Here is a 52,615-nt window from a genome sequence, read left to right on the forward strand (position 1 = left end):
GAAGGACCCAGCCCAATGATTCCCAGAATTAAGTCATTTTCACATATTCTATGAGCTTTCTGCCATAATAACACTCATCATTACCATTATATGCTTACTATTTTTCTTTAAATTAGCTTTTATTTTAAAAGAAAAAAATCTGTCAATACTAATTTTTTAAAGTGTCATAGACAGAAAGTAATCATTAGAAAATATCATAAAAATACATAAGTTCTAGACAATTATTATTATTTTTAGGGCCACACCCACAGCATATGGAGGTTCCCAGGCTAGGGGTCGAATGGGAGCTGTAGCTGCCAGCCACAGCCACAGCCACAGCAGTGTGGGATCTGAGCTGCTGTGTAAGACCTATGCTTTAGCTCAAGACAACCCCGGATCCTTAACACACTGAGCAAGGCCAGGGATCGAACCTGCATCGTGCTGGATCCTAGTCAGGTTCATTAACCACTGAGCCACAATGGGAACTCCTCTAGCCAATTATTTTTATCTACAAAGTTCCAAGCCTGAGGCCTGCTCGCTCTTAAAAAAGGGAAATTAGGAGTTCCCATCGTGGTGTAGGTCACAGACATGGCTCAGATCCCAAGTTGCTGTGGCTGTGGTGTAGGCCAGTGGCTACGGCTCCAATTAGACCCCTAGTCTGGGAACCTCCATATGCTGTGGGTGTGGCCCTAGAAAAGACAAAAAAAAAGGGGGAAATTAATCACACAATGGAGTGACTTAAAGCCATACTGCCACCAAACTAAAACTTTCTCCCTAATATAAAGTCTTACAAGGGGAATAACTCTCAAACTGTGCAATTCAATATTTAATGTCACATCAGTGTAACACATAAAAACATCTGTAGTACCACCAACGGTAAGTGTCCTACATCTTGAGTGACATTCTCACTAGAGAGAGAGAGATACATGTAAACAAATCATTACAGTTTCACTAGTGCCACATTACCATGTAGGACAAGATAGAAATATTAGTTCTCAATGGAGAAGGGAGACTGTAACTCATTTTAGAGAAAATTGATGTTTGAGCTATTTATTGAAGGATGAATACAAATTCACCGAGAAATAGACAAATCAGGGCATTTCCGAGAAGGTGAACCAGATGAGCAAGGGCAGAGTGTGGTGGGAGCAGTGTGGTGTGCTGCACACCAGGGGAAGGAAGGATGAATGGTAAAGAGGTTGGAAAGGAGATTAGGAGCCACATTTTGAGAGGATCTGTATATATACCATGCCAAGGAGCTTTGGTTTAATCCTTTTGGCAATGGGATGCCATTACAAGTTTTTAAGCAGGGGATTAAGAAGACCAGATCTGTGTTTTATAAGGATGAGTCTGACAGAAATGCAGAGGATGAAATGAGTGAAGTAGAGACTTATGAGCAGATCAGTGCATGTGATATCCTTTCTCTTTAAAAAAAAAAAAAAAAATACTTCTCGAGTTCTCATGGCACAGTGGTTAACGAATCTGACTAGGAACCATGAGGTTGCAGGTTCGATCCCTGGCCTTGCTCAGTGAGTTAAGGATCTGGAGTTGTGAGCTGTGGTGTAGGTCGCAGACGTGGCTTGGATCATGTGTTGCTGTGGCGTAGGCACATCTGACGTGGCTTGGATCACGTGTTGCTGTGAGCTGTGGTGTACGTCATAGACTCGGCTTGGATCCTGCATTGCTGTGGCTGTAGCGTAGGCCGGCAGCTGTAGCTCCAATTCAACCCCTAGCCTGGGAATCTCCACCGTGGATGCAGCCCTGAAAAGCAAAAATAAAATAAAATAAAAATAAAATACTTCTTAAGTCAGACAAAGACAAATACAACATGCTCTCACTTACATATGGAATCCAAAGAAATGGAGCTTATGGATACAGAGAATGGACTGGTGGTTGTCAGAGGCAGGGGGCAGAGGATCGACAAAATGAATGAAGGGGAGCAAGAGGTACAAATCACCAGTTATAAGAAAATAAATCCTGGATTTCCTATTGTGGCTTAGTGGTAACAGACCCAACTAGTATTCATGAAGATGTGGGTTCCATCCCTGGCCTCCCTCAGTGGTTAAGGATCCAGTGTTGTCGTGAGCTGTGGTGTAGGTTGCAGATGCAGCTCAGGTCTGGCGTTGCTGTGGCTGTGGCATAGGCCAGCAGCTGCAGCTCTGATTTGACTCCTAGCCTGGGAACTTCCATATGCCGCAGGTGCGGCCCTTTAAAAAAAAAAAAAAAAAAAGAATAGCAACTGCAATGAATGGAAATGTATCAAATATTTTTAAGTGTACAAGGCAATAATTATACAAAAAAAAAAAAACCCCAAGCCTAATTGATCACTTTTTTATCCTAACTTTTCTACACAAACTTATACCTCAAGGTAAGGGGTGATAGCTGTGGCTGGTGACAGCTCTAGTTCCATCAGCTTTCAGGAAATACAGGGGACTGAAGAACACATTAATGACATCACAGGAAAGCAGTCAACAATAACCACTATGTGGGAATCTACAGGACGAACTACCCAGATTCTTTAATAAATAAATTGCAAAAATAAAAAGGGAAGCTAACGTGAAGTAAACCAGAGAATGTGGTGGCCTCTCAATTTGTGGCTGAGGACCCCTCGACACTGAGTGAGGGGCTCTTGCTGCAGCGCCAGGGTGGGGTGGGGTGGGGCTGCCTCCTGATGGGAGGAGGAGTGAGAGGGAGAGGAGAGAAGAGAAGGGGGGTGGAAGGAGGGAGGTGAATGAGGAGCAAGAGGGTGGGTTGATCTCTAATCATATGTGCTTGTACGATGGCATTACTTAGAATCAAAGAAGGGGGGACAAATGTGCAGGAACCCCCAACACATGATGTTGAGCAAAAGATGCCAGATAAAAAAGAATACATTCTGCATGATTCCTTTTACATGAAATTCAAGAATCCAACTTAATATATGTTCATAAAAATCAATGAGATGATTGCCTTTAGGGAGCGGGGACTATGGAAAGGGGGATGAGGGAACTTTCTGAAGGTGATGAACCCGTTCTATATTCAGATTGGAGTGTTGGTTACACAGGAATACAGATTTATCAAGAATCATCAAACTATATACATTTAAGATATGTGTGTTGCACAGTACGTATCATTTTTATTTCTTGGTCTTTTTTGCCTTTTCTAGGGCCTCTCCCATGGCTTATGGAAGTTCCCAGGCTAGGGTTCCAATCGGAGCTGTAGCTGCCAGCCTATGCCACAGCCACAGCAACCCAGGATCCGAGCCGCGTCTGTGACCTACACCACAGCTTATGGCAAGGCTGGATCCCTAACCCACTGAGCAAGGCCAGGGATCGAACCCGCAACTCCATGGTTCCTAGTGGGATTCGTTAACCACTGAGCCATGACAGGAACTCCCTGCATCTTTTACCTTAATAAAAATGTTTCTTTTTTTTCTTTTTAGGACCACACCTGTGGCATACAGAAGTTCCCAGGCTAGGGGTCTAACCGCAGCTGCAGCTACCTGCCTTCACCACAGCCACAGCAATGCCAGATCTGGGACACATCTGCGACAACTCTGAATCCTTTAACCCTCCGAGGGAGGCCAGGGATTGAACCTGCATCCTCATGGATACTAGTCAAGTTCTTAACAAACCAAGTCATAATGGGAATTCCATATTTTTTTTTCTAATTAAGAGGAGAAAAGGAGTCACTGGACAGTAATTTTAAGAAACTTTAAAAAATTGATCTCTCCATCCTCTGGCCCAGCTCCACTGGTGGCCTGCATAGGGTGCTGGTGTGGAATATTTGCAGGCATAACTAGAGAGGGATCTCAGAAGTTTCTGTGGTCTGGTAAAGGCATGGTTACTCCGCTGAACTCTGTCATGGGCTTCAGTGCCACAGAAGGGCTTCAAGCCACTGTAAAGCTTGGCTTCAGATGTCCTCGGGAAGCCACAGTGGCAGTGGTAAAGCCATAGCTGGATGATGGGAATCCAGACCCAGCCGTCTGCAGCCTCCAGCTGGAGTCTGCAGTGTTTGCACCTGTTATTGGCCTTTTGGTGGCTCTCATATTTGTCCAGACTTGCCTACTTGGCTAGAAGCTGACTTTGTGTAAAACAAGAATTGCTGCTCTCACAAACCCTGGCTGAAAATTTCACACACATTGGCTCCACTAATTTAAGAGAAGTGTTTAATACCCTGACAAGTTTGGCACTGTTCAAAGGGGGGATGCAGGCCTGGCAGCCTGTGGAAAGCTAATGAGTACCAACTCTACCCTGAAGGAGGAAATAATCTTCCTAATAAAAGAAACAGATGAAGAGAGATCCAGACACTCAAGAAAACAAGAGGTGATGGGTGAAGTATTACAACAGTGATCCAGTCACTGAATAGGAGTTACCACCATCCAAACAAACTTTCCCAAACAATAATTCCCTCATTGTCCCTCCAACTAGTGGGCTTTGGTCTGCAAACAGAGGCCTCTTGTGCTGCTAGGCTACATTCACCCATTTACCTCCAATATGAGTTTCACCATGGGCCCAGACCCAAGGATACTGTTCCTACACATACCTTCTTTTCCTTCTCAACCTCTTCTGAGTAGTGCTTATGAAGCTGCCTCCTTCTTGGGCTGGAGTTTCTCCTCCACCTTCAAATTCTAAAAACAGAAATGAGTTCCTTTGAAGCTAATCCAAATTTCAAATGAACCACCTACTGGGACCAACATCAAGAAACTAGAGACTTTTGGGAGTTCCCTGGAGGCCTCGTGGTTAGGTTCAGCACTTCTTTTTTTTCTTTTTTATGGCCATATCTGCGACATGTAGAAGTTCCCGTGCTAGAGATGGAGTTGGAGCTTTAGCTGCTGGCATATACCATAGCCACAGCAGTGCCAGATCCAAGCCACATTTGTGACCTACACTGCAGCCTGCGGCAATGCCAGATCCTTAACCCACCAAGTGAGGTCAGGGATAGAACTCGCATCCTCGTGGATACTATGTTGGGCTCTTAACATGCTGAGCCACAATGGGAACTCCAAGATTCGCCACTTTTACTGTTGTGGCCCAGGTTCAATCCTCGGTCTGGGAAGTGAGATCAAACTGCTGCACACTTCAGCCAAAAAAACAAACAAAAAAAAGTTAAAAAATAAAAAGAAAAAAGAAACTAGAGACTATTAAAATCATGTCTCTTCAAAGTGAATTTTTTTTTGTCTTTTTTTTGCCATTTCTTGGGCCGCTCCCGCGGCATATGGAGGTTCCCGGGCTAGGGGTCGAATCGGAGCTGTAGCTGCCAGCGTACGCCAGAGCCACAGCAACGCAGGATCCGAGCCACGTCTGCGACCTACACCACAGCTCACGGCAACGCCGGAACCTTGACCCACCGAGCAAGGGCAGGGATCGAACCTGCAACCTCATGGTTCCTAGTCGGATTTGTTAACCACTGCGCCACAACGGGAACTCCCTCAAAATGAATTTTAATCTCATTCTTTAAAATTTTAAAAACGAATGCTATTTAAATGATCACACTTGTGCTCAAAATAATAATCAACAGACTTTTAGTCCTTAGAATAGTGTTTGGTAAAATTATTTTATATAAATTTTATAATTAAATTATTTTTCTTTATTTTTCTCTATACTTAGTGTAAGTATTGTTTTATTTAAACATAAGTGCAGTTTATCAACAGCATACAATTCCAAATGGATTCTATAGTACTTCATAGAGTCTCAAGTGGGATTGAGCCCGAGCTGTGAGCTGTTTATGGTGGTAACCATTCATTAACACACATTTTACTGGCTTTCTCTCCTTGTCTGTATCACTCTCCTGTTTTCTGGGATTATATTCCAAATAAGTTATATGCACTTCAAAGTATGTCTCTAGCTCTGCTTTCATGGGAAACTAAGCTAAGACACTGGAATTTACAGCCAGCCACACCATATATAACCAGTTCTTTTTCTTTTTTTGCTTTTTTTTGGGGGGGGGGGGCGAATCTGCAGCATATGGAGGTTCCTAGGCTAGGGGTCCAATTGGAGCTACAGCTGCTGGCCTACACCACAGCCACAGCAACACAGCTCATAGCAGTGCTGGATCCTTAACCCACTGAGCAAGGCCAGGTATCGAACCCACAACCTCATGTTTCCTAGTCAGATTTGTTTCCACTGTGCCATGATGGGAATTCCCTATAACTAGTTCCTCTGGGCTGACTTTCCCTTGCCTTCTACTACAAGGGTTGTAGACACTGCCATCAATCAACAGAGCTCAGTCTCATCCTTCTGAACTGTGGTCCCTGTTGTCAGAGAGACAATGTGTCTGGGATAATGTTATCTCGACAGTGGATGCCCTTGGTCCATGAATTCTTTAGACCCCCCCCAAGCCACCCCTTTTCCCATGTTCCTGAATTTATCAGTCGCATTAAATCAATAAGATTGACAGAGCTGTTCCTTCCTTATTCCACTGTTTATCTGACATCACCCAGGAAATTATTAGAAACTTTGGTCTTAGGTGTCCCTCAATTGTGGTGCTGTCTCAACCAGCATTTGGGTCAGGCTGGTGATTTGTTTTCAGTAGAGAAGTAACGAGCTGCTGCATCGAGTAATTTTAGGGGCTGAGAACCTGGAGTAGTTCTGCACTTAAGTCAATCCTGATGTATGTCAGAGACCATCTCATTAGGGTCGGGGGCACCACATCAATCTTGGGGTGTACAATAAACAACAGGACAGCACAAAACACCAAGCATGAACACAGCCTTTTTTTTTTTTTTAATCACCTGCAGACTTTCAGGCCAGCATATGCTTCCTTGAACTGAGAGCTTCAGAACTATCACAAATGTGAGCTGCAGGCATCTCTGGGACTCATGCTAACAGGCCCTTAGCTTGGCAACAGGGCAAGACATTCTTCAAAAGTCTAGTGATTTTCCCCTCTCTGTTCTTATTTAAGAGAAAAACACCAAAAAAAAAAAAAAAAAAAGCCTGGAAGCTTAGCCAGGATATGTTAACTGGTGGCTTCCTTGTACAGTTTCTTACCTAGTAGATGCCCAAATATTAACATCTGTAGATTTTTTTTTTCTCTTGGGTTAGTTGTTTGTTTTCTTGTTGTTATTCAGGGAAGTTAAGTTAAATTCTATATATGGACTTGTGGGAATCTTGGTTCCACTGTAGGACAAGGCCACATTGCAATAAAACCTCTGGCCCTGCACCTTTACATGACAGGATCCCATGTGAACTGGCGTACTCCTGGAAGCCATTTCTTTTTCTTTGTTTGTTTGTGGGTTGTTTTGTTTTGTTTTTTTGGTTTTTTTCCTTTTAGGGCTACACCAGAGGCATATGAAGATTCCCATTCTAGGGGTCTAATCAGAGCTACAGCTGCCAGCCTATACCAGAGCCACAGCAACACCAGATTAGAGCCTCATCTTCGACCTACACCACAGCTCACAAGAACACTGGATCCTTAACCCACTAAGAGAGGGCAGGGATCAAACCTGCAACCTCATGGTTTCCAGTCGGATTCATTTCCGCTGCACCATAACAGGAACTCCTGGAAGCCATTTCTATACCCGGATGGCTAGTAACACTTACCTCTGCACAGAAAAACTATATCACACATAATCATATTCCACAAAACCCAAACCAATGTATGCTCCATCCAACTTCCCATTAACTGGATCCCCAAATGCTTGTGGCCATTCCAGTGTGACATGACTAAGGGGAAGTATATCAGAGGGAATGTCAGAATGGAAAAAAATAGTGGTCTGAACATTGTGATTGAAATATCCTCAGCAAATTTTACTCAAATATATGACTATGTGAAATCATTTCTAGGCCCTTAATGGGCTTGGAAGGGGTCTGCTAAGTGAGGGGCCCTGAAGCTTAAGCCCCATTAGTATATCTGCCTCTGGGTAGGACAGGTGGAATAACATTTATCCAGAACAGTTTATTTACGCTGTTGTAACCACAGCACCAAGAGAAACAAGAGCCACTGTGCCCAAAACGTTTATGAGTTGAATAAGACTCAAGAACATCTTTTTACTCACAAACTCAATGCTTCTCTGCAATCCCAATCATTGGCTTTTGCATAAATTCCTCCCAAATTTGACTTCTGTTTCTTCCTCTTTTGTGTGGTTGTAGGAACTTCAGACTGTGAGGTCTCATCCTCTGTCGGATCTATTTCCAAGTATCTTGCTGATCAAGACACATTCTTAGCAAATGAGTCATACTCACCTAAATCTGCTAATTTGGTTTTATTTTATTTTATTTTTTGCTCTTTTTTTTAGGGTCACACCTCAGGCATATGGAAGTTCCCTGGCTAGGGATCAAATCAGAGTTACAGCTGTCAGCCTACACCACAGACACAGCAACATGGGATCTAAGCTGCATCTGCGACCTACACCACATCTCATGGCAATGCCAGACACCTGACCCACTGACCGAGGTCAGGGATCGAAGCTGCATCCTCATAGATAGTCAGATTCATTTCCACTGCACCACAACGGAAACTCCAGTACAATATATTTCTAACTTAAAGTATTTTTCAAATACACATATCCATATATCCTTTATATAATTTCTAACCAGATATATCATGCATAGTTTTATACTCATAAAATGACCATGTTTTACACACTTAGGAATTTTCCTTAGAATAGATTTCCTTTTTGATCAATTCTATATTTCATTATAAAAAATGAGGTAAAAGAAAATCTGTAGCAAAGGAATGGTGGATCATCTCTCTGGTATGAGTATCAGAGGTTAAAAGTAGAATCCATCACTACAGAGCTTTCACCTTACAGACCAACTTATATTTTTCATAAGATGTTTCCTCTGGATTGTTCTGTCAGCTCTTAAGATTTTTCAAATTCCCACAGGCTTTCTGTCCTGTCAGAATCATGGGTTGGTTAACCTGATTCCCTGGAGATCAGTGTAATTTCCTTAATACACAGGTCTCAATTCTACTGAAGCTTTACTAATAATTGCTGTTTCAGATATCAAGTCAACCAGAGTTAATTGACAAACACTTGCTGAGATTCTATATTGATTTAAAAATACACAATAAAGCTAATGGAAATATTGATACTCAAATGTCAGAAAGGACATAGGAAGCACATTGTAGAAAGAATTTGGGAATTTGAAACTGTATTCAAGGTTAAAGTTTGTGGAAATTGTTTACTTCACAGCATTGGGTATCTGAAGATTAAATTATCTTGGATTAGCAGCTGTGATGGGTCATCCTATTGTGCAATGTAGAAACTCAGGTTTAATATGATCTTGCATAAAACTTATTTAGCCATTAACTGAAAGCAGACAAATAGGCTGCTCATTGATTGGCAGTTTTGGCCCGTTTCCTTATTTACTTTAGCCTAGTTTGTTTTCTTAAATTTCACCTTCATCATGCGTTATTCCCTGGCTAAAAGCTGCCTGTTTTTGTGTGTATTTTATTGTGTTTATTGCAGACTTGGTTTTCAAAATAAAAATATTTAGACAAGACTACAGCAGTGTAAAATTTTCACAGTTGCAAAATGTTTCCTTATAGTCCTCTTTTTTTCTCTCTCTCCTTCATACACTTTGCACTGCTTCTTTTAATAGTTGCCTTAGTATTCTAAAATTATGTGGTTAGGGTCTCCCTTTCAATGATGAGTATAAACCTTGGACATTTCAGTGTAATAACCTTACAAAATGTAATTTTGGTTCACTTCCATTCAACAGTAGACACTGCTCCCACAATTAACTTTGTTCTGTGGTCACCTCCAGCATTGAATGTTACAGTCAAATCTGGGCTTTGAAGCTTTCAAGGCAACATGATAGAACCCTATCACATGACCTCAAGCTTGCAGATCTGTGCATGGTCAAGTGTTCCTGGAGAAAGAAACTGACCTCCTGGCAACAACACTTGGGTAAAATTATAAACTAATTTTAGACAAGAAAAAAAAGAGAGCATCAATTGCTATCATTTGGTATGAATTAGACAATGAGTAAAATATTTGTTTTTCTGAAATTATAACAGAAGTGATACTCTAGATTTTTAAAAATTGGCCAGCTATCATATTTGTCTGAAAAACATTAAAATATTGAAAGAAATATTTCTTCAATAATTCAGCTTAAATGAAAATTTCTCCTAAGCCAAATTAATTCATAACAAATGAAGCTAGTTTTAGTGAAGTTGAGTAGCTTATAATTAAATTTTTGTTAGTTAACATAAAATGTATTAGAGCAAATAGGATTGTGAAATGCAGCTTTTGAGGCACTCTTTAATCTGATTTGTTTTTATTAATATGAAAAAAACATGAATTTTCAAGGAATGCTCTCTTGAAAGGAAATGAACATTTACATTTCTAATGTTATCTTAAGTGTATATTAAGAATTTTCAGTCTCTCAAGGAAAATACTTAGAAGCCTCTATGAAAATTTTATCTAATTCTGTTATGTGTTTACCGTACGTATTTCTTTTTAGAAATATTATTATAGGAGTTCCCATTGTGGTTCATTGGGTTAAGGAGCCAATATTATCTCTCTGAGGATGTGGGCTCAATCCCTGGCCTTGCTCAGTGGGTTAAAGATCCAGCGTTGCCACAAGCTGCAGTGTAGGTCACAGAGGGGGCTCAGATCTGGTATTGCCATGACTGTGGCACAGGCCTACAGCTGCAGTTCCAATTCAAACCTTAGCCTGGGAACTTCCATATGCCACAGGTGTGGTGTAAAAAGAAAAAAAAAATTAAAAAGTTAAAAAAAATAGAAATATTATCATAACCTATAATGAGATATTTACTCAAAACAAGTCATCTGATTTATCTACATACACACACACACACACACACACACACATATATAGTTATCTTGGACTGCTAGTGTTTGGTAGGTGTTTATGGAATGAAACATGTTCCCCCCAAATTCAGAGGTTGAAGCTCTGACTCCCAGTGTGAATGTCTTTGGAGACAGGGTCTTTGGAGCAGTAATTAAGGTTAAATGAGGTCATAGGGATGGACTCCTCATCCAGTAGGATTGGTGTACTTATAAGAAGAGAAAAAGACACCAGACACTCTTCCTCCCCCTCCCCCTCTTCCTCTCCTTTTCTCTCTCTCTCTCTGCCCTACTCCCCCCAGCCCTCCCCAGCGTAGAGGAAAGGTCCTTGGAGGACACGGTGAGAAAAAGGCTATCTGCAAGCCAGGAAGAGAGGCCTCATCAAATACCCATCCTGACAGCAACTCGATCTTGGACTTCTAGCTTCCAGAAGGGTGAGTGAATAAATTTCTGTTGTTCGAGCTACGTAGTCTCTGGTGTTTTGCTACAGCAGCCTGGGCAGACTACTATAGTGGATAAAGACATATTTACTCTATGGATTATATCTACATAAAGACCATACCTTATATAAAATTCTGAGTCTGCCGATTGGCAAGGTCTGATGTCCACACAGATGTGGTGACAGCAGCCCCAGATTCACCTAAGGGAGCATCAAAATGCTACCTTTGAACAGAGGAGATATTTCCAGTTAAGACATTACAACCTACTGGGAGTCCCCATGGTGGCTCAGTGGTAACGAACCCGACTAGTATCCATGAGGATGCAAGTCCGATCCCTGGCCTCACTCAGCTGCTAAAGGATCCGGCCTTGCCAAGAGCTGTGGTGTAGGTCTCAAACTCGGCTTGGGTCCAATGGTGCTGTGGCTGTGGCATTAGGCTGGCAGCTGCAGCTCTGATTTGACCCCTAGCCTGGGAGCTTCCATAAGCCCCAGGGGCTGCCCTAAAAAGACAAAAACAAAACAAAACAAAACAAACAAAAACACTACAACCTACAAAATTTGATGGTGGCAATGTATTTATTTCATTCAGCTGGTCACTAAATTACAGATGCGAACACTACTTCAAGGACTGCAGAAGAGAATGGGGCTTGCAATTTCTATTATTGTTGACATTTCTATTATTGTAGGAATTCTATTATTTTCCTTCAAAGTACATCAGATACCTGGCCTTTTGTAAATGGTGAGATGCAAGGGAAGTGCTTGATACTCCTAATAACAAAGATTTTTGAGTGTTTATATGAGTAGGTGCCAGGCACTGTTCCAAGTGTTCATATAAACTGACTTTATTTATTTATTTATTTGCTTTTCAGGGCTGCACCCATGGCATATGGAGGTTCCCAGGCTAGGAGTCGAATCAAGAGCTACAGCTGCTGGCCCAGGCCACAGCCACAGCAATGCCAAATCCAAGCTGCACCTGCAACCTACACCACAGTTCACGGCAATGCCAGACCTTTAACCCGCTGAGCAAGACCAAGGATCAAACCTGCAACCTCATGGTTCCTAGTTGGATTTGCTTCCGATGCGTCATGACAGGAACTCCTAAACTGACTTTATTTAGTTCATATAACAACATACCCGTGAGAATATTATATAGGGACCATTATTTCCATTTTACAGATGAGGAAACTTGTGTGATATATTACATTTAAAAATCAGAAATAAGGAAAATGACATTTAAAAAGAAAAAAGCAAAAAGCAGAGTGTGGATGGGAGGAAATGGATTGTACTATATCCTTTTTTCTCACCATTCGTGATCAACTAAATCATAGTGGAAAGCATGTCTTATTCCTAAATTGTGCTTTCTTTTTGGCCGCGCATGCATCATGCGGAAGTTCCCAGGCCAGGGAACAAACCCACACATCAGTAACCAGAGCCTTAACCAGCAGGATCCTTAGCCTGCTGAACCACCAGGGTACTCCTGTGCTTTAAAAAGAAAATATTTTTACTGAATCAGATAAACAGGATGATTAAAGAATGGGATCCAGGGGAAGTATCTTTATTCTAGAATGGGTCGTAGATGTGACTGAATTTAATCTCATTTTACAGGTGAGAACCTGAATGACCTGAGAAGACACAGGAGAATTGTCAAGGACCAGGATGAGATTCCTGTCTTTGTTGTTACATAAACACAGGCTACTCCATTTAAAGGCATGTTTTAAAATTGCAAATTTCACTATAATTTGTTACCATAGCAATTAATATTTAAATATTCTCAGCTATTACTTGAGTTAAGCTAGGAACTATCCTTAGAGTTGAGCAGAGTCCTCCAAAACCTTTTAACTTGAAAATCACCATGTCATGGGAGAAATATCTACAACACTTGGAAAGGTTTTGAGGTTCCTGCAAGTACTTCTTTTTCAATAAACCACTTAATGAGGCATGAATGAAATATAAAAAACTACACGTATTTAATGTTATACAACCTGATGGCTTTGGATATAAGCAGATACCAATTAAACCATCACCACAATCTATGCCATAAATATATCCATCACCTCCAAAAGTTTCCTCTGATTCCTTTATTATCATAATTATTATCACTTATGGTAAGAACACAACATAAGATCGACTCTTGGCAAATTTTTCATATTGTCAAGACAGGCTCTAGTGTAGATCACTAGGATTTTTTTCATCTTGCATAACTGAAATTTTATGCATTTTGGCCACTTCTCTTCAGCCACTGAATCTTCTAGCTTTGCTCCAGTTTCAGTTTAACCAACTGCCAGAGGCTTATTTTGTATCATATTAACACACAGTAAAGATTTAAAAGTGTTAACTAGCAAAAGGACTTAACTTGGCTTTTGTATCTCTTTTGGTCAGCCAGAAGTTTCCACCTGGCTGATCAAAAGAGTCAAGGAAAGAAGTGTCTCTTCTTTCCTTATTTCGGTCTCACGCCTTGTAGGCACTTAAGGCAGAAGGCCTTGGGGAACATTGAAGTTGTATTTTCCTAAGCAGTTTTATTGGAAACTTCTAGTTTGCTTCCTATGTCATCTTCTATCATGCCTCTAATTACTAGAAGCTTATTTATCAAATTTTAGACCACACATTTTACAATTTCTGAATGGCTCTTCACTACACCTTTTATAAAACATTTTGAATATTTTAAGCACCCTGAAATCATCCACATAATCCATTTCTGCCAGCGACTTAAAATAAGTGGCACTAAATGACAGAGAAGTTGAGAGGGAACTCCTTAGTAAGGGTAATTATTAATCATGACACACATATGGCCACAGTGTACACATTGCTTGAGAGAGGAATTTGGTGAAGGACCCTCAAGTACTGCACTGGGTCCAAGCTCTAAATGTTGGTCCTATCAACCAACAAGGGTAAGGAAGCCATAAAAGTTCTTTCCATTTTCCTGACCTCTCACCTCAGGAGAGAAATGTTCTCATCCAGCACAAGCTGAGCTATGTCTTCACAGCGTTTGGTACCCAAGCCCTAGGGAATCAGGCAGAGAAGCCTTTCCTCTGACGGAACCTCATCATCTTCGTTTCCAGGAATGGTAATGGTCAGCAGAGCAGCTAATCTCACCGCCAGGAGGGAGGGAAGTCAAAGAGAGCCTCAAGTAACTTAGTACCAGGACATTCCAGGCTCTAAAATAGCTGCCTTTACCTCATGGGCCATTTGAAGAAATCTATACAGAACTTGAAAACAAGTTCTAATCGAATCTTCCCCAACAGAAGCAAGGTCCTGCCAGACATTTCTGCTCATTCCCTTTGTTTTTGTTTTGCAGAGTTTCTTCTTCAGCTTAAATTCTTCCCTGCCTATTCACTCACTCCCTGGGTGGATTATTTCTCCTCTGGGTATAACCATTATACATAATAGACACTTAGAAATGTACTTTTCTTAGCTCTTCCACTTTCCTTCACGCCACTGCCAGTCTCTTGAATGGCAGCATCCACCTCCTCTAATGCACATCCAACTACTGGCCCCTCACACTCCCACATATATAAATAAATATAAATATATATATATATATAAATCTGTTATCAACCTAAATAGCCATCCACAGATGCTTGTCCAATATTAAAAAGATGTGAATCTGTTAAAAAAAAATATATATATATGTTGGCCACCAGGGTTCAGGGATCAAACCCGTGCCACAGCAGCAACTGGTGCCACAGCAGCAACAACGTTGTGGATCCTTAACCCGCTGTGCCTTGAGGGAACTCCTCATTGCCCCTCTTTTGTTGAATGACTTTACCATCAGTCCAGCTGGTCACACTAGAAAGCCCAGTCATCTTGCCTCTTTTTCTCCATCACGTCCCCTTGCCCCAAACACATTCAGTCAGGCATCAAGTCTGGCCACTTCTGTCTGTGGAATGTTTCTGGACTCCAGGGACTCTGCAGAAAGCTTTTAGTTTGTCTCAGACCAGCGTCTCTCTGTTTTCATTTATCCTCCACATTGTCATCAATTATTCTTCCAGAACAAAAATCTGGTTTTACTTCTCTCCTGCTTAATAACATCCAATAGTTACTCATTGTCTGAATAAAGTTTTATTCTCTTAACAATATGTGCACAATTCCTCTATGTCCCTTCCTCTCCATTCAAAATGCATTTTCTCTGACCTGCTTTCTTGGTTTACTGCTTTCTGCCAAATGAGAGCCAGCTTTTCCAACACCTTACATCCGAAGTGGTTTCTTTACATGCTATCTTGTTTTTCATTCCATTTTTTTCTGGGTTCTCAACATATTTTTTTCTTCTCATTTAGGTCATGCTTTGCAAGTCTTATATTGAGGATTTTATTATCTTATTTTATCCTAGTTAAAAGAATATCAACCATATCAAGTCTGTTGTCTTGCCAAAAGGAATTCTGAGCCTGAAGTCCAGAATAATATCCAGTAAAGTCTTGTACAATTTGGCTAGTCCTGCAGTCGTGAATAATATTGCTCTTCCAAGGTAAGGGAAATATTTGATCTATTCTTCCCACCAAAGCACTCATTTGTCATGAATTTCGTATTCTGAAAGGCTGGTGTCATGGCAGCTCATTTTCTGAGCAGTGAGAAAAGAGGGATCTTTGTACTTTAAAACCAGTCCTTCAGTGAGAACTCTTTCTACCCACCTCCCCTCCAAAAGAGAGATTAAAATTAACACCCTAATACTAAATTCCAGGTCCTGTATTATTTTTTCAGATTTAGCCCTCACTAAAGGAAGAGAAGTATTCTAAATGTTTTAAAGTTTCCAAAAAGAATCACAGGCTCCTTAGTAGCAGCATACAGAGGCAGACAGTCATATGAACATTATGGATATAAATGAAAGTGATAGTAAGAATTACTGAGCTGGTCAGTTTCAAGAAGGCCCTATGACCAACTCCACCAGGTTTCACAAGCCATTCTTCCTGTCCATCAGCTCCCATAGGTAAAGGACTGTGAAGTCTAGGGAGAAACATAACATTGATAAACACAGTGTCTGCCAGTAGCTAGCATAGTTGAATGGTTAATTGCTCCCATTGATCAATTCGCTTATTAGATTCAAGAAGAGTAATCAGCCACCAAATATTTATTGACATGGAAGGACTGTATCACCACCATACCTTGTTAGATGCTGGGGAACATGGTGGGAAAGCAAAAGAGTTTCAAGACTGGAGGTGAAGATAAACATTCAGCAAATTATCACCACTTATTAAATAAATTCAAGGATACAAAGCACCATAAGAAATACTGGCTGCCAACAATGGAAACACAAGACATACATGCATGCATGCACCTGCACACACAGAGAACAAAGCCTGAAGTGAACCTATTCTCCACCTCAGGCAACAGCTTTGTTAATTCCTAGCAAAAAATATAAATAGCAGCTTCTATACAGAATTTATATGCACCCCTTTTCTGTTGTTGTTTGTTGATAAAGCAAGCAAAATGGGTACTACTAATGTCAACAGCCAGGGTTGCTGCAGTAATTTTATTCAAAATGAGTGATATGGATTCTGATGTAAATTGACAAGCTGTAGCTGCATTTAAAATTTGGATGTCTGCTTACATTAACAGTGGAGCATGGTGGCTAAAAGTAGGCCACTGGAGCCAGACTGGCTTCTGTTCTATATTGGATCCATTACTTACTAGCTGTGTAATCTTGGACAGTGTCTCTATAAAGTGAAGATAGACACAGTAACAATCTCATAAGTTGTTATGAGAATTAAATGAGTTAATACCTGCAAAGCACTTAGCACATGTTAAGTTCCTGCCACAGAGTAAGGGCTCTATAAACGTCACCTATTATTTTTGTTCAAACGAGGCCTTTTTTTTTTTTTTTAAAGCCAACTACCTGAGCACAGTAGCACTGAATCTCACAGACGAGAATTTTGCCGAAGTATATATGAGTTAGGTGTTTTTTGTTTGTTTGTTTGTTTTACTTTGAGGAAGGTGAGGTTTATTAAGCATAGACAAGGGGGTCCAGGAATTTAATACATTTGTCATCCTTAGGGCTGAGTTTCAGTTAGAGTGTTAACCAAGGGATGATACATTTTCAGATTTAGAATGTGACTCTGGTATTGCTAGTATGGTTAGTAGATAAAAACAGTAGTAGACAGTCTTTGTGAATATTAGCTTCCTTTAGACTTATTTTCAAGAAATACATTTGTCTTATTATATAAATATATTGTGTTCCATTTAACATTATTTTGACAAATTAAGAAAAGAGATGATAAAGTATAAAAAGCTGAGGAAAGCTCTTGCTATGTAGAACACTTTTAAAATATAAATTTCTACAGTGCTATTAATAGCTATATCATCAACAACAGTTTTTCAAGCTTTGTGCTTCACTGGAGAAAAACAGGAGCACAAGCATCTTGAATTTCTTCATTGGGTAATCTAATACCCAGTTATAATGTGCACACCAACGGCACACATCGTGTTACTTGAGTTCAGGCTCAAAGTTGTAATCAAAAATAGTCAGAAAATAGCTTCTCTCTCAAAGCTTTTATTATTAAAAATAACACTTAAATCGACAAAATAATATGAATATATAAGACCACAAATATTTTCATTAACTCTTTGTTTTGGGCTTTAAAAAAATCTCATTTTAAATTCTTAATTCTATTCAGACTATAATAGCTAATACATGTCTAGTGCTTACTACAAACGCCACGTACTGTTCTAGACACTAGTAAGTTTTGATTCTAATAAGAAAGCCACATAGAGTATTTACAGCTATTATACAAGACAGCACCCTCAAGGAGAAGAATGCAGGGCAGTACTGAAAACTTAAGTAACTGCAAAGTCTATAGTCCAGAGGTTTTTTTTGTAAAGCATTTATATTGACACCCAGTTTATGAACTAAAAACCTTATATAAATCTGTATTACTAATCTAGAAAGGAAAGCGGCCTTTTGCCGTGGACTGTGTTCCACTTGGTCTGCCCCTGATGCCTAATAGCCAATGAAACCGTTCTCATTCCGAGGTTGTGGAGATAAGCAACAGTGGAAATGTAATAACGACCTTAGAGTATAAGTCAGTAGTTGGGACAGCCAAGGGTATGGATCCAAGACGAGGTCTCTCAGAACCCGATATCTTCCTAGGGAGCGGGTTTCTGCTGGCTGCAGAAGGGGCGGAGCACGTTTCTGGTGATACGCTGGAGGCGGGGCCCGAGGCTTGGGAGCGGGTCTCCCGGGAGCTGTGGAGACAACCTGAGAAAACGCCCAGCGCGTGCGCAGGCGCAGTGGGCCGCGAGGAGGGAGGGATCCAGCCGGCCGTCCTAAGGAGCGCTGACCGGCCAGCAGCTGTGGGCACGATGAGACCCGAAGAGGAGCGGCCCGTGGAGGGGGGCGCCTGCGCCGGCGTCTCCCAGCTGGAGCTGTTGAAGCTGCGCGCCGCGGATTGCATCGACGAAGCGGCCGAGCGCCTGGGGGCTCTGAGCCGAGCGATCTGGAGCAAGCCGGAGTTGGCCTACGAGGAGCACCATGCCCACGGCGTGCTGACGCGCTTCTTTGAGAGCGAGCCCCCGGCCGGGTCGTGGGCCGTGCAGCCGCACTACCAGCTGGCCACGGCCTTCCGCGCCGAGTGGGGGCCGCCGCCGCGGGGGTTGGCGGCGTCGCGCCCGCTGCACCTGGGCTTCCTTTGCGAGTACGACGCGCTGCCCGGCATCGGGCACGCCTGCGGCCATAACCTAATCGCCGAGGTCGGGGCGGCGGCTGCCCTGGGTGTGAAGGGGTGCCTGGAGGGCCTCCCCGGGCCGCCTCTGCCGGTGAAGGTGAGGTGGGGCCCGAGCGGGGGACTCCCATCGCCTGTCCAGGCCGGGACCAACCGCAGAAGTGCGGGAGCCGGTGTTTTCCTGAGCATCCGTCCCTTGCCAGCGCGGCGCAGGTGTAGGGGAAAGCACTCGACCACCTGGCCTTTGCTAGTGGGCAGAAGCCCAGGATCAAAGTCTATAGTTCCTGAGTTGCCGACCTGGCGACATTTTGCAGATTTTTGCCTTTTCTTTCCTGCGTTGTTGTAAACACTGGAGTGGACTTTCTCCTTTAGGAAATAACTTAGAACCACGCCTGGTTTTCGTGATGGCTTATTTTTGGTATCAGGGAACCGCAATTTGCTGATAAGGTTGTGCAGTCTCTGGAGGAAGTAGTTATTGTAGGGAAACTATAGACCCTCTTTGTTAGGCTCCAGAAAAATCTTTGGTTGTGGCTGTCCTGGGAGCTGTTGTGAATCACTGGCATTTGGATAAGAAATTTTCAGTCGTTTAAACTACGGAACCTCTAGAAGTGTACAAACAACGGGAAGAAAGTGAACATTAATTACATAGATGAGTAGATCCTTAAGTCTTATGTTTATTTCGCGTTTTAAGAAGTAGCTTGATCCTGGAGTTCCCGTCGTGGCGCAGTGGTTAACGAATCCGACTAGGAACCATGAGGTTTTGGGTTCCATCCCTGGCCTTGCTCAGTGGGTTAGGGATCCGGCGTTGCCGTGAGCTGTGGTGTAGGTTGCAGACGCGGCTCGGATCCCGCGTTGCTGTGGCTCTGGCATAGGCCGGTGGCTACAGCTCCGATTCGACCCCTAGCCCGGGAACCTCCATATGCCGCAAGAGCGGCCCAAGAAATGGCAAAAAGACAAAAAAAAAAAAAAGTAGCTTGATCCTTTAAACGAGGAAACGTGCTTCTGTTAGTCATAGGGTAAGTTTAATCTTATGTTACTGTTTTTCCAGATGGTATATTCTTCATTCTGTGAGCTAAGATTCAATCAACGCCATTCAGGTTATGGAAAAGTCTAATGTTATATTTTAATATTCTTTACTCCATTTTTTCCAGTGTCAGTAACCTTTCTCATTTATCCTAACATTTCCATCTTTTGCAGCTTTTTCTATTTGGCAGCCTTCTCTTTTCTGCCTCTGGGCCTTGTCTTTCGTCTGGCTAAGTTTTTGTTTTGTTGGAGGGAAACGCTGGAAACGTTTTTTCCAGCGCATGAAACGCTGGAGAGATTTAGCTTTAACCAGGTTTATGAGCGGTTCAGAGAAGTCAGCAAGGTTTAACCTGAAAAGTCATCAGATTTAATGAGTCATGGGTTAAGAGTAAAAAATAGCTTAATTTAGGAGTTTGGGTACTTTAAAACTTCTACATGAAGCAAGAATTTGGGTAATATCACACTTCTGATTTTTGAATGGTAATATGCAGTTTCAGCAAAGTTATCTGAAAATGGAATTTATGTTGATTCTTTTTGCAAGCCGAGACTTTTTCCAACTTGCTTTATTGTGTTCTTAGATGTGATCTTGAAAGTATATTAGTTGTTTATGGATTAAATTTTTCTTTGCTTTTGAAAATTGAAGAAGTTAAATATCAAAGTAAAATGTTTATTCTGTAAAGTTCTCTTTTGTTTAATTAGGTGTTTGGTGACCAATAAATCTGCCTGGTTGAGCTGGTGGAATCAAATTAGTAAGTTTGTGTCATAGTTGGCTGTTTCTTATTGTGGTATTAAGACTTATTTAATGCTTTTCATAAAGGATTAATGCATTAAGACTTTTTAAAGAGGTATCTCAGTAAAGAATCTGAGTTTAGGCCTAAGGTCAAGATATCTAATCCCAGCTCTGCTTGTAGACTTGCTCTGTGATCTGGGGCAAAACACTTCACTCCATGCCTCAAAACCATCCTACTTAAAACAATGATACAGATGGATCACCTGCTTCACAGGGTTGTTGTGAGGATAACTAGTAAGTAGCTAGAAAGTTTCTTACACAGCAGAGTGCTTATGAATAATCATACACATATGACGAAAGTCTTAGTCAAAAAGATGCATTAAGAAGTCCCTTCGTGGCTCAGCAGTTAACGAACTCGACTAGGATCCATGAGGATTTGGGTTGGCTCTCTGGCCTTGATCAGTGGGTTAAGGATCCCGAATTGCCATGAGCTGTGGTGTAGGTCGCAGATGCAGCTTGGATCTGATGTTGCTGTAGCTGTGGTGTAGTCCAGCAGCTGTAGCTCTGATTCAACCCCTAGCCTGGGAACTTCCACAGGCCACAGGTGCAGCCCTAAAAAGCAAGAAAAAAAAAAAGTCCTAAAGAATTTCAAGTACCTTAGTATATTGTATTTATCTTTCGTCATTTTTGACATTAGTTCTATATAATTGAGTTATAAGATTAGGAAGTATTTCCTGTAGAGGCTTCAGTGCATAATTTGCACCAAATTGGTATAATAACGTCAATTGCAAGTTTGTGATTAACACCATTGATTTAGACCCACTGCATTATTTAAGAGTCAGAGAACAAAACCTCTCCTCACATGTGATGTAGATTGTGAATATATATTCAAGGGAACCTGTTTGGTATTTCCTCCTAGGATGTTTTGTTGCTCTGATACAGGTATTTCTTTCTAGGTAGTTGTCCTGGGAACTCCTGCGGAAGAAGATGGTGGTGGCAAAATTGATTTAATTGAAGCAGGGGCTTTTACAAATCTTGATGTTGTTTTTATGGCGCATCCATCTCAAGAGAATGCTGCTTATCTACCAGATGCAGCTGAGCATGAGTGAGTAATCAAGCTGAAAAAAACTTCTTAGTAAAAAACAGACTGTTGGAATACTTAAGTGTCTTAACTGGAGACTAAAACTCCATATTTATACATTAAAAACTCCACATTTTTACAATTTATGAAAGTAAATTTTTTGTTTGTTTTTGTCTTTTTGCCATTTCTTGGGCCACTCCCGTGGCATATGGAGGTTCCCAGGCTAGGGGTCCAATCAGAGCTGTAGCCACTGGCCTATGCCAGACGCCACAGCAACGCAGGATCCAAGCCGCGTCTGCAACCTACACCACAGCTACACCACGCCGGATCCCTAACCCACTGAGCAAGGCCAGGGATCGAACCCGCAACCTCATGGTTCCTAGCTGGATTTGTTAACCACTGAGCCACGACGGGAACTCCTACAAAAGTAAATTTTAAAAAAGGTAAATTGAGAGATAATGACATGATACCTTATTTGATTTCCATTTAAGGGCATTTGGTTAGCCTCTTGTAATTGGGATTTAATATGGTGTTCATAATTGGACTATTAAAATAATGCCTAAAAAACATAAGAATAGCAAATAGAATATGTTGACACTTATGTTCTATTTTGAACTGAGAGTAATCTGGTTTCTGGACAATATCCTTTGATAGGGAGTTGCCTTTGTGACTGAATAGATTTTTTCGAGAGACAACTTTATTAGACTTGGGAAGAAAACTTCTCTAGTTTTCTTATTTGAATTCTTTGGCAAAAGGATATAGTATATTCCTGAGAGAGAATACCAAAAGTGACTTGCCATGGATTTGATTGGAATTTGCCAAAGTCTGGTACTGAAACTTTTTTTTTTTTTTTAAGGGTCACACCTGAAGCATATGGAAGTTCCCAAGGTAGGAGTTGAACCAGAGCTGCAGCTGTGAGCCTATGACACAGCCATACCAACGCAGGATCCTGAACCCACTGAGTGAAGCCAGGGATTAAACCCACATCCTCATGGATACTAGTCTGGTTCGTGACCTACTGAGCCACAACAGAAACTCCCTGGTGCTGAAACTTCTTATTTATCTTTCTCTGTGTCCAAGAGCTCACTCTTTTTTTTTTTTTTTAGTACCTTGGAGCATGCATCAGCAGTTTAAATTTTTTACCTCAGAAATTTCTGCCATAATAATTGATGGTCCAGTTAGTGGTCTGGTCCCAAGGAGCAAGGGCTCAGGTACTTCAGGAAACTGTGTTCCCCTCTGCAGTAGCTAGGGAGGAAGAGCAGAGCCATCCCAGCAGTGCTTCCAGATTGTATTGAGTTATCTTTCATCTCTCTGCATCCCTTGTTTTCAGAAGGTGTTCTGATATCTTTGGTCATATCTCTAGGAATTGTTGGGTTTTTTTCAGGGCCGCACCCGTGGCATATGGAGGTTCCTAGGCCAGGGGTCCAATCCGAGCTACAGCTGCTGACCTACACCGCAAGCCACAGCAGTGCCAGGTCCGAGCCGGGTCTGTGACCTACACCACAGCTCATGGCAACTCCAGATCCTTAACCCACTGAGCGAGACCAGGGATCAAACCCGCAACCTCATGGTTCCTAGTCTGGATTCGTTTCTGCCACGCCACGACAGGAACTCCAGGAATTGGTGTTTTGACAATAGGAAGAATCTTTCAGCTTTGGTTTCAGGGATGGTGTACAGTGCTACACTTCGGGAAAACCTTAGAGATTAGAAGTCTCTACCACTGCCTCTGGCTAGAAGGGGCCTGTAGCTGTAGGCAGGCTTCCCAGCCCATTAGCCTTCTAGGATTTAAGGTTATTTAGATAGGCTTCTTGGCCTTGATCCTGAAGTCAGCCCATTTGACCTCAGACCTTTTCTTAGTATCTGACTTCTTTTCATTGCCCATCTTTTAAGATGGAAAAGAGTACAAGAACAAACATTAAATTTTTAAAAATTACAACTCTGTGTTCATTCTTAAAAATCTGTAACAATAAATAATGCACTATATCCCCATTAACCACAGTTCCCACATCCAATCCCTTTTCTAGAGGTATATATTCTTCAAGGACTTTGGGGGTATATTTATAGACATAAGTACGTGTATAAATAATTAAATTTTAAAGGATTCCCCCCAAAATATTCTGTTAAATAGATTGTTGATCTGGCTCTTGCTTTTTATTTTTATTTATGTATTTATTTATTTATTTATTTATTTTTTGTCTTTTGAGGGCTGCACCCTCGGCATATGGAGGTTCCTAGGCTAGTGGTCTAATCAGAGATGTAGCTGCCAGCCGGCACCACAGCCACAGCAACACAGGATCCGAGCCGTGTTTGCAAACTACACCACAGCTGAGGGCAATGCCAGATCCTTAACCCACTGAGCAAGGCCAGGGATTGAACCTGCAACCTCATGGTTCCTAGTCAGATTCATTTCCCTGTGCAACAACGGGAACCCCTCTAATGTGTTTTTTAAGCCTAAAATACTAATGCTGATACAAAACAAATGTTACCATTTCTTTTCCTGTAGTTTATTGTGCTTTAATTGTTCATAGATTTGACCCCTAGCAGAAATGGTGTTAGAGCCATTTTCATAAAGGACATCCTTTTCCATTTTATAATATTTAGCACCAGTTTTCTTAAAATTACAGTTTCTGGGTGATGGCGAATAACATGTATCCTAAAATTTTAAAAATGTATTTCGTTGCTTTTACTTGTGTTTGTTTTGCTAATAGAATCTTTGAAATCAGTAAAGAAATATCATGAGCCTGCTGAAGCTAGATCATTAAAAGAAAAAATAAGTCTAGGAGTTCCTGTTGTGGCACAGTGGAAACAAACCCAACTAGTATCCATGAGGATGCAGGTTCCATCCCTGGTCTCACTCAGTGGGTTAAGGACCCAGTGTTGCCTGGAGCTGTGGTGAAGGTCACAGATGGGACTCGGATCCCAAGTTCCTGTGGCTGTAGGCTAGACCAGTGGCTGCTGATCTGATTCGACCCCTAACCTGGGAGCATCTATATGCCACAGGTGTGGCCCTAAAAACCAAAACAACAACAACAACAAACCTCTAGAATGATTTCTTTGTAATAATTCAAATGTGGGCACTATTAATCAGGCTTAAAAATGTTATCTAAGAGTTCCTGTTGTGGCTCAGTAGTTGCAAGCCCGACTAGTATCCCTGAGGATGCAGGTTCCTTCCCTGGCTTTACTCAGTGGGTTAGGATCCAGCATTGCCATGAGCTCTGTGTATGTAGGTTGCAGACTTGGCTCGGATCCCATGTTGCTGTGTCTGTGGTGTAGGCTGGCAGCTGTAGCTCCGATTCAACCCCTAGCCTGGGAACATCCATATGTCGCAAGTATAGCCCCAAAAAGCAAAGAAAAAAAAAAAAGAAAAAAATGTTATCTAAGCAAATCATCTTTATAAATAACTACTTAGTATGCAATCCTTTCTCTATACCTTATTTTTTTAAATTGTATCTGAGTAGTTAGACTACTTTGAGAACTATTTGAAAGTGGAATAACAGTTTATAAAATTTTAAGGTATTAATGATACAGGTATTTTGGAACATTAGCAAAACATTGATCAGGAACAACTGACTTAATGCTAGAGTATTTTATAATACTGTGATTATAATCTGATTTTTAGAGGTTGTCTTAACGCATTTCAAATGTCTCCTCCTCTCTGTCTTTCCTCAACCTTTCCCCACTCTTAGAACAGAATGATCTGAGTTTTTGCAGACCTTTGACATAGAACTTTCACAATGCAGTGTAGGAGGCAGGAGCCATCATATTTGTAATTTCAGCAGTTAATATAGTATTGCATTGTTTGTGTAAATTGAATTGTGTGCAAATTTAATTTGTACCAGGGGTTGATGGAGCAAACTTCTTTGACTTTTTCTGGAATGCCTTCTTTGTGTCAGTCACTGTTATGTAATAATAAACTAGAACCAAGGCACGTATTGCTACATTATTGCTACAAATAAATTGCAAATAAAAATTCCAGCAGTGTGAATTAATTTTGAGTAACAGTTGGGTAGTTCCGATTACTTGGATTTTCTAACTTTAGTAATATTGAAAATAATTCCAAATGATGTTATATTTCTTAGTTTGATTGTGAAATACTATGGAAAAGCATCTCATGCTGCTGCTTATCCCTGGGAAGGACTAAACGCATTGGATGCAGCTGTTCTTGCCTACAACAATCTGTCTGTGTTAAGACAACAGATGAAACCAACCTGGAGAGTTCATGGTGAGAACGTCAAATCCTTTGGGTAATAGATGGTGCTTAATGTAATTCTGTGCACTATGATTCTTTAATATTTGATTTTAAAAACATGTGGGAGCATTTTATATATGTTATGAATATTCCAAACATTGAAAATACTTTCAGAAATTCATGGGATGGGATACTGGATATTTATATGTCGGTAAGAAGACAAGATTATTTATATATTAATAGAATGATCATTTTGAGTATTAGAAATAATGTTTTTATGTAAGGATCTGTGTACTTTTCTGTAGGTATTTGAAAGTTAGAACTTGATTTTCCAGTTGTCCTTACTGTCTCTTAATCACAAAATTTCATTGTTTTCTCACTTTAAAAAAAGTTACCTGGCTACTGGTTTTATGTACCTAAGCGCTGTTAATCCTAAGTAACATCTTTTAAAATTATGTGTATAACCTTAATATAAATACAGTAATAAAGTACTATCTTGAAGGTACAGATTTATTTTTTGTTTTTTCTTATGATTTATGAATGCATACTTATAAGATCTGTTCTTTACCTGTTTTTGCTGAAGTTTGAAATTCATTTGTAATTGCACTTTTACCAACTTTCTTGATTTCTTTAAAAGGAATAAATGGGAATATGTAAAAATACTAAAGAGCAGGTCATATAAAGTTAGATTTTGCATATTTTATTATGTAATAATTATTACATTTATTTTATAATACACATATATGTTTATAATATTTATATTTGTTTTATTATACTAACAAATATATATATTTAGAATATTACTTATATTTATCATTATAAAATAATAATTGTATTAATTTTATTATATTAGTTTTATTATTTGAATGACTACGTCTTCTCAGTGTAGTTCCAAGTAAATGCATTTGTTTTGATAGCTGATAGTATACTTGTGATCTTTGACTTGCCTTGGTTTCTTGCTGGCATGAAATATATTCTCCCAGAGCCAAATGCCATTTAAAATGGGATTCCTGAGATATGAGGATAATTATAGAACCTCATACCATTTTTTTTCTTATGTCAAAAGTTTATCAAAATGTACAACTATTAAAATAAAACTCTCTTCTAGAAGGCTTAAGATAGTAGTAAAATTTCCAGCAGTTTCTTTATAGTAGGAATCATAATTTCTTAACATCATATAAATTCCTTAGACTAAAGTACACGTAGAAGATGATTTTTTTCCTGTTAGAAAGTTATCACGCTGTGAATAGAAACTTGTACAACATCAAAATCTTTGACTGGTATATATGTGAAGCTAGTAAGTTTAACTTATTTTTCTTTATATATGTATTAGCTGAAAAACTTTATGGGTGTATATGAGCTTAAAGAAATGGTCTCCAAGCTCAATTCCAGTAATTTGGTTCTTTTTATAGGTATAATAAAAAATGGTGGTGTAAAACCCAATATCATTCCCTCTTATTCTGAATTAATCTATTACCTCCGTGCACCCTCAGTGAAAGAACTTCCAGTTTTGACCAAAAAGGCAGAAGATTGCTTCAGAGCTGCAGCTTTGGCTACTGGGTGCACAGTAAGAACTTTTAAGAGTTAATCTAAGTTATAATCGGAAGTATATACTTGGGCTGGTGTTGTTTACATTAAATTGCATTAGAACCTAATTTGTCTTTTTCACTCTTCAATGTCTTGAATATGCAAAATCAGTTGATTGAGTAGTTGGTGTGAAAGTCTTTAATTCTTATCTGTTTTACTCACTCCCTGCCTAGGGAACACTGCAATCATCTTAATACAAAGTACTTAGGATAACTGATACTGCTGAGTGAGAATCCCTGCCTTTCTGCAAGTTATGGTTTTCCTTATTGGCAGTTATGGTTTTAGAATTGCTCTGTATAGTTCCTATAAAGGGAACTTTACAGCAAAGTCAGACAACCCTATTTTTGGTGAAGTTATGGTTATGTGTGTTAGTGATAGAAATACGGCTTGCTGGAACAAAAGTTAAGATAGACACAGTAGTCAAGAGATTTTGTTTATTTGAATCATAAAGTTGGCAACATTATGTACCAATCATACAGGGCATTCAGTGAGGTAAGTTCCAGAGTTGCATAAATCTTGCCCTGAGGGAAGCCTGTAGTCTAGTTGGAGACATAACATGTGGATCTGTGTCTCCTAGCCTTACTGATTCTGTGACTTTTGGAAATGTTATTTAGTATCTATCTCTCGGCCTCCATTTTCTCTTGAAAAACGGGTATAATAATATAATCTATCTTGGGGCTCTTGTGAGAGTTAAATGACCTAATGCTTGTGAAAAATTAGGGCTTATACTTCATACCTTTTTTTTTTCCTGCCCTTTGTAAACTGGAGGCGTATAATTTACTCAGATAGTTGGGGGACAGTATACATTGTGTCCAAATAATAAAAAATTAAGCATTCATCACTTGTTTATTTATAGTTATAGATATTTAAAATATTTATTTATAAAATAAGTACATGAACTATTATCACAAGCTAATATCTCAAGGTATAATATTCCCTTGTAATAATGTTCATTGTTATTAGATTTAAATCTATATTTTATTTTATTTTATTTTTTTGGTCTTTTTTTGTCTTTTGTTGTTGTTGTTGCTGTTGCTATTTCTTGGGCCGTTCCCGCGGCATATGGAGGTTCCCAGGCTAGGGGTCCAGTCGGAGCTGCAGCCACCGGCCTACGCCAGAGCCACAGCAACGCAGGATCCGAGCCGCGTCTGCAACCTACACCACAGCTTACGGCAACGCCGGATCGTTAACCCACTGAGCAAGGGCAGGGACCGAACCCGCAACCTCATGGTTCCTAGTCGGATTCGTTAACCACTGCGCCACGACGGGAACTCCGAAATCTATATTTTAAATAGTCTTTTTCCCTCGTTTTGTCGAGGTATAATTGGCATACAACACTGTGTAAGTTTAAGGTGTACAGTATAGTGATTTGATTTACATATGTCATGAAAGTTTGGTGAACATCCATCATCTCATACAGATTCAACATTAAGAAATAGAAAAAAAATTTTTTTCTTTGTGATGAGAACTCTTAGGATTTACTTTAACAACATTCATGGATAATGTATAGCAGTGTTAATTATCATGTTGTACATTACATTTGTAGTACTTTTTTTTTGGTCTTTTTGTCTTTTCTAGGGCCGCACCCCGGGCATATGGAGGCTCCCAGGCTAGGGGTCTAATCGGAGCTGTAGCCACCAGCTTACACCACTGCCACAGCAATGTGGGATCTGAGCCGCGTGTGGGATCTGAGCCACGTCTGTGACCTACACCACAGCTCATGGCAACTCCAGATCTTTAACCCACTGAATGAGGCCAGGGATCAAACTTGCGTCCTCATGGATGCTAATCAGGTTTGTTAACCACTGAGCTGTGACGGGAACTCCACATTTGTAGTACTTATAACTGGAAGTTTTACCTTTTGACTACCTTTATTTAATTCCCCCTCCCTGCAACACCTGATTCTGGTAGCCATAAATCTGATCTCCTTCTGTGAGTTTTCTTGTTTGTTCTTGAAGCATAATTGAGCTTCAGCACTGTTAGTTTCTAGTACACAACATGGTATTTCTATGAAATTCAAAATATGGCAGCTGATAAGTCTAGTTGCCACCTGTCATCATACAAAGATATTACATAATTATTGACTATATTCCCCACGCTGTACATTTCATATCTGTGACTCTTTTATTTTGCAACTGAATGTTTGTAATCTCCTTCACCAATTACTCTCCTCTTCCAAACGCCCATCTGGCAGCAACCTGTTTGTTCTCCTTATGACTCTGTTTCTGTTAGTTGTATTTGTTCATTTGTTTTGTTTTTCAGATTCTACATATAAGTGAAATCATACTGTTTGTCTTTCTTTAACCTATTTCACTTAACAAATGCCCTCTAGATCCATCCATGTTGTCACAAATGACAGTGTTTCATTCTTTTTTATGACTGATTAATATTCCATTGTATATATAAATATCATTATTCTTTATCCCATCTATTGATGGGCACCTAGGTTGCTTCCATATCTTGGCTATAATAGGTAATGCTATAGTGAACATAGGGGTGCATATATCTTTTCAAGTTAGTGCTTTTTTTATTATTAATACTCAATTAATTTATTATATTTGTAATTATACAATGATCATCACAATCCAATTTTATAGGATTTCCGTCCTACAACCTCAGCGCATCCCCCTACCCCCCAAACTGTCTCCTTTGGAGACCATAAGTTTTTCAAAGTCTGTGAGTCAGTATCTGTTCTGCAAAGAAGTTCAGTCTGTCCTTTTTTCAGATTCCACATGTCAATGAAAGCATTTGAAATTAGTGTCTCATTGTATGGCTGACTTCACTTAGCATGATAATTTCTAGGTCCATCCATGTTGCTAAAAATGCTGGTATTTCGTTCCTTTTGATGGCTGAGTAATATTCCATGGTGTATATGTACCACATCTTCTGGATCCACTCCTCTGTCAATGGATAATTTCAGTTGTTTCCATGTCTTGGCTATTGAAAATAGTGCTGCAGTGAACATCGGAGAACATGTGTCTTTGCAAGTCATGGTTTTCTCTGGATAGATGCCCAGGAGTGGGATTGCTGGATCAAATGGTAGTTCTATGTTTAGTTTTCTGAGGCATCTCTATACTGTTTTCCACAGTGGTTGCACCAATTTACAATCCCACCAACAGTGTACTAGGGTTTCTTTTTCTCCACACCCTCTCCAGCACTTATTGTTTGTAGACTTTTGGATGATGGCCATTCTGGCTGGTGTCAGGTGGTACCTCATCATGGTTTTGATGTGCATTTCTCTAATACTGAGTGATGCTGAACATCTTTTCATGTGTTTTTTGGCCATCTGTATGTCTTCTTTGGAGAACTGTCTGTTTAGATCTTCTCCCCATTTTTTGATGGAGTTGTTTGTTGTTTTGGTATTGAACTGCAGAAAGTGTTTATAAATTTTGGAGATTAATCCCTTGTCAGTTGATTCATTTGCAAAGATTTTCTCCCATTCTGTGGGTTGTCTTTTCATTTTGTTTAAGGTTTCCTTTGCTGTGCAAAAACTTTTCAGTTTGATTAGGTCCCATTTGTTTATTTTTGTTTTTACTGTCAGTACTCTAAGAGGTGGATCTGAGAAGATGTGCTGTCGTTTATGTCAGCAAGTGTTTGGCCTGTATTTTCCTCTAAGAGTTTTATAGTGTCTGGTCTTATATCTAGGTCTTTAATCCATTTGGAGTTTATTTTTGTGCATGGTGTTAGGGAGTGTTCTTTGCCATGTGGCTGTCCAGTTTTCCCAGCACCGCTTATGGAACAAGCTGTCCTTTCTCCATTGTATATTCTTGCCTGCTTTGTCATAAATTAGTTGGCTGTAGGTGCATGGGTTTAATTCTGGGCTTTCTATCCTGTTCCACTGATCTATATTTCTGTCTTTGTGCCAGTACCGTATGGTTTCGATGATTGTTGCTTTGTAGTATAGTCTGAAGTCTGGGAGCCTGATTCCTCCAGCTCCATTTTTCTTTTTCAGGATGTCTTTGGCTATTTTGGGTCTTTTGTGCTTCCAAACAAACTTTAAACTGTTTTGTTCGAGTTCTGTGAAAAATGTCCTTGGTGATTTGATAGGGATTGCATTGAATTTGTAGATTGCCTTAGGAAGTATAGTCATTCTGATAATATTGATTCTTCCAATCCAAGAGCATGGTCTGTATTTCCATCTATTTGTGTCATCTTTGATTTCTTTCATCAGTGTCTTATAGTTTTCAGAGTACAGGTCTTTTGTCTCTTTGGGTAGGTTTACTCCTAGGTATTTTATTCTTTTGGATGCTATGGTAAACAGGATTGCTTCCCTAATTTCTCTTTCTGATTTTTCATTGTTAGTGTATAGAAATGCCATCTATTTCTGTGTATTAATTTTGTATCCTGCAACTTTGCCAAATTCACGGATGAGCTCTAACAGTTTTCTGGTAAGTCTTTAGGATTCTCTAGGTATAGTATCATGTCATCTGCAGATAGTGATAGTTTTACTTCTTTCCTTTCCAATTTTTATCTCTTTCACTTCTCTGATTGCTGTGGCTAGGACTTCCAAAACTATGTTGAAGAGTAGTGGCGAGAGCAGATATCCTTGTCTTGTTCCTGATCTCAGTGGGCATTCTTTCAGCTTTTCACCATTGAGAATGATGTTCGCTGTGGGTTTGTCATCTATGGCCTTTGTCATGTTGAGGTAGGTTCCCATTATGCCCACTTTCTGGAGGATTTTTATCAGAAATGGGCGTTGGATTTTGTCAAAGGCTTTTTCCGCGTCTATTGAGAGGATCATATGGTTTTTATTCTTCAGTTTGTTAATGTGGTGTATCACACTGATTGATTTGTGGATATTGAAGAACCCTTGCATCCCTGGGATAAATCCCACTTGATCATGATGTACAATCCTTTTAATGTATTGTTGGATGTGGTTTGCTAGTACTTTGTTGAGGATTTTTGCATCAGTGTTCATCAGTGAAATTGGCCTGTAGTTTTCTTTTTTTTGTGGTATCTTTGTCTGGTTTTGGTATCAGGGTGATGGTGGCCTCATAAAATGAGTTTGGGAGTGTTCCTTCCTCTGTAGTTTTTGGAAATAGTTTCGGAAGGAGAGGTGTTAGCTCTTTTCTAAATGTTTGATAGAATTCACCTCTGAAGCCATGTGGTCCTGGACTTCTGTTTGTTGGAAGTTTTTTAATCGCAGTTTCAATTTCAGTTCCTGTGATGGGTCCATTCATCTTTTCTATTTCTTCTTGATTTAGTCTTGGAAGATTGTACTTTTCTAAGAATTTGTCCATTTCTTCTAGGTTTTCCGTTTTATTGGCATATAGTTGCATATAGTAGTCCCTTATGATACTTTGAATTTCTGTGATGTCCATTGTTACTTCTCTTTTTCATTTCTAATTTTATTGATTTGAGTCCTCTGTTTTTTTCTTGATAAGTCTGGCTGAGGGTTTATCAATTTTGTTGATCTTTTCAAAGAACCAGCTTTTCGTTTCATTGATCTTTTCTATGGTTTTCTTCATTTCTATTTCATTGATTTCTGCTCATCTTTATGATTTCTTTCCTTCTACTAACTTTAGGTCTTGTCTGTTCTCTCTCGAGCTGCTTTAGATGTAAAGTTAGCTTGTTCATTTGAGCTTTTTCTTGTTTCCTGAGGTGGGCTTGTATTGCTATAAACTTTCCTCTTAGAACGGCTTTTGCTCCATCCAATAGGTTTTGGAGTGTTGTATCTTTCCACCCTTCTAGGTATTTTTTAATTTCCTCTTTGATTTTTTCAGTGATCCATTGGTTGTTTAGCAGCATGTTGTTTAGCCTCCACATGTTTGTGTTTTTTGCAGTTTTTTTTTTCTTGTTGTTGATTTCCAGTCGTATAGCCTTGTGGTCAGAAAAGATGCTTGATGTGATTTCAATTTTTCTTAAAGTTACCAAGCTTGGATTTGAAGCCCAGGATGTGGCCAATCTTAGAGAATGTTCCATGTGCACTTGAGAAGAATGTGTATTCTGTTGTTTTTGGATGGAATGTCCTATAAATATCTATTGAGTCCATCTGGTCTAATGCTTCATTCAGGGCCTGTGTTTCCTTATTGATTTTTCTGTCTGGATGATCAGTCAATTGCCATAAGTGGGGTGTTAAAGTCCCCCACTATGATTGTGTTATTGTCAATTTGTCCTTTTAAGGTTGTTAGCAGTTGCCTTATATGTTGTGGTGAACCTCTGTTGGGTGCATAGATATTTAAAATTGTTATAGCTTCTCCTTGGATTGATACTTTGATCATTATGTAATGTCCTTCCTTGTCCCTTAAAATATTCTTCATTTTAAAGTCTATTTTGTCTGATATGAGTATTGCTACTCCAGCTCTCTTTTGATCCCCAGTTTGTGTGAAATATTTTCTTCCATCCTCTCACTTTCAATTTGTATGTTTCCCTAGAAGTGAAGTGGGTCTCTTGAAGACAGCATATATATGGGTCTTGTTTTTGTATCCATTCAGCCAGTCTCTGTCTTTTGGTTGGGGCATTTAGTCCATTAACATTTAAGGTAATTATTGATATGTATGTTCTTATTGCCACTTTATTAACTGCTTTGGATTTGTTTTTGTTGCTCTTTTTCTTCCCTTCTTCTCTTGTTCTCTCCTCTTCTGGTTTGATGACTCTCTTTAGTGTTGTATTTGAGTTGATTTTTCTTATTTGTTTGTGTATCAATTGTAGATTTTTGGTTTGCAGTTATTCTGAAGTTTCAATATGAATCTATATGTATATGAGATTGTTTTAAGTTGTTCTCTTAATTGCAAGTGCATCTCCAGTGTCCTGCATTTGTACTCACCTCTTCTCATAATTTCTGATTTTGGTGGCGTAATTGTGCATGGATGATTTCGTATCTTTACTGTATATATAACTTTACTGGTGAGCCTTGTCATTTGTGCTATTTTTGTTTCCTGTTGCAGGCTTTTCTTTTCTGCCTAGAGAAGTTCCTTTAGTATTTGTTGTAAGGCTGGTTTAGTGTTGCTGAATTCTCTCAGCTTTTGCTTATGTGTGAAGGTTTTGATTTCTCCTTCAAATCTGAATGAGACCCTTGCTGGGTAAAGTAATCTTGGTTGGAGGTTTTTTTCCTTGCATCACGTTAAGTATATCATGGCACTCCCTTCTGGCCTGCAGAGTTTCTGCTGAAAAATCTGCCCATAACCTTATTGGGGTTCCCTTGTATGTTATTTGTTTCTTTTCCCCTGGCTGCTTTCGAGGTTTTCTCTTTGTCTTTAATTTTGGTCAGTTTGATTAATATGCGTCTCGGTGTACTCCTCCTTGGGTTTATTTTATATGGTACTCTTGTTGTGCTTCCTGGATTTGAGTGAGTGGTTCCTTTCCCATGTTAGGGACGTTTTCAGCTATTCTCTCTTGGAATACTTTTTCTGTCCCCTTCTCTCTCTCTTCTCCTGGCACCTCAATAATATGGATGTTGGTGTGTTTCACGTTGTCCCAGAGTTCTCTGAGACTCTCTTCATTTGTTTTCAATCTTCTTTCTCTTTTCTGTTCTGCATCCGTAATTTCCACTAGTCTGTCCTCCACCCCGCTTATTCGTTCTTCTGCCTCCTGTATTCTGCTGTTAGCTGCCTCTAGTGAATTTTTTATTTCAGTGATTGTATTTTGCATCTCTTCTTGTTTAAGTTTTATATCTAGTATCTCTTTGGTCAGTGTTTCCTGTAAGTTATCCATCTTTGCCTCCAGTTTATTTCCAATGTCTTGCATCATCCTCAGCATCAACAGTCTAAAGTCTTTTTCCTGGAGGCTGAGAATCTCCTCATCACTTAGCTGTTTTTCTGGGGGTTTTCCTTTCTCCCTCATCTGAGTTATAGTTCTCTGTCTTTTCATTTTTATAGGTTTTTGGTGTGGTGATCTTTTTACAGATAATAGGGTTGTGGCCTCTCTTACTTCTGGTGTCTGCCCCCCTTGTGGCTGAAGTCAGTATGGGGGCTTGCTGTAGGCTTCCTGATGGGAGTGACTGATGCCTACCCACTAGTAGGTGGAGCTGATTCTTATCCCTCTGGTGGGTGGGGTTTTGTCTCTGGATGGGATTAGAGGTGGCTGTGTGCCTGGGGGGTCTTTAGGCAGCCTATTTACTGGATTGTTTGCCTGGGGCTTCTCAGCTCTGACTGACAGGTGGGGCCAGATTTTCCCAAAATGGCCCCCTCCAGAGAAAGTCATGCTGCTGAGTATTCCCGAGAGCTTGCTTCCAATGTCATTCCCTCACAACAAGCCACATTCACCCCTGTTTTCCCAGGATGTCCTCCAAGAACTGCAGTTAGGTTTGACCCAGATTCCTATGGAGACTTTGCTTTGCCCTGGGACCCGGTGCACATGAAAGTCTGTGTGTGCCTTTTAAGAATGGGGTCTCTGTTTCCCCCAGTCCCGTGGAGCTCCTTGCACAGGCCCCACTGGCCTTCAATGCCAGATTCTCCAGGGGCTCTTTCTTCCAGTGCCAGATGCCCACACATGGGAGTTTGATGTGGGGCTCAGAACTCTCACTCCTGTAGGTGAGTCTCTGTGAACCAGTTAGTTTCCAGTCTGTGGGGCTTCCCACCCAGGAGATATGGGTTTGCTTTTTTCATGTAATCACCCCTCCTACCTCTTGATGTGGCCTCCTCTTTGTCTTCTGAAGTAGGATATCTTTTTTAAGGTTTCCAGTCCATTTGGTTGAAGATTGCTCAGCCTTTAGTTGTGAGTTTTGTTTTTTTTAGGAGAGAAGTTGAGCTCTAGTCCTTCTATTCCTGCCATCTTAATCCCATGTCTGGTGCTTTTGTTTTCTTCAAATATCCAGAAGTGGAATAGCTGGAGAGTATGTTAGTTCTGTTTTTAGTTTTTTGGGGGATCCCCATACTGTTTTCCATAGTGGCTGTATCAGTTTAGATCCCCACCAACAGTTTAATAAAAGGGTTCCCTTTTCTGCACATCCTCAGCAGCACTTGCTATTATATTTGTTGTCTTTCTGATAATAGCCCTTCTGACAGATGTGAGGTAATATCTCATTTTGGTTTTGATTTGCATTTCTCTGATGATTAATGATGTTGAGCATCTTTTTATGTGCCTGTTGGCCATCGGTATGTCTGTCTACTTTAGAATAATGTCTGTTCAGGTCCTCTGCCCATTTTTTAATTGAGCTGTTGGGGGTTTTGCGGTTGAGTTGTGTAAGTTCTATGTATGTTTTGTATATTAATCCCTTGGTGGATATATTGTTTGCAAACATCTCCCATTTTCAGCTGGGGGAGAGGCTTCTCATTTTGTTGATGGTTTTCTTCACTGTTCAAAAGCTTTTTAGTTTGATGCAGTCCCACTTAGTTTATTTTTGCTTTGATTTCCCTTGCCTAAGGAGACATATCAAAAAAAAAAATTTAGATGTCAAAGAGTGTACTGCCTGTGTTTTCTTTTAGGAGTTTTATGGTTTGGGGTCTTATATTTAAATTCATTTTGAGTTTATTTTTTATGTGGTGTGAAAATGTAATCCAGTTTGATTCTTTTGTAGATGTAGATGTTCAGTTTTCTCAATACCAGTTATGGAAAAGACTGTCTTTTCTTCATCATATATTCTTGCCTCCTTTTTTGTAGATCAATTGACCAAAGGTGAGTAGATTTATTTTGGGGCTCTCTATTCTGTTCCATTGATCCATGTATCTGTTTTTGTGCCAATACCTACTGTCTTGATTACTGTAGCTTTGTAGTACAGTTTGAAATCACATGATATATCTTTTGTTTTTCTTAAGATTGTTTTGGCCATTTAGGGTTTTTTTGTGTGTTTCTTTACAAATTTTAGTATTATTTGTTCTCCTAGTTGTGTGAAAAATGCCATTGGTGGTTTTGTTGTTATTGTTGTTGTTGTTGTCTTTTTGCTATTTCTTTGGGCTGCTCCCGCGGCATATGGAGGTTCCCAGGCTAGGGGTCCAATCGGAGCTGTAGCCACCGGCCTACGCCAGAGCCACAGCAACGCAGGATCTGAGCCGCATCTGCAACCTACACCACAGCTCACGGCAACGCCGGATCGTTAACCCACTGAGCAAGGGCAGGAACCGAACCCGCCACCTCATGGTTCCTAGTCGGATTCGTTAACCACTGCGCCACGACGGGAACTCCCCATTGGTGTTTTTATAGGGATTGCATTGAGTCTGTGTCACGACCAGTGCTGCAGAGCAATGGGAGATCCTGAAAGAGGGAAGGACAACAGTGGGGTATAAAAAATACACAAGACTTTTTTGCGTTTAGAGAGTGAGGCACCAGGAGGCACTCTGTTCTGCAGAACAAAGGTCCCTAGGCTTTAGCCCACATGATTTTTATTAAGGAAGGTGATGAGATTAGTGGGCAAGAACAGGCATAGACAATGATGAGGTTATCTTCCTAGTGATATCAAAGGGGCTGTACCCTTAGGACATAGTGTGGCTGTTTGTAGAATAACATGGTTAATACTTAGGTCCCTTATCTTCGAAGGAGACCCTGTACTTTAGAACTCTGCATCCACAGATATTTGCCTTCTGCAGAGTTCAGCTGCTCAGTGGTCTCCAGCAAATCTGTAGATTGCCTTGGGTAGTATGGTCATTTTAACAACATTAACTCTTCCAAATCTTGAGCATGGTATATCTTTTCATCTGTCTTGTGTCATCTTCAGTTGCTTTCATCAGTGTCTTATAATTTTACAATTACAGGTCTTTTACTTCCTTAGTTAGATTTATTCCTAAGTATTTTATTCTTTTTGATGAGATTATGAATTGGATTGTGACATATTGAAGTTCCCAGGCTAGAGGTTGAATCAGAGCTTCAGCTGCCAGCCTACACCATAGCCACAGCAATGCGGATCCAAGCCATGTCTGCAGCCTATACTACAGCTCACGGCAATGTCAGATCCTTAACCCACTGAGCAAGGCCCGGGATTGAATCCGCATCTTCATAGATACTGGTCAGGTTCTCAACCCACTGAGCCACAGAGGGAACTCCTTATAGTTCTTACTGATAGTTTGTTGCTGGTGTATAGAAATGTAACAGATTTCTCTATATTTTATATCCTGAAAATTTACTGTATTCACTAATGAATTTTAGTAGTTTTTTGGTAGCGTCATTAGGGTTTTCTGTGTATTGCATCATGTCATTTGCAAACAGTTGACAGTTTTACTTCTTTTCCAGTTTGGATGCCTTTTATTTCTGTTTTTTGTCTGCTGCGGCTTGGACTTCCAACCACAATACTAATATTTCTATTCAATACCAAGTTGAATAGAAGTAGCAAGAGTTGACATCCCTGTCTTGTCCCTAATCTTTAGCTTTTTACTGTTGATTGTGATGTTAGCTATGGGCTTGTCATATATGACTTTTATTACATTGAGGTATGTTTCCTCTACCCCCACTTTGTGAAAGTTTTTATCGTAAATGGAAATTGAATTTTGTCAAAAGCTTTTTCTGCACTTATTGAGATGATCATATGATTTTTATTCTTCAGTTTATTAATATGGTGTATCATATTGGTTGATTTGTAGATGTTGAACCATTCCTGTTACATACCTGGCATAAATTACACTTGGTCATAGTGTATGATCCTTTTAAATCATACTGTTGAATTCAGTTTGCTAATGTTTTGTTAAGGATTTCTGCATCTGTATTGTCAGTGATACTGGCCTATAATTTCATTTTTTTGTGATATCCTTGTCTTACTTTGTTATCAAAGTAATGCTGGCCTTACAGAATGATTTTGGAAGTGTTCCTTTCTCTGCAACTTTTTGGAATAGTTTGAGGATAGGTGTTAACTCTTCTCTAAATTGTTTGGTAGAATTCACTGGTGAAGTCATCTGGTCCTGGACTTTTGTTTATTGGGAGTTTTTAAAATTATTAATTCATTCATGAATTTCATTTCTGGTAATTAGACTCTTCATATTTTCTATTTCTTCCTCTTTCAGTCTTAGGAAATGGTGCATTTCTAGGAATCTGTTTATTTCTTCTGTGTTGTTCATTTTATTGGCACCTAATTGGTCATAGTAATTTCTTAGGATCCTTTTGTATATCTGTGGTGTCGTTTGTAACTTCTCCTTTTTCACTTCTGATTTTAGCAATTTGGGCCCTCTCTTTTTTTCTTGATGAGTCCGGCTGAGTTTGTCAGTTTTGTTTATCTTTTCAAAAAACCAGCTCTTAGTTTCTTTGATATTTTCTGGGTTTTTTCTTTTATTTCAATCGCTATTTCATTTATTTCTGCTCTGATCTTTATGATGAATTTCCTTCTACTAACTTCAGGTTTGGTTGTTCTTCTTTTCTAGTTCCTTTAGGTGTAATGTTAGGTCGTTCATTTGAGATTTTTTTTATTTCCCAAGGTAAGCTTGTATTGCTGTAAACTTCTCTCTTAGAACAATTTTTACTGCATCTCATGGATTTTTGCATGTTGTGTTTCCATTTTCATTTGTCCCCAGCTATTATTTCCTCTTTGATTTATTTAGTGACCAATTGGTTTGTTTAGGAACATACTATTTAGCTTCCATGTGTTTGTGGGTTTTGCCGTTTTTTCTTGTAATTTATTTCTCGTCTCATACCTGTAGTCAGAAAAGATACTTGATAGGATTTCAGTCTTCTTAAATTTACTGAGACTTATTTTGTGGTCTAGTGTGTGGTCTTTCATAAAGAATGTTGCATGGGCACTTGAATGTTTATTCTTCTGTTTGGGATGGAATGTTCTGTATATATCTGTTAAGTTCATCTGGTCTAATGTGTCATTTAAGTTCAATATTTCCTTATTGGTTTTCTGTCTGAATAATCTATCATTTGATGTAACTGGGGTGTTAAAATCCCCGAGTATTCTTGTGTTAGTTTTAATTTCTCCCTTTATATCATCTTATATTTGCTTTATGTATGTAGGTTTCCTTTTTGGGATACATATATAGTCATAGTTGTTACATCTTCTTGTTGGATTGACCCCTTTATGATTATGTTATGTCGGTTGTCTGTTGTTACAGTCTCATTTTAAAGTCTGATTTGTATGACGTAAGTATTGCTACCCTGGCTTTCTTTTTATTTGCATTTGCATGGAAATTCTTTTTTCCATCCTTTCCCTTTCAGTCTGTCTTTACATCTGAAATGAGTCTTTTTAGGCAGCATATAGAGAGAGGTGTGTTTTTTTAATCCATTCAGCCACCCTCTGTCTTTTGCTTAGAGCATTTAATCCATTTATTTTTAAAGTAACTATTGATACGTATGTACATATTGCCATCTTGTTCATTGTTTTGGAGGTTTTGTGGTTCTTTTTTATTCCTTTCTTCTTTTGCTCTCTTGTGATTTAATGACTATTTTTAGTATTAAATTTGGATTCTTTTCTCTTTTTTGTATATGTATCTATTATACATTTTTGGTTTGTGGTTACCTTGAGGTTTGCATATAGCTATATATGTGTGTGTGTGAGAGTGATTATTTTAAATTGCTGATCTCTTAAGTTCAAATGTGTTATAACAGCCCTGTGTTTTTATTACTTCCCCCACTTGACTGTTTTTGATATATTTTACGTCCTTTTCTTTTGTGTATCCCTTAACTACTTACTGTAGATAATAGATGATTTTACTGCTTTTGTATTTTATCCTTACTTTTATAGTTGATCTACTACCTTTACTATATATTTACCATTAGAGGTGAGATTTTTTCCTTTTGTTGTTTTCTTATTTTTAATCATGGCCTTTTCTTTCTTAGCTTAACAAAGTTCTTTTAACATTGCTTGTAAAGCTGGTTTTGTGATGTTGAACTCTTAGCTTTTGCTCATCTGTAAAACTTTTGATCTCTCCTTCAAATTTGAATGAAAGTTGTGTGAGGTAGAGATTTTGTAGGTTGTAGGTTTTCCCCTTTCATCCCTTTTTCATGCCACTCCCTTCTGGCCAGTAGAGTTTGGCTGAAATGTCAGTTGCTAGTCTTGTGGGAATTCTCTTTCTGGTATGTAGCTTGTTCCTTTTCTCTTTTTGCTTTTTATATTCTCTCTTTATCTTTAGTTTTTTTGCCATCTAATGACAAGGTGTCCTGGTGTGGGTTGATCTGGTTTGGAATTCTCTGTGTTTCCTGCACTAGATGTCTGTTGCCTTTCCCAGGTTAGGGAAGTTTTTAGTTGTTATCTTCAGATATGTTCGCTACCCCTTTCTCTCTCCCTTCTAGGACCCCTGTCATACAGATGTTCGTAGTCCTGATGTCCCAGAGGTCTCTGTCATTTTTTAAAATTCATTCTTCTTTTTTCTGTTCAGTTTGAGTTTCACTACTCTCTCTTCCAGTTTGCTAATCCATTCCTCTGTGTCATCTAATCTACTATTGAGTCCTTTAGTGTATTTCTTAATTCAGTTATTGTATTTTTTAGCTCTTCTGGTTCTTTTTTTATAATCCTCTTTGTTAAAAACTTCTAAGTTTCACTCTGTTCATCCATTCTTCCTCCGAGTTCTTTGAGTATCTTTATGATTACTACCTTAAAATTTGTATGAGGTAGATGCTTATCTCTTCCCTTATGTTTTAAACAGTCTTTTAATAATTTTTTTATGTTTTGACTGACTTGTAGTATATGCTTAGTGTGTCATTGTTTCTAACTTGTGTTGCTAAGAATAGAAGAATCATCTCTGCCATTTTATAATTGGTTTTTGCTAATGTTATTGGTATTATCTTTAGTTTGCAGGAGTATTGCCCATTTTGATTTAATGAAATCTAAATCTGTAAATCCTCTTAACTGGGCACATATAAACTGCTTCTGTATCTTCATGCCCTGAAATTAATGAGTGAGGACCATAGTCAACCCTTCCCCATTGTGAATCCTGTCTTTTTCTCTCAGGGTACTTTATACCTTTCAAACCAGGCAGTAGTGTCAGTGTCACTGTGTACATTGAATATTAGTAAATCTTTATTTCTTTGAGAGGCTACAACCTAGAGCAGTTTTTCTTAAGAGTGTAGTTTTTGGATCACCTGCATTAGTATTCTTGGGGCTGCTGCTTAACATGGAGAGTCCTGGCCTCCCCTACAACTTTTTTAGGTGACTGAAGCTGAAACGCACTGGCTGTTAGAGCTAGGTGATCTTTGTTCCACATGTAACATAAAAAAGATAGGGTCCTAGGAACTCTCATTATAGAAAAGTTTGTGGGTTTTTGTTTTTGTTTTTTTTTTAAAGGTAAAATATTTGAGAGAGATTTTCTGAAGGTAAAAGATTTCCTAAAGGGAAGGTGCCCCCACTTAAACCTCTTTCTGTTAGAGAACTATTGCTGGTTTGAAAACTAGGTGGTGAATTTGAGTTTCTTAATTCAAAATTTCTTTATTATTTTTTATTAGGTAGAAATTAAAGCTGGAGCACATGATTATTATAACGTTCTTCCCAATAAGAGCCTGTGGAAGGCTTATGTTGAAAACGGAAAAAAGCTGGGCATAGACTTCATTTCAGAAGATGCAATGTTCAATGGCCCTTCAGGTAATTAAGTCCTTTTAACCATATTGTGCTATTTGAAGAAGGCACAGTGGTTTTGTTTAACAGTTTGGAGGTTGGGGAGGTATTGCTCAATTTTTGTTGTTGTTGTTGTTGTTGTCTTTTTTCCTTAGGGCCACACCCACGGCATATGGGGGTTCCCAGTCTAGGGGTCAAATCGGAGCTGTAGCCACTGGCCTACAGCATAGCCACAGCAACGCCAGATCTGTGTCTGCGACTTAACACCACAGCTTACAGCAACAATGATCCTTAACCCACTGAGTGAGGCCAGGGATCAAACGTGTGTCCTCATGGATGCTAGCTGGATTCGTTTCCACTGAGCCATGACAAGAACCCCTTGCTCATTTTTTTAAATGACGTATTTTCGCAAATTTAATGATTAGAGGAAAGAAACTAAGGAACTCTTCAGTGAATGTAGAATGTCAAATGAGCAGATTTGTTTTAGAAATAGCCAGTGTACTCTGCTTTATGTTCCAACTATTTCTAGTGTTTAAATTTCCTTAGTTCTACTTTTTAAGAAAGCAATTTAGAGGGGAAGTAGAATTTTAATGCACTCTCAGTCATCAGTAAACAGGTTACTAAGGACTTTATTATATGGGGACAGAAACTCCTCAGTTTCTGAGAACAACTATTAGAATTTAAATAATCATAAGCATATCAGATTATTTTGGGGTTTTTTTTTCCCTTTTAAGAGCATTATTACTAATATGGTTGTATGTTAGACATGTGCCTCTTAAAATATAATAGATGTTGGTGAAGTCGATTCAGAAGGACCTGGAGATAAAACTGGGTATTGATGTCATTCAGGGAGATAAGAATGTTCAAGAGAGAGCAGGCTGGAGTATGGTGGGTTGGTGTAAATTATTAGCTTGTTAAATTTGAGGTGCTCACAGAACTTCTAAGGAAAGCTCTCCAGTAGCCTGTTGAATCTGGAACCCCCAAAAGTTGTCTAGGTGGAGACTGAGGGGTTGTCAGTACACGAGAGCTAATTGAAAACACAGGTTTCCAGTGTTGATGTGGTTGCCGGAGGACACAGAAGGAGAAGTAGCCTGAGGTGAAACCCTAGGGATCTCCTGCACTTAGGAGACAGGCCAAGGGAGTGACTAGAGAAGGAGGCAGAGGAAGCCAGACAGTCAGGAAAGAGTGAAGTCACGGGAGCCAAAAGGGTAGAGAATTTCTAGAAGGGAAGGAGTGGTAAATCATGACAGGCACTGTGGAGATTAAGTGTCCTCTAGTGTCCACTGGACTAGCAACTAGAAATTCATGGTTTGTCTTACCTTTCCAAGGATCTACCGACTTTGGAAATGTTACTTTTGTGGTTCCTGGGATTCATCCATATTTTTACATTGGATCTCAAGCCTTGAATCATACAGAACAATATACTGAAGCTGCAGGTAAGTGTTATTAGAAGTGAATGTTTGGCACATGCTCTCTCTTTGTAGCCATAGCTGCCTTTCTAACTATTTATTTTAGCCTATTATCATTTCCTTACCTAACATGACCTCAGGAAATCTATGTTATGGTGGGCAGTAGGAGAGGTGATTTAGATATTGAAAGCTGACCTAAAAACTGACACATCAATTGTAATACATATGAAGTTATCTTTATTCATTTTCTCTACCTTTTAGGGTCACAAGAAGCTCAGTTCTACACTTTGCGAACGGCTAAAGCGCTGGCAATGACTGCATTGGATGTTATTTTTAAACCAGAGTTGCTAGAAAAAATCAGAGAGGACTTTAAATTGAAACTTCGAGAAGAAGAGTTTTTAAATACAGTAGAATAAAAGGAAGGTTTAGGAGCCACTTATGGATCATTAAGAAGTGTGATTTTTTTCCTTAATCTTTTTTAATAAGGGAGGAGGATGTGGTTTGTTTTTCAGTCTTAAAGGAGTCATGTTTCTCTTACCTGAAAAGTGAGGGTGTGATGTGGAGAAAACACGTCACCTCATACTTAGAATGAAAATTTCACAAATCTGTATCTGATGGAATTATAGTTTTTCAGAGCTGGTATGTGATAGCATTTTGTAAATAACCTGGATGACACATAGTTTATCAGAGATAATATTTTCTAAATCCATATGTTGTGTGAATATACTTTAAAAGATCCAAGACTAAAAAAAAAAAAAAAAAATCCAAAGAAATTTCAAACCTTATATTCAGAATTGACACCTGAATGATTTTTTTGGTAGAGGGTGGTAAACTTGTGCTCTAAAGTTGTTCTAAAATTCAAGCACTAAATTTAGGGAAAGTTCATTTGGAATATCTGACTATACCTGCTTAGATTTAGAAAATTTCTTCTTTGGTAATAAAGGTAGTGCTTTTAATCAGGAATGCTATGCAGAAACAATGAGAAACTCAGGTACAAAGAATAAGCTTTGGTTTTTACCATTTGAAGGAAAATGAAAAAAATTTTATTCTCAAATTTACTCTAAGAAGTGGCATTAAAGTGCTCTTCCTCATTCCATATTTCTGTAATAGGAAAAAAGGTGGATAGCGTTAGACCCTTCCTATAAGCTGTTTGCTTATTCAGGCTTCCCCTCAGAACCAGACCATTCTGTCCAGCCTGACTGGACAGTATAGTTTACTGAGTTTAGGCGACAGAATTCTAAGCATGCTAGCTCAAGCCAAACTAAAAAGCATTTTAAGTTTTTTCTGGTGTGATTTTCTTGAACATAATAAAAGAATGTGAAAAAAGTATCCAGTGTAACAAATATTTTAAGCTGTGAATATAGTGAAGGTCCAGTGTACTTTAAAGGGAGTCCTCACATTTGAGCGAAAGTGTCCCCAAAATGGAAGGAGAGAAAAGGCAGCGTTTGGCCTCTGCACCTTAAACCAGTCACTTGGGTGCCCTGAGTCTTCGGCTCCTCATTTGGAAAGTTATATGAGATCCCTTATCTGTAGAGTCCTTTAAACCTCTAATTCCTCATCTGAAATTATTCGAAGTTGAAAGAAAGAGGGGAGAATTTTAGAGGAGAATGAATAGTTGAGAATTGCTTTTCTTCTGTATCAGGGGTCTGCCGACTGTAGCCTGATTTGGCAAGCGGCCTGATTCTATGTGGCCAGCATGCTAAAAATGGTCTGTACATTTTTAAAGGGTTCCTATATAACAGTAAAATAAAAACATTCTCTTTGGTTTACAACATATAATCACATTTTCTCCTAGAATAAAACTTCAGTCCTCTGAATTGAAAACATTGAGAAAGGGATGTAGATGGTAGTGCCCTGGTGTCGACCTTTATAATGCACTGGGCTTGTCCTTATTGGGGGTTCTGGCACTTTAGAAGTTTGCTTTCTTTTAGCATTTACTTCGTTCTAGGATGTAGCTACCCTGCTGCCTTAAGACCGTCCCCTATGCAAGCCGCTCTTCTAACTCTTCATCTCTGCTTTTAGAGCTTGATCCTCCATGACACTCTTTGTCTGATTATTTATAATCTCAAAATGTCATGGTGGGATGTATTTTCCAGATAGGAAAAGGATGAACAAAGGCCTCATGCTGAGAATGGCTATCCAAAGACCTCTGGTTTATCAAAACAGTTAGTTTCCTAATTATCAATTTAATAAACTTCTCAGTTACAAGCTTTAAATTCCTTATATAGGGAGTTCCCCAGTGGCTTAGGGGCTAAGAATCTGGCATTGTCACTTGCTGTGGCTCAGGTTCAGTCCCTGGCCTGGGAACTTATGCATTCTGCAGGTGCAACTGAAAAAAAAAAAAAAATCCTTATGTAAATCTTGCACACTCTAAGGAATGTGCCCTTACTCTCTAAAGCCTTGATAAAAGTCTAGAACAGTTACTGTTAACCAGTCTCCTGACATACTGATATTCTGTCTTTTGTGAACTATCACCAGTTAATTGTTTGGAGTCATCTCCCTTTTAGAAGCAAATTAGCGTCAGGTTAGCATTCTGACTTTACTGATTTACTTGCATCCTGACAAGTATCCTGCAAGGTGTGGAGTTGCTGCTGGTGTGCAGGGAAGAGGTGTGATGTGTAGCAACACCGCCTGCCCCAGCCCAGCCTGAGAGGTGGTGTCGATGTACCACAAGGATTATGTCATTTCTGAGTTTCTGTGAGACTGTTTTCCTTTCAGCATTTTAAAAACTTGGTCAAAATATGAGATTATCCATTGGAATAGGTCCTGGATTTATCCTGTCCGAAAAGAGGTTGTGAACTGGTGCTCTGGAGTCTTATCTGGGAGTATGGGGCTGCCCCCACCCCAGATCTCACCTTGCCATTTCAGCCTATTATTACTTTACGTTATTAGTATTAGTATTACTTTAACAGCTATTTAACATACTTCAGATTTCTTAAAACCCCTTTTTACTTCTTGTATACACTGAGTTAATTGAGCCATATTACACTAAAAGGTGTAAATAAATACATAGAAAAATGCCAGGTCAGAAAATCTCATGTTCAGAGGAACCAGCTGTAGCTCATCTTCAGTATCCACCTGAATTTGGGAGACTGCTTCCTTTGTCACAGTGGTTTCTTCTTTTGGAACTGAGTTCTTTCTTTAGCCTCATAATTCAGTGGCATATTTGTAATATGCTAAATTTTCATAAACGTATATGCTTCTTAGCATAAATTACCATTGTTTATTGGTGCTCACATTTTGGATTAAGTCTTCAAAGATTTGGGGAGATAAATGAGAAACCACTAGATTACATGAGAACTGTGTCACTTCTAGATAAGGGTTTTATATATATATATATATATATATATATATATATAGCTCTTTATACTTAACAGATGAATATTTTTAGGAGGTTGGCATATGGCTGGGACTTTTAAAAGTTGATACTTTTTTAATCATGTTTTTGAAGAAGGGGCCGACTAAGTTTTTCTCCCAGAATTAGTTTGAATGATGACACTTTACTATTGTTTAGATTCAGTGATTGTACATTCTTCCTCCACTAGATTGTATAGTCTTTGAAGCCATCGTGTTTTTAATATGCTTAATTTCCTTTGAGTACACTAAGACCTGACTCTTTAAAAAAAAAAACAAAACTGAAAGTTGAATATAATATGATTTTATAATATAGTATTAAGTTGAAACTAATATGATTTTTAAAATATTGAATTAACTCTGACCTTAGCTAGAGATATGGGTGGACCTGCTTGAGGTATCTTTGTTTTTATGGAAAATGCTTTTATTGTATGCTTTTTTTTTTTCCCACAATTTTTCATTGTGCACAGCCTGAACTGAAAGCCTTTTTGTCAAGTACCAACTTTTGGTTATCTTTGTTAAATTAATAGACTTTAAAGATATAATCCAAAGTAATGGTTTAAATTTAATTATAGGTTGAAAATATTTTCTCTCTCTCTTTTTAAGAGTTGCACCTGAGGCATATGGAATTTCCCAGGCTAGTCGTCAAATCGGGAGCTACAGCTGCTGGCCCTCGCCTCAGCCACAGCAACGCCAGATCCAAGCTGTGTCTGTAACCTACACCATAGCTCACGGCAACACCAGATCCTTAACCCACTGAGCGATGCCAGGGATCGAACCCTCATCCTCATGGATCCTACACGGGTTTGCTAACCGCTGAGCCACAAAGAGAACTCCTGAAAATATTTTTTTCTTTTGTGACTTAATTTTAAAAGCAAGCCTGACTGAATATGGGACCTTTATAAAACAATTATGTGGCACTGCTAAGTTACTATATACTTTATAATAAGATTGAGTATAGCTAATATTTAGCTTGCCTCTTAAAATTCTCAGACTGCTTTTCAGTTTTAAAAACTACCTGCGTTTTATGAACTACTTGGGGTAATTTTCCCTTTTAATTGCTTCTTCCTATAGTACTCGTAAGGGCTGGGGTGTTTAGGAGAAATTAGAATATTTTCATGTGTTTATGAATACTTGTATAAACTGAAAGTGTTTCAATTTCCCATGATCCTCTAAAGGACAGTTTTTTTATTAAGTTGTATTGATACATGAACTGTTATAATTTCAGCAGTTGAGTTCAGTGAACATTTGTCAAGGAGAGCCTACTTCTAAGCACTGGGGATGAGGAGAAGAGTAAAATATGGACCTTGCCCAAAAAGCTTGTTGGTGGTGGCAAGTTCTCATAAGATTTGCTTCATCTGAACAACAGTGGGATGGAGGGACTCTCCAAAGGCTGTGGTCTTGGAAAGTTTTGAGGAAGTGTTTCTACAATATATAAAAATACCTGAGTCACTTCAGTCTCTTTGAATAGAAGAAATTGATATGAAAAGTCTTTTCTTAAAGAACGATTGTCTAATTTTATAAGATGTTCTTTTAAAAAAACTTTTCTATAGTTATGTTTTATACATTTCTTAACTTTTTTACCTGAAGCATCTCTGGTCTTCTGGAAAGTGTCCTGCATTAAATGCTCATAGTGCCTTCAGACTGTCAAAGAACATTTTCATTGTAATATAAGTCAATTGTCTTTGTGCTAACTAGCAACTCTTTAGAAGTCTGTAAAGTATGGAAAACGATTTCATTTTTTTTACCTACTTCAAGCATTTTGCAAACCAGTTATATAGTTGAGGATGGTACGTTTTGATATGTGTGAAGTTAGTATTTTCAAGTAAGCCCAATCAGTTTCTACTACTATTGGATCATAGTCATTTTTTTAAATATCTACATACATATTGAGGTATGTATGAAAAAATCTAAAATGCTAATAAATATGTTTATCAAATAGCAATTGCCTTGTTTTTTCCAACATGTGGAGAATTATGAAAATGTATGAAGATAAAAGCACAATTACAATTACCCAAATATATTGTATTATACTCTCTTAGTCATCAGATGTATTGCAGATGTTGATTTGCTTTTTTTTTTTTTTTTTTGTGGATGCCCCTGAAGCATGTGGAAGTTCCTGGCCAGGGATCATACCTGAGCTACAGCAGTAACCAGAGTCATAGCAATGACAACACTGGATCATTAACCCACTAAGCCACCAGGAAGCTCCCTGTCAATTTGCTTTTAAGCTATAAATGTCATAATTTATGTGAGAATTTTCAAAGATCAATCCTTTAAAAAAATGTTTCACTAGTCTCAGGTGCTAAAATGAATATGCTATATGGCTAAGCACTGATCATGTTATTTTGTTTGTTTTTAACAGGGTGAAGTGTCCCTCTAGTTCTGACCTCATTTGCAGACAGCAATCACTGAGCTCAGGATAGGCTGAGTGGGAAAATCTTATTCTGGCTCTGGTTACAAATTCCTTTAACATCTACTAAGAGACCAGTTGAGCATCTTTCAGCTCTCTTGAAGGCCTATACAAACTGAAATGGAATTTTGACTTGAATTACCTCTCCTGGGAATTTAGAACTGAGGTGAGGTCACCTAGGTGATGATGAGCCCTGGAATTTTAAGGTCAAATGAGGAGCTGAATGACCTGTGTGAGCAGAGAAGGACAATCTCCATAGCAAATAAAGCCATCACCCAGAAAAATGTAAAGGTAACTGCCCAGAAAGAGAAGCTGCCTGAAATCTTTCTAGTTTTCCTCAGGCACAGCTGTATTTCTCTCTACTTACTTCATATCTGAGCAATTCCCCTGTGTTCTTAAGCTAGTTTGAGTGGATTTCTACTGTTCCATAGAATCACATAGGACTAAGGTGTAGTTTAATCCCATTTGTGATTTCTAAGGTCTTAAAAAGCCTTTAAGAAACTAGAATTATACTACATATTTATTTATTCAACATAGTAAAGAACATTGATCTCAAAACAGCATCAATTCTATACTTTCATCCTTAATGTAAGGAAATAGTCTAGAATGTGACAGGAATATATACCTAAGAGTATTCATCACAGTATTATTTTTTAATCTGATAATAAGGGAAAGATTGCCTTGCACTTTCATAGTATGGAATGAATGGCTGCAAAATATAGGGAGTTTTTAGTGGGAAAATGGTCATACTATGTCATGGAAAAGAACTGATGTCAATTTTTATATAAAATATGGCAACTATATACAAATATATAGAAAAAAGATGAAAGCAATATAATTGCCCATGGCTAATTGGATTATGAATTTTTTTTTCTGCTTTTTATAACTTGAACTTTACAAATCACTCCCCCCCCCACCTCAAAAAAAAGGAAAAGGAAGGAAATTCACTTCCCAAATCTATTCTTAAATTCTTGGTAACTCAGAATTAAAGAAAAAAAATTTAACTTACTTGAGCTTTGTGGTGGAGGAATTTGAGTTTTAACTTTAACTTACTACATGGCTAAGCACTGTGTTCAGAGCTATAGCTGATTTGTTGATCTCATTCAAGTTGGCAAAGAACCTCCTCTAAAGTCTATAGCCCTCAAGCACCAAACTCAGATTAAAGAAAATAAGATGAAATGTTTGTCCAGGAATATTTTTAAAATACTCCTCCATCACAAAGCTCAATTTGAGTATTCTTCTATAATCACTAGTGTGGATATAAATGTAAACAAGCCTTTAGAAGATCACTTTAAAAAACAATGCTGAATATGACTGTTGTAAAGATCAAGAGTAAATACCTCTAAGATACATTAGATATACTATTGGGCAAATGAATAAATCCCATGGATTTTTGTTTGTTTTTGTATTTTGTCTTTTTTGCCATGGAGGGCTGCTCCGTGGCATATGGAGGTTCCCAGGCTAGGGGTCTAATCGGAGCTGCAGCCGCCGGTGTACACCAGGGCCACAGCAACACTGGATCCGAGCCACGTCTGCAACCCACACCACAGCTCATGGCAATGCCGGATTCCCAACCCACTGAGCAAGGCCAGGGATCGAACCCGAATCCTCAGGGTTCCTAGTTGAATTCATTAACCACTGAGCCACGACGGGAACTCCGGATGCCTATCTGTTTTGGACTGAATCATTCCTCCCACAAGTTCATACGTTGAAGCCCCTCACCGCCCCCCAGCCCACCCCACCAGTGTGACTTTTGGAGATTGCGCCTTTAAAGTGGTAATAAAGGTTAAATAAGATCATAGAGGTGGGCCTCTAATCTAACTATTATCCCTATACGAAAAAGAAGAGACACCAGGAATGCTTGTACTCAAGAGAAAAAGGCCTTATGAAGACACTGCAAGAGGGGCCTTGGGAGAAATCAAACCTGCCGACACTTTGATCTCGGACCTACAGCATCCATAACTGAAAGAAAATAAACTCTGTTGTTTAAGCTGCCCAGTCTTTGGTACTTTGCTATGGCAGCCTGAGCAGACTAATACAGCATCCTATAGGCTGGTTCAAATGATGGAGTTTCCCAAACAAGGTAGACGGAAGTTCAAATTATGTGCCTAGGAAACCTGCCAGAAAAGTGGCCCTGGTCCCAAGAAGCAAGTGACAAAGAGGTGTATGAAGAGTTTGAAATTGTTTCATAAAATGAGCATGAAAAAGGTAATGTTTTAAAAATATTTTTAATATTAAAACTTGACATTCAACTATTTCATATATATTCCTTTATCTACTTAAGTTGGCCAAAAAAATAAAAAACCTTTTTTTTTGTTGAGCTTTTATTGGGGGAAATGGAAGATTATCTTGAAATTAAGTTTTCTGCAAATTTGGGTTTTTTTTTTCAGATTAGTATAGCCCTAATATGAAGAAATATAACGATTATTATTTAGCATAGGTGATCAGTCAAACATCAGAATGAAAATGATTGTGTGTAGAATTCAGTTGAGTTTGAAAGAAATGCTGTTTGGATAAATTTGGTGGGAGTTGATCCTGTAGATATATAGTTATAAATAACTATTTTGGGTTTTTTTGTTTTTCTTTTTTTGGCCACACCCATGGCTTGTGGAAGTTCCTGGGCGACAGCTGCAGTAGTGCCAGATCCTTAACCCACTGTGCACAACGGGAACTCTACAAATAAC

At 39.0% G+C, this 52,615-nt stretch overlaps 1 protein-coding gene across 3 annotated transcripts; it reads left to right on the plus strand.

The window, feature by feature from the left end:
* Window positions 1-15,469: 15,469 nt before the first annotated feature.
* On the plus strand, window positions 15,470-45,493 carry PM20D2 (peptidase M20 domain containing 2). Of its 3 annotated transcripts, XM_047760997.1 has the most exons (8): window positions 15,470-15,612; window positions 18,229-18,899; window positions 21,509-21,657; window positions 25,713-25,855; window positions 27,235-27,389; window positions 42,647-42,782; window positions 44,084-44,191; window positions 44,426-45,493. In XM_047760997.1, exons 2-8 carry the CDS (start codon window positions 18,441-18,443, stop codon window positions 44,578-44,580), a joined length of 1,305 nt encoding a protein of 434 aa, XP_047616953.1. In that variant the 5' UTR covers window positions 15,470-15,612; window positions 18,229-18,440; the 3' UTR covers window positions 44,581-45,493. The 3 variants fall into 3 exon arrangements, with proteins under 3 accessions (XP_047616953.1, XP_047616943.1, XP_047616936.1); XM_047760987.1 differs by lacking the exon at window positions 15,470-15,612 and having other exon boundaries at window positions 17,790-18,899; window positions 27,316-27,389; XM_047760980.1 differs by lacking the exon at window positions 15,470-15,612 and having other exon boundaries at window positions 17,791-18,899.
* Window positions 45,494-52,615: the final 7,122 nt, after the last annotated feature.

Source organism: Phacochoerus africanus, chromosome 2 (genome assembly GCF_016906955.1).
Source record: "Phacochoerus africanus isolate WHEZ1 chromosome 2, ROS_Pafr_v1, whole genome shotgun sequence".
NCBI classification, from domain to species: Eukaryota; Metazoa; Chordata; class Mammalia; order Artiodactyla; family Suidae; genus Phacochoerus; species Phacochoerus africanus.

What these genes read in the sequence shown, in the direction of transcription:
- PM20D2 (XM_047760980.1), top strand. Translation starts at nt 18,186, where the DNA reads ATGGATCCAAGACGAGGTCTCTCAGAACCCGATATCTTCCTAGGGAGC. An exon ending in GGCCGCCTCTGCCGGTGAAG is followed by an intron (nt 18,900 to 21,508) that starts GTGAGGTGGGGC and finishes ATTTCTTTCTAG; the next exon opens with GTAGTTGTCCTGGGAACTCC. An exon ending in CCAGATGCAGCTGAGCATGA is followed by an intron (nt 21,658 to 25,712) that starts GTGAGTAATCAA and finishes TATATTTCTTAG; the next exon opens with TTTGATTGTGAAATACTATG.